Source organism: Triticum aestivum, chromosome 2B, assembly GCF_018294505.1.
Source record: "Triticum aestivum cultivar Chinese Spring chromosome 2B, IWGSC CS RefSeq v2.1, whole genome shotgun sequence".
In the NCBI taxonomy this organism is placed as follows: domain Eukaryota; kingdom Viridiplantae; phylum Streptophyta; class Magnoliopsida; order Poales; family Poaceae; genus Triticum; species Triticum aestivum.
Window position 1 is genome coordinate 322,966,858 of NC_057798.1, and position 72,089 is coordinate 323,038,946.

The window sequence follows — 72,089 nt, forward strand, 5'->3', positions numbered from 1 at the left end:
CCGCCCCTGACCGGTGAACAGTCGAGCTGGCCTGCCACGTCCCATACTATGGCTGCTGGAGCTCACATGGGCGGAGATGTTGCGGTTGCTGGAGCTGAACCTGTAATTCACGGATGAGGGGAAGGTGCTACAGGGTCTTCAGACGTTGATAGTTGCCCGTGTACAGGAGCAGATGAACCACTGGTGTTACTCACGCCACGTGAGATCAAGGATATTCTACATTTTGGTTGCTAGTGCTACTACTGTTGCTAGAAGCACTAGTACTAGTTGGGCTGGGAACTGCTACTCCGTTGTTTACGTTCATCCAACGAAAATAGCAGGTGCTAGCCTTTCTATAAATCTTATCAGCATATATTACCTTGTTTGAGAACAATTACTCTGGTCTGTGGTATTTTTTTGCAGGACCATTATTCATTACAAAGGTGTGGCAAAGAGGCATGCGCCAACATTATTTTTGCAATAGAGCTCGTCTGTGCCATGCTGCTCGACAAATACATGTGCAAATCGCTGCTCCCGCTACATCAGCACACGCGGCTGACTTGTCGTCCGCACTCGTGGCCGCCTCACCCGCGTCGGTCCCGTTTTTTACGTCGCGGACGACTCTCTCGTCCGTGCCGGCTTACAAAGTCGTGGCCGGTTCATCTATCTGCTCCCGCGACCGGTTCAACCGTGATTGATTTTAGCTTTACTGCGGTGATCATCAACGCTGTGGTGGATAAATATCAGCAGATTCAAGAACTCTGGATCAGTGGAGGGAAGATAACCCGGTCCCGGAGGCTACTGCTATATTGATGAAAATCTAAAAGCCGTCAGAAAGTTTCCGGCTCAAAATGAAGAATGCCGGTTTAAAATCCGGTGCAAGAGAAATTTGTCTCTCACAAAGCATTGAAGCTTAATATCCAGTTTAAAATTCCAGTTCAAGAGGAATTTATCTCTCGCAAAGCTTGAGTTCTCAGGAAAAATTAAAGGCACCAAAGAGAGTCGGTTGCAAAGCACAACTCAAACATAGGTACCCTGCTTTAATGACCATTGGGGGCTGATCGTATTCGAATCTAGCTTAACCCCTTTTGGTACGACTTTGATCGTATTCGAATCAAAGTCGTTAAAAAAGTCTCAAGGTCATTTGGGGGCTTCCTGTTCAAACATAGGTCATATTCGAACCAAAAAGAACATAGCTGTCAGTACCCTCTTGACCGACGCAATGCCAAAATCCATTAGGGGGCTTCTTGGTCGTATTCGAATCATAGCTTAACCCCTTTTGGGTCCGACTTTGATCGTATTCAAATCAGAGTCGTTAAAAAAGTCTCAAGGTCATTTGGGGGCTTCCTGTTCAAACTTAGGTCGTATTCGAACCAAAGAGAACATAGTTGTCGGTACCCTCTTGATCGGCGCAATGCCAAAACCACTAGGAGGCTTACTAATCGTATTCGAATCCTAGCTTAACCCCTTTTGGTCCGGCTTACTGATCGTATTCGAATCAGAAGCCTCGTGTTTTTTCTCTCCTTGTTGATTTAAGATTTTCGAAACAGTCTTTCGGGTTTCTCTTGATACTTTTTTACATCTGAAGCATATATGTGGTTTCGATTAACCCGGCTTGGCTTTGGATGATAAGTCACCAGCATATGACAATCATAAACATTTGGAAGTTCCGGCTTCTAAAGATTGGGTTATCACCCTTACTGCACAGGTCACATAAACCGGCAGTACAATTCAATATCACAGCCGGCAGTATGAGCCAATTCTATGGGTATGTTTTCCTGATTATATAAATATGTGAGGTTGGATGACCCGCCCTGGCTTTTGACGTTAAGTCGCCATTATGTTTAGGCTTGAATGGCCTTAATCCTAGTCTTTCCCATAATTGCATAAAGACTATATCATGTTTGGGTTGTTACCCGCCCTGGCTTTTGACGTTAAGTCGCCAGGGCATATGTTGTTTAAACTCTATAGGATTTGCAGAATTATGACTTATATAAATGCTTAAGTTCAAGCTCATCATTAAAATTGATGCTTCAAAATGATCATCAATTCTTGATTTTCTCAAAGTCTATGAGCCGCCGGGTTATGAAATTCCGGCTTACAAGGAATGAGCGTTAAGTCGCCATCGGCCAAGAGCCGCCAAATATTAAAACCATGGATTTTCTTGTGAACCGATAAGGTATTCAAATTTCTAATAGCCAAACTTGGCTAGATTTTCATGATGATATTGAATGATTGAGCTTTTCATATCAGATTATATTATTCAAATCTTTAATAGCCAACATGGCTGGATTGTTTATAGTTATCAATAACCAATATTATGATGGAGGTCTTCAAAGTCGCTTTCGCGCAATGGCTATTATTTTATCAATGGGCATGATTTATTTTACAATGGAGGGAATAGTTTCGAGTCGCTGGAGGCTTATGACCCGACACTTGGGGACTACATTATTAAAATTGAGATTACATCAATTATGCAAGTCCCATGTCACTGCCAGCATGCACCATGGCACTTGGGCGCTAATGCAAAGTCATTTTTTGGCTCACTTTATTGAAGATCCGACTCATCACATTGTAATGAGTCGGCCCTTGGAGGCTACCCATTTCTCCTGTTAAAAATTCAAGGTACACAATTTAAATCCATTATATTGAAAAGGTCTACTACTCGGTTGATAGAGTACAAAGCTCTTAACCGTGTGGACACGGGTTCAAGCCCCATGGTGGAGATTGCATCATTTGATGTTATTATCAATTAATTATATACAAAAGTCCCTGCTCATTAGTGCATAATGACCCGGCCCTTGGGGGCTACCCTGGTTGAAGTTTTTATGAGCATAAGGCAATTACAAGTCCCAGGTTGCTGCAAGCATGACAACCCGGCACTTGGGGGCTACAGGTGATATACATATAAGGGAGAAAGATCTTCAAATTCTTAGTTTTGAGCAGACTAGATTGACCCGGCGTCGGCAACAATTATGACTCGGCATCATCTATTTATAACCCGCAATTTTGGTAATCATAAATTGGCAAGTTTCTACATCTTCAAGCCGGCTAAAAATCAGATAAGTATTTCAAGACCAATATTTTTGTCAAGTCAGAGCATTGAAGGCCGACTCAAATGGATTCTTTATTCACAATATTCCTTCTACAAGCAAATTGATTATAAAGTTGGTCTATTGACCCAGACTTTCCAGAAGAAGGAAATGACAAGGACTTAAGGATGATTAGGGTCAGTTTAAGATGGATAAATCCAAATTAAACTAGGGGCTAATGTCAGGGATATACCCCGCGGATGACCCGGCCGGATATATGACCCGACTGGGACTTGGCGTTTTATTGGTAACCCGCCGGAGGATTGGCGACTCATGAGTCTGGCGGCTCACTAGTCTGACGACTCACGAGCCTGACGACTCACGAATGGCCCTGACGGCGGATCAGATAGAAGACTAGGCCCAAGGCCCAGAAGGCCGTCTCATGTTATGGTGGGCCGGCTTAAGAGGAAAGCGTAGGGAATATTCCTTGCAAAGGAAGCAAGACTAGGACTCCACTTGTAATAGACTAGTCCTAATCCTAATAGGACTCCACATGTAACCCTCACCTTCAACTTATATAAGGAGGGGCAGGGCACCCCAAGAGGGACAAGCAAGAAAATAATCTCTAAGGCTAGACACAACTAAAGGGGAGCCGGCTTATACGGCATCTCCCTCATGAGCATAATGAGACTAGCCACAAACACCATGTAGGGCTATTACCGGATGATGTTTCCCAAGGCCCGAATCTGTCTAAATCCTTGTCTTGTGTGTCGCATCTCTCGTCCCAATCAACCCCTCTCAAGCTACCACATAGATGCGTTGAAGCTCTTACTCACCGGTGATGATGGAGTGTAGCGGCTGCGCTAGGTCTGAGAGCTTGAGCGGGTTGAGATCGAGCGGAGTAATGAAGTATGAGTTAGGGAGGGGTATCTATAGCCACGATGAAAACCGCCTGTCTAAAGAATTTGGACAAACATGCCCCTGACCCTTGCCATCCTAGCGACATGTGTCACCCATGTACAGAGAGGTGGAGATCATGGTAGATCACGGGTGAGTGGTTTAATCCTATCGTGGGATGCAGAATGGTTTGAGCGGCAAAAGCCGAAAATTTAGATATGAAAATTTTAATGTTTCATTCGCAAATTCTTCAGCTAACAAGGACATAGTGAAGATTTTGAACATGTTTCAAATAGAATGCACATGACGAATTTGTGAACAGACTGGGTTGAGTTTAGCATAGAGGGGGAACGGGTCCGATCACATTCACTTAGATGAAAAATCAACTTGAAGAATTATAAATAAGTGAATGTTGTTGAGGACATGAAACTCAAACATATATATAGGCGATAAAGAACACCAGTCGAAAAGGTTGAAGACTTTGCAAAGTTGAAGAATTAGAAAATTTGAAGAATTTGTAAAAATGAGGAAAAACTCAAATTGAAGATTTTCAACTTTTGTTGGTGGCGTGACCCACCATATAAGAACGATGATTTTAGATGCCACGTACAATTGTCGTAGGGATCTGAGAATCAAATTCTTTATTAATTTCATCACACTTAGAGAGTTAGTCTTCATTGATTGAAGAAAAACATTACCTCGTGTGTTGCACATCTAAGTCATCAATTTTGCATAAGTGTTAGGATGTGTGTCCTTTCAAAGAACATTCGAAGATTCTAAGATAGTTAGCTCACACTGCAACTTGCTAAATCTCTTCTCATCCAAGGGCTTCGTGAAGATATATGTCGGCTGATCTTCAGTCTTCACGTGGTTGATGGAGATGTCGCCCTTCAACACATGATCTCGAAGAAAATGATGATGAATCTGGATGTCCTTAGTCTTTGAGTGTTGAACTGGGTTATGAGAAATCTTGATGGCACTCTTGTTGTCTCAGTAGAGTGGCACATTCTTCATATTGATGCCACAATCCTTGAGGGTTTGCTTCATCCATAGCAATTGAGCACAGCAAGAACCAACAACAATGTACTCAGCTTCAGCAGTAGAGACTGATATGTAGTTCTGCTTCTTCGAGGACCAACATACCAAGGATCGTCCGAGGAAATGACATGTGCATGATGTTGACTTGCGATCCACCCGATCACCAACATAGTCAGAGTCAAAATATCCAATGATATCAAAAGCCGAGCCCTTGGGATACCACAATCCAAGTGTTGGAGTGTGATCTAGATATTGAAAAATATGTTTCACAGCATTATGGTGTGATTCCTTCGGTGTAGCTTGAAAATGGGTACACATGCAAACACTAAGCATAATATCTGGCCTAGATGCACATAAATATAATAAAGAGCCAATCGTGGAGCGGTATACCTTTTGATTGAAGTCTTTACCATTTTCATCGGTGCATAGATGGCCATTTTTGGGCATAGGGATTTTGACGCCTTTGCAATCTTGCATGCCGAATTTCCTCAGCACATCTTTGAGGTATTTCTCTTGAGATATGAAGATGTTGTTGCGTTGTTGATGAATTTGAAGACCAAAGAAGAATTTCAATTCTCCCATCATGGACATTTGATATTCCTCACTCATCATACAGGCAAATTCGTCACTATAACGTTGGTTAGTATATCCAAAGATAATATCATCAACATATATTTGGCACATGAATAATTCATCATCATATGTTTTGGTGAAAAGAGTTGGGTCAAGTGAACCGGGTTTGAAGCCTTTCTTCATGAGGAATTCCTTCAAAGTATCATACCATGCCCGAGGGGCCTGCTTGAGGCCATAGAGGGCCTTATTGAGTCTGAAGACTATGTGAGGATGCTTAGGATCTTCAAAACCTGGTGGTTGAGCAACATATACTTCTTCCTCAACCTTATCATTGATGAATGCACTTTTCACATCCATTTGATAAGATGATATTATGATGGTTAGCATAAGCAAGTAATATGCGAATAGCCTCAAGTCTAGCAATAGGTGAAAAAGTTTCATTGAAATCAATTCCTTCAACCTGTTTGTAGCCTTGAGCTACAAGATGAGCCTTATTCCTCACCACAAGGCCATTTTCATCTTGCTTGTTGTGGTAGATCCATTTGGTGCCGATGATATTGTGCTTGTGTGGGTCTTGTCGCTTGACAAGATCCCACACATTGTTCAGCTCGAATTAATGTAATTCCTCTTGCACAGCTTGAATCCACTCAGGTTACAGAAATGCCTCATCAACTTTGGTGGGCTCTGTGATAGAGGCAAAAGAAAAGTGCCCACAAAAGTTAGACAAATGTGAAGCTTTTGAGCGTGTGAGAGGACATGTGCATTGATGTTGTCGATGATTCTCTGAATTTGCACTTCATTTCCAACGCGAGGATGAGCAGGTTGTCGACTTTGATTGGGCTCAGCATTTTCTTCAGAGTCATTTTCCTCAGATGCACCAGCATGATTTTCTTCACGATCTGGAATGACTTCTTCAGCAAATTCTTCAGTGGGTATGACATCCTCAGTATCCTTGAACTTGATGGATTCCTCAAGTGACATTTCATCTAGCACAGGAGGTAGGTGCTCTCTTTGTGAGCCGTTAGTTTCATCGAACCGCACATCTACAGTTTCAACAACCTTGTGGTGATAGGTGTTGAAGACTATGTAGGTGTGCGAGTCCTTCCCGTAACCAAGCATAAAACCTTCATGTGCTTTTCGTGCAAATTTAGAATTGTGATGAGGATCTCTAATCCAGCATTTAGCACTGAAGACTTTGAAATAACTCAGGTTGGGTTTCTTGTTAGTGAGGAGTTCATATGAGGTCTTCTTGAAGAATTTGTGAAGATATACCTTGTTGATGATGTGGCACGCAGTATTAATAGCTTCAGGCCAGAAGCGAGGAGGTGTCTTGTAATCATCAAGCATAGTGTGAGCCATCTCAACAAGAGTCTTGTTCTTGCACTCCACAAAGCCATTCTACTGAGGAGTGTATGGGGCAGATAACTCGTGAGTAATACCAAGTTCATCAAGATAGTCATCAAGACCAGTATTCTTGAACTCGGTCCCATTGTCACTCCAGATATTCTTGATCTTCACACCGAAGTTCATCGAGGCCCATGAGGAAAATCATTTGAAGACTTCCTGCACTTCAGTTTTGTAAGTGATGATATGCACCAAGGTGTAACGAGTATAATCGTCAACAATGACAAAGACATATAGAGATGCTACATTTGTTAGAGTTGCATAATGAGTAGGGCCAAAGAGGTCCATGTGAAGCAATTCAAAAGGATGAGTGGTAGTCATGATAGTATTCGAGGGGTGCTTGGCTCTGGTCATCTTTCCAGCCTCACAAGCCCCACAAAGATGATCTTTGAGGAATTTGACACTCTCGATGCCAATGACGTGCTTCTTCTACGCGAGTGTATGTAAGTTCCTCATGCCAGCATGACCTAGTCATTGATGCCATAACCATCCTTCTAAAGCTTTTGCAAGTAGACATGTGGCAGGCTGTGGTCCTGCAGAGAAATTAGCAATATACAAGTCTCTTCTCCTAAAGCCTTCGAAGACTTTCGAATTATCAGATTCCATTAGGACAATGCAATGATATTTACCAAAAATGACAACCATATCAAGATCACAAAGCATTGAGACAGACATGAGGTTGAATCCTAAGGACTCGACTAGCATGAATTTGTCCATGCGTCTATCCTTTGAGATCGCAACCCTACCTTGACCCAATACCTTGCTTTTGACTTTGTCAGCATAGGTGATATGCTTCAGATGCGATGGAGATAAAGCAGTGTCCATCAATAGGTTCATGTCACCGGTCATGTGATTTGTACATCCACTGTTGAGGACCCACTCAGTAGCTTTGGGTTGATCATCCCGCAGATGAATTAGTGCATCTTACAAACTCATATACTTCATCAGTGAAGAATATGACATCAAATTTATTAGATTGAATTTCATCAAGTAGTACAACAGATATAGCAGTATGAGGATGTGAGAAATGATTAATTCATTTCTTCATGATTAGCTTGCATCCTTTCAAGCATATTCAGGTCTCCAGCAAATTTATCAGACGTTCATGTTCGTCTGGAGACCTGTCCTTGCACAAGAAATTAGTTTTTTTTTCTTCACCACCCACATCTGGAGGGGTGGCAAAGAGTTCGTCATTTTGCGAGCTCCATAAGAAAAGGTGGCATTGAAGCCAGTGCACTTCGTTTCACAGAAAAGGGGTTAGAGTAAGCATATGAATAAGTAGAGAAATTCTTCGAGGACTTATACTAAAGTCGCTAAAGATTATCAGCCATAGTTTGAGTTCGATCCAATTCCTCACCCAACAGCACATCGCTTTTGTCTAGCAGACTTTGAACCTTTTCCAAAGCATTTTGTTGTTTGACGGCAATGTTAGCAAGTTTGGAATAACTAAGTTTAAGATTTCCATCAGATTCATCCTCACTAGATTCAGAGGAGGGATATTTGAGTACCTTGGCACATTTTGCCATGAAGCAATAGGTAGGAGAGTAGTCATCGCTGCCGTCGTCAGCAGTGTTGGGGAAGACATTTTCCTCAGTGTTGAAGATGGACTTGCTGACATAGGCAGTAGCGAGGGCTAGGCTCGCCACACCAGAATCTGACTCCTCAGATTCCTCCTCGTCCTCATTTTCCTCATATTCAGCTTCAGAGTCCATTTCCTTGCCAATAAATGCCTGAGCCTTTTTGGAACTGCTCTTCTTGTGAGATGAAGACTTTGAAGATTTTGATGATGAGGACCTTGAAGATTTCTTCTTCTTCTTTGAGTCATATGAACTATCATCCTTGTACTTATTCTTCTTTGATTCCTTCACCCACTGAGGACAATCAGTAATGTAGTGGACAGGTTTCTTGCATTTGTGGCAAGTCCTCTTCTTGTATTCGCGGGATGAGGAATCTGGTCTCATGTCATCACCTCTTGAAGGTTTTCCAAAGCGACCATGCATTGAGAACTTCTAGAATTTCCTCACGAGCATTGCTAGCTCCTGGCTTAGTTCTTCAGGATCACCAAGTGTAGCGATCAGACCTCAAACAGTCTAGTCTCTGTGCATCAGTGTCATCCCTGGATCGGTAATGCTGACACGCACAGTACTTGGGGATTTATAACAGAGTCTCAATCACACACTTATTACATTAAATGTCTCAAAAGAGAACTTATTACAATACTATGGCTTAAGGCCATCTAAATAAGATAACAGTGGAAGACTTGGAAGCTAAAGTGAGTCCATCAACTCCAACGGCATAGCTGAGTGAACGACAACGACCTAGGGCACCTTACTCGTCGTCTGAAAAGTCTGCAACATAATATGTTGCAGCACGAAATGGGTCAGCACATGGAATATGCTGGCAATGTAACACCAAAGAGTAATGAACAGAATAAATGCTATCACTACATGCACATATGGCTGGTGGAAATCTCTATGGTTAAAGTTTTGCATAAAGCCAATTTTCCCTACATCAAAGGAATAAATTTTATTTAACTATCATGGTGGTTGTTAAACATTGAGAAGGTTCCTCCAACTCAATCCCAATTAAGAAATATCAATTAACCCAACAAATTAATTTAGAGTGATGAGATCAACATGATAATCCAAGAACTAGATACTCAAGATGTCCATAACCGGGGACACGGCTAACCATGATTAGTTTGTACACTCTGCAGAGGTTTGCGCACTTTTCCCCACAAGACTCGATCTCCTCCGTTAGATTTCTCGCACTACATGATGTTTGAGAAACAGATGACCGAGACACAGTCTTTCAGAAACATTAACTCTTTACTCTGGATGGACAGTTACACCTACTTTCCCCTACATCTGCTAGCCCACCACTGAAAGAGGTCATGCAACATACTCAACTATGCTAGAGCCCATAATAGCTTGTGGCTGCACATGGAAGTTTCTAGCATGAATAATCTTATGATCCCATTGAGCCTGGGTGGCAAACCGTAGGATGATCACACGGGTACTCCGGGATATCCTAGGACAACACTGGATTCTCCAGGTGCCCGCAACCAATCCACCCAGATGTGTGTTTAAGTAGCCACCTTAAGTTAACCATTAATTAACAATTCTCACATCTGTCATGGATACACTCACCTAATCCACGTCTACGAGCATAGCATAGCAATCCTGATCATAACGTAGAAGTAACTCCCAAAGGTTTGATAATAAAAGGACAATAGGTTCTACCTCATCATCTACTTCCCAAACCCATATGTTAATCAGATCCTAACCAAGCAATGTTTGAGGATTGTAACTAATACATAAAAGCTGGGTAATAAAGGGGTATGATCAAAGTGTTACTTACCTTGCTGATGATCTACAAAACCTAGAGACTCGTAGTAGCACGCTTCGCACTCCGGGAATTCTATCGCAAACAAACAATAGCATATATAAGCTATCAAACAAGAAGCACGGGTAAAACTCAAATAAAAAGATCTAACCAGAAAGTTCAACTGAAGAACTCCCGTTTGCAAAAAGAATCAACTCAAACAAGCAACGAAACTAAAAATATGAGCGAAACAAGATTTGTTAACTAATCTGGACTAAAGTCAAATTTTACAGTACCAAAATCATGTTCAAGTTGGTTAAACAGAAAGAGGGCTTTGAGACGAAGATTTAGGCGCTGGTTTCACCTAATTTGGTTTACCAAGCAAAAAGTTATACTAGATCGAAGATCAGGGCAGAAATCACGATCGAAAAAAATCGCGGATAAAACCCTGGAAAATAAAACGAGACGAATAGGCTAACAAATGAACGTTCGTTAATAGAACCTAAATGGTGAACTGCGTTCGTTAAACGAACGAACGGACGAACATCCGCTAAACAACAAAACCGAAAAAAAACTGAACCGATCTATTTAAAAAAATAAATAGATCGAGGGTTTCTAAAAAAACCGAACGGTTTTTGACTAAACCGAAAAAAACGAAACGGCGGCGGTGGCGGTGGCTACCTCCAGCAGGGCTCCGGCGTGGCGGGGCGACGTCGACGGGGCTCCGGCGGCTCTGGCTTCGGCGGCGAGGGGCGACGCCGACGCGGGCGGCGAGGCCCGTAGGCGGCGGCCGCTTTGGGGCGGGGTGGCGGTGGTTGGCGGAGAGGGGCAGCGGGGGGGTGTCCGACTTGGGGAAGGGGCAACCCCGAGCGGCGGCGGCGGCGGCAGCAGCCCGGACTCCGGCGGGAGTCAGCTCGGGCATGCCCGGCGAAGGCGGCGGCGCTGGTGGGCCGGCTTGGCGGCTGGCACAGTTCGGTCCGTGGGACTTTTTTTTAATAATTCCGCTGAAACGGAAAAAAATCCTAATAAAATATAAAATAATTCTAAAAATGCCAAAAACAATTTTCACCGTCTAAATAGAATATTTAGAACAAAATGAACATTTTTCTGGCCTAAAAATGCAATTTTGAAAACATGCATATTTTTCTAATTCTAATAAAATAGCAATAAAATCCAAATAAAAACTTTAATTGATTTTAACATTTTTCCCCAATATTTCTTTTATTTTGGAGAAGTCATTTTATCCCCTCTTTTATTTCATTGGAAATATTTTTGAAGAGGAAAAATAATTAAAACCAAAATGATCCTCTTTTCAAATTTGAGAAAATTCAAATATGAAAATAAACGAAATCCCCAACTCTCTCCGTGGGTCCTTGAGTTGCTTAGAATTTCTAGGATCAACCAAAATGCAATAAAATATGATATGCATATGATGACCTATGTATAACATTCCAAATTGAAAATTTGGGATGTTACAAACCTACCCCCTTAAGATGAATCTCGCCCTCAAGATTTGGGTTGGCCAGAAAATAGGTGCTGGTGGTCCTTTCGTAGGTCTTCCTCTTGTTCCCAGGTGGCTTCATCCTTGGTATGGTGGCTCCACTGAACTTTGCAAAGCTTGATAACCTTGTTGCATGTGACTCGGTTGGCAAACTCGAGAATCTTCACTGGTTTCTCCTCGTAGGTCAAATCACTATCCAGCTGAATCGCTTCCAGTGGCATAGTATCTCTCAGAGGAATATCGACCATATTCATGTGCCACTTCTTCAACTGGGAAACGTGAAACACATCATGAACTCCTGACAATCCTTCTGGCAATTCGAACTTGTAAGCAACTTCTCCCATATGTTCCAAAACTTTGTATCGTCCCACAAAACGTGGTGCTAACTTTCCCTTAACTCCAAAACGCTTAACTCCTCGAAGCGGGGACACTCGAAGGTACACTCTGTCTCTGACTTTGTAAATTGTCTCCTTGCGCTTAGAATCTGCATAACTCTTCTGCCTATACTGGGCTACTTGAGTCTATCCCGAATCAACTTAACCTTCTCTTCAGACTCCTTAATCAAATCTGGTCCAAACAACTAACGGTCTCCAACCTCATCCCACAATAACGGTGTCCTGCACCTCCTTCCGTACAAGGCTTCAAAAGGGGCCATCTTCAAACTGGCTTGATAGCTGTTGTTATAAGAGAACTCTACATTCGGCAGATTGTCGTCCCAACTAGATCCATAATCTAGCACACAAGCTCTCAACATGTCCTCTAGAATCTGATATACTCTCTCGGTCAGTCCATCTGTTTGTGGATGAAAGGCTGTATTGAACTGTATCCTAGTACCCAAAGTCTCATGCAACTGATTCCAGAACTTTGAGGTAAACTGAGTTCCTCTATCTGACACAGTGGTCCTCGGAACTCCATGCAGACATACGATCCTGGTCATGTATATCTTTTCCAACTTCGCACTTGTATAAGTGGTCTACACTGGGATGAAATGAGCTACTTTCGTCAACCGATCGACTACAACCCATATAGAGTCATAGCCTGAATGAGTCCTGGGCAATCCCGTGATAAAATCATGTCAAGCTTGTCCCACTTCCATTCGGGTATCGGCAATGGCTGTAGCAATCCTGCTGGCTTCTGGTGCTCTACGTTAACTGTCTGACATACATAACATACTGCTACATACTCCGCAATATCCTTCTTCATTACTGTCCACCAGAAACTTTCCTTCAAATCCACATACATCTTAGTGTTTCCTGGGTGAATCGATTATGGCGAATCATGGGCCTCCTGCAGAATCAAATTCCTGATCTCGGGGTCATTAGGCACATATATGCGATCCTCAAACCATAAAGTATCATGCTCATCCTACTAAATCCTTTAGCTTTTCCTTTGCTCATCCTTTCCTTTATCTCGGCAATCTCCTTGTCTGTCTTCTAGGCTTCTCTGATTTTATCCATCAAAGTCGAATGAATTTCCAATGCTGCTACATAACCTCTCAGAACTATTTCCAAACATAGCTCGCGAAGATCTTCCGCTAACTCCTTGGGTAATCCTCCGGTCATGAGCGTATTGACATAACTCTTGCGACTCAACACATCGGCTACTATGGTTGCCTTTTCGGGATGATAGTGCAACTTCATATCATAATCCTTAATGAGCTCCAACCATCTCCTTTGCCTGAGATTCAACTCCTTCTGTGTGAAGATATATTTCAAACTCTTGTGATCCGTGTATACCTCATAGTGGTTTCCGATGAGAAAATGTCTCCATGTCTTCAACGCATGCACTACGGTTGCTAACTCCAAATCACGGGTAGCATAATTTAACTCATGAGGTTTAAGCTGTCGTGAGGCATATGAAACAACTCTTCCCTCCTGCATAAGCACTGATCCAATTCCTCGACGTGTAGCGTCACAATACACTTGATAATCCTTTCGTTGATCTGGAAGAATCAACATTGGGGCTGTAACCAAATGTTTCTTCAACTCCTGAAAACTAGCTTCACACTCCTCAGTACATTTGAACTTGGTGTCCTTCTTCAACAACTCTGTCATGGGCTTTGCAATCCTGGAGAAATTCTCAATGAACCTCCAGTAATAACCTGTGAGTCCGAGAAAACTCCTGATCTCTCCAAGTGTGGTGGGTGCCACCCATTTAGTCACAGAAACAACCTTGGTGGGGTCTACTGCTATCCCTTCTCCGGATATAACATGTTCGAGAAATCCAACTTCCTTGAACCAAAACTCACACTTGCTGAACTTGGCATATAACTGATGTTCCCTGAGCTTCTCGAGAACCAAACACAAATGCTCCTTATGCTCCTCTTCATTCTTTGAGTAGACTAATATATCATCAATGAACACCACGACGAACTTATCCAAAAACTCCATAAACACCTTGTTCATCATGTTCATGAAATAGGCAGGCGCGTTAGTCAGACCAAATGACATAACGGTATACTCATATAGCCTGTACCTTCTGGTAAAAGTTGTCTTAGGTATATCCTCCTCTTGAATCTTCAGCTGGTGGTACCCTGATCGCAGATCGATCTTGGAAAATACTTTAGCTCCTTTCAACTAGTCAAACAAATCATTGATCATCGGCAGTGGGTACTTATTCTTGATCGTCACTTCATTCAACGCACGATAATCAACAACCATACATAATGATCCATCATTCTTCTCCACTAAAAGTATTGGGGCTCCCCAAGGTGAGAAACTTGGTCGAATGTAAACTTTATCTAGTAACTCCTGAATCTACTTCTTAATTTCCTCCAAATCTTTTGCGGGCATCCGATACGGTCTCTTAGATATTGGCCCAGTGCCTGGAAAAAGCTCAATCAAAAACTCAATGTATCTATCCGGTGGCATGCCTGGCAACTCCTCTGGAAATACGTTGGGATAATCCTTCACCACTAGTACTTCCTCCTGTACAACTCCTGATAAGGAATTCACTTGAGTCCTCTTCGGCACATGCCAGAATACATACTTGATCCTTCTTCCTTCTGGGGTGGTGAGCATAATCGACTTACTAGCGCAATCGATGTTTCCTCCATACATCGATAACCAATCCATACCCAAAATCACATCCAACCCTTGCGACTCTAGAATTATCAGATCCGAGGGGAAAACATGCCTACCTATGGTCAATGGCACCTAAAAACATCCTTGGCTTGCCATATGCTCCGCTCCTGGGGAGCTTACTAACATAGGTGTCCTAAGAACTTTGGTGGGCAACTTATACTTATCCACAAATCACCTTGATATGTATGAATGCGATGCACCAGTATCAAAAAGAACGACGGCAGTAAATGACTTAACAAAAACTTACCTATAACTGCATCTGGCTGCTCTTCAACCTCCTCCACCCTAACGTGGTTCACTTGTCCCCTGTTGAAAGGGTTGAGTTTCTTCCCAGAGGTTCCATTGCCATTTCCATTCTTTGCTTCAGAACACTCGGTGGCGTAATGTCCATTCTTCCCGCACTTGAAACAAGTAATGTGACTTAGATCCTTCTTGGCGGGCATTGCTGGGTTAGAACGGTTCTGGCCGTTGCTTCCTCCATCCCCATTCCCATTCTTGGGGCCACTATGGTTATGCGAACTTCCTCCATTAGAATTATGGCCTCCATGGTTATGGTGAATGTGTGCTCCCGAGTTCGGGGTAAAACGAGCTCTCTGCTGAGCTCCTGAATTGTACTTCCCTTGTCCATACTTCCTCTTGTGGCTATCTACCTGTTGCTGCTTCCCTTCAATCATAAGAGCTCTATCTACCAACTCCTGGTAGTCGTTGAATGTTGCCACCATCAACTGCATGCTCAGCTCATAATTCAGTCCTTCCAGAAACTTCTCCTACTTAGCAGCATCTGTAGCTACATCATTAGGGGCATAGCGTGCCAACTTACTAAACTCATCCACATACTGGCCCACTGTGCGTCCTCATTGGCGCCAATTGTGAAACTCGTGCTTCTTCATGTTCATAGCTCCTGCTGAAACATGGGCAGTGCGGAAAGCCTGCTGAAACTTGTCCCATGTAATAGTGTCATGGGGTAAGTGGCTGTGATATTCTCCCACCATGAAGCTGCGGGTCCATCAAGCTGATGTGCGGCAAAACGCACTCTCTCTGCAACTGTGCATCCTGTAGTGGTCAGCTCCCTTCCAATCTTGCGGAGCCAATCATCTGCAACAATCGGCTCGGTGCTACTAGAGAACACCGGTGGATTCAGCCTTAGGAAACGGGCTAAGTGATCAACATGTGGTGGTGGTGGTGGGTTGTTGTTGTTATTGCCCTGGTTTTGATTCTGAACTAGTAGCTGCATCAAGGTATTCTGCTGCTGGATCAACTGAGTGAGCTCCGGTGGGAAAGAAAATCCATTGTCACGTCTCGGAGGCATCTGATGGGTTTAGAAAAGGTGAGAAAACAGAATAGAATGAGGTCTAAAGAGAAAACACTACCCATATGCTCATGATACAAACACAATCATATCACTTCAATCAATTCAAACAAGGGCTTACAATCGGTCTAACTATCGTTACAAGTGCTCGGACTATTTTATATACACGGGGGAATACTACTACTGATATGGTGGTCGACTAGAAGTTTTGATCGGTGGAAGACTCCATGATATCCGCTCCAGCTTCATCAATGTAGTCATCATCGCTATAGTGAGGGTCAGAATCGGTGTCGTTGATGATGATGTAGTCCTCTAAACGAATGTCCTTGGAATGGTCGTCATCTCCTCCTGGCACGGGGTCTCCCATGAATACTCCTATCTTCCTTGTCAGGTCATCATTCTTCTCCACTAGTATTGTCATTTCCTCCTCATATCCATCGCGTGTAGACTTGAGTTCCTCCTCTAGCTCCATAATCCTACTCATCACCTTCTCCAGATCTATCATGCTTGCGCACATCTGGTTCTCCTGGCGACGAATGTGCTGGTTTAACTCCTGGATGAAAGCTGCAATGGACCTGTCCTTCCTGGTGCTTATCATCTCCCATTGCTCATCTCGGCGCCCACATATTTGGTAAATAGTGTCCTTAAGATCCTTGTGATAAACTTCTCCAATGCGTCTCATGGCAATATGGGTTGCCACGCTCTTTCCTAGACTCCAGGTTGGTGCATCAAAGGAAAACTCTATGGGCTCAGTGATTGGCATGAATGTCCTTCCTGGAACTTGAACTCGAATCATCCAATGATCCTCTTCTGGTAAGGTGGCGATGTAGGTCCCGGTGAAGCTTGGTATTCCGATGTTTAGGTACCTAGTAACTTCCTTCAAGTGTCATCCAAAAGGTGTATCTTCATCCGGTTGTGTAAACTTGTTCCTTGAGTCCGCCACCCTATAGAGTGGAAAAGGAGAGGAGTCAGAAATGAGTAGAGAAGAGTGACCTATGGTTTAACTTAGTGGTCGTGTCCTCTGATATCATCTCATAGCGACCAGACCTGAAACAGTCTAGTCTCTGTGCATCAGGGTCATCCCTGGATCGGTAATGCTGACACGCACAGTACTCGAGGATTTATAATAGAGTCTCAATCACACACTTATTACATGGAATGTCTCAAAAGAGAACTTATTACAATAATATCGCTTAAGGCCATCTAAATAAGATAACAGCAGAAGACTTGGAACATAAAGTGAGTCCATCAACTCCAACGGCATAGCTGAATGAACGACAATGACCTAGGGCACCTTACTCATCGTCTGAAAAGTCTGTAACATAATATGTTGCAGCCCGAAATGGGTCAGCACATGGAATATGCTAGCAATGTAACACCAAAGAGTAATGAACAGAATAAATGTTATCACTACATGCATATATGGCTGGTGAAAAACTCTATGGTTAAAGTTTTGCATAAAGCCAATTTTTCCCTACAGGAATAAATTTTATTTAACTATCATGGTGGTTGTTAAACATTGAGAAGGTTCCTCCAACTCAATCCCAATTAAGAAATATCAGTTAACCCAACAAACTAATTTAGAGTGATGAGATCAACATGATAATCCAAGAACCAGATACTCAAGATGTCCATAACCGGGGACATGTCTAACCATGATTAGTTTGTACACTCTGCAGAGGTTTGCGCACTTTTCCCCACAAGACTCAATCTCCTCCGTTAGATTTCTCGCACTACATGGTGTTTGAGAAATGGATGACCGAGACACAGTCTTTCAGAAACATTAACTCTTTACCCTGGATGGACAGTTACACGTACTTTCCCCTACATCTGCTAGCCCATCACTGAAAGAGGTCATGCAACATACTCAACTATGCTAGAGCCCATAGTAGCTTGTGGCTGCACATGGAAGTTTCTAGCATGAACAATCTTATGATCCCTTTGAGCCTGGGTGGCGAACCGTAGGATGATCACACGGGTACTCCGGGATATCCTAGGACAACACTGGATTCTCCAGGAGCCAGCAACCAATCCACCCAGATGTGTGTTTAAGTAGCCACCTTAAGTTAACCATTAATTAACAATTCTCACATCTGTCATGGATACACTCACCCAATCCACGTCTACGAGCATAGCATAGCAATCCTGAGCATAACATAGAAGTAACTCCCAAAGGTTTGATAATAAAAGGACAATAGGTTCTACTTCGTCATCTACTTCCCAAACCCATATGTTAATCAGATCCTAACCATGCAATGTTTGAGGATTGTAACTAATGCATAAAAACTGGGTAATAAAGGGGTATGATCAAAGTGTTACTTGCCTTGTTGATGATCTGCAAAACCTAGAGACTCGTAGTAGCACGCTTCGCACTCTGGGAATTCTATTGCAGACAAACAATAGCATACATAAGCACTCAAACAAGAAGCACGGGTAAAACTCAAATAAGAAGATCTAACCAGAAAATTCAACTGAAGAACTCCGGTTTGCAAAAAGAATCAACTCAAACGGAGCAACGAAACTCAAACTACGAGCGAAAAAAGATTCCTTTACTAATATGGACTAAAGTCAAATTTTACAGTACCAAAATCATGTTCAAGTTGGTTAAACAGAAAGAGCAAAAAGTAATTTGGATTAACGAGCAAAAAGTTATACTAGATCGAAGATCCGGGCAGAAATCACGATCGAAAATAATCGCGGATAAAACCCTGGAAAATAAAACGAGACAAACAGGCTAACGAAATAACGTTCGTCAACAGAACCTAAACGGTGAACTGCATTCGTTAAAACGAATGAACGGGCGAACGTCCGCTAAACAACTAAACCGAAAAAAAACCGAACCGATCTATTGAAAAAATAGATCTAGGGTTTCTAAAAAATGAACGGTTTTTGACTAAACCGAAAAAAAAAGAAACGACGGCGGCGGCGGTGGCTACCTCCGGCGGGGCGGGGCGGTGGCGGCGGGGCTCCGGCGGCTCCGGCTGCGGCGGTGAGGGGCGACGGCGGTGACGCAGGGCGACGGCGGCGCGGGCGGCAAGGCGAGTAGGCGGCGGCGGCTTCGGTGCGGGGCGGCGGCGGTTGGCGGAGAGGGGCGGCGGGGCGGGCGGCTTTATAGGGGGGTCGGGTGGGGTGTCCGACTTAGGGAAGGGGCAACCCCGAGCAGCGGTGTCGGCAGCAACCCGGACTCCGGCGAGAGTCCGGCTCGGGCACGCCCGGTGAAGGCGGCGGCGCTGGTGGGCCGGCTGAGCCGCTGGCCCAGTTCGGTCCACGGGACTTTTTGTTTTTGAATAATTTTGCCAAAACAGAAAAAAAATCCTAATAAAATATAAAAAAAACTAAAAATACCAAAAACATTTTTCTCAGTTTAAATAGAATATTTAGAACAAAGTGAACATTTTTCTCGCCTAAAAATGCAATTTTGAAAACATGCATATTTTTCTAATTCAAATAAATAGCAATATAATCCAAACAAAAACTTTAATTGATTTTAACATTTTTCCTCCAATATTTCTTTTATTTTGGAGAAGTCATTTTATCCCCTCTCTTTTATTTCATTGGAAATATTTTTGAAGAGGAAAAATAATTAAAACCAAAATGATCCTCTTTTCAAATTTGAGAAAATTCAAATATGAAAATAAACAAAATCCCCAACTCTCTCTGTGGGACCTTGAGTTGCTTAGAATTTCTAGGATCAACCAAAATGTAATAAAACATGATATGCATATGATGACCTATGTATAACATTCCAAACTGAAAATTTGGGATGTTACACCAAGGCTGCTATCAGAATCTTCTCCTTCAGATTCGGAAACTGCCTTGGCCTTCAGTGCACGTGATGTTCCATAGCTTGGCCCGTAGAGGTCTCTCTTCTCAGCAAGTTGGAACTCATAAGTATTTAGCCTCTCAAGGATATCAGTAGGATCTAGTGACTTGTAATCTCCACATTCTTGGATCATCAGTGCAAGTGTATTGAATAAGGAATCAAGTGATCTCAGCAATTTCTTCACCACCTCATGGCCGGTGATGTCTGTGGCACCAAGTGCTTGAAGCTCATTTGAGATGTCAGTGAGGCCATCGAAGGTTTGATAAACATTTTCATTTTGAGTCTTTTGAAGCGGTTGAAGAGATTGCGAAGAACGTCAACTCGAGAGTCACATTGAGTTGAGACTCCTTCGTTGACCTTGGACAGCCTATCCCAGAAGAGCTTTGTTTTCTCCAAAGCACTCACTCTGCCGTACTGTCCTTTGCTCAGGTTGCCACATATGATATTCTTCTCTTGAGAGTTGAGTTTCATGAATCTCTTCACATCAGCAACGTTCACAGAATGAGTGATGGAGGTAATGCCATTTTCCACAACATACCAGAGATTGTTGTCAATTGCCTCAAGATGCATTCACATCTTATTCTTCTAGTAGGGGTTGTCCGTCCCATCGAAGAAGGACACCCAGGTGAGACATTGATCATGCCTACAGTCGACATAACTAAAACTCCAGGTGGTTAAACAAAAATCACACAGAACAAGGGAGTACCTTGCTCTGATACCAACTAAAAGTGCGTTATATCGACTAGAGGGGGTGAATAGGTGATTTTTACAAATTAGTCACTGAGGAAATTTGAAGTGAGGAATTTCCAAAGCAACGAACTACTAGCAATGAAATAAGTACTCAGGTACAAGCATAGCAAAGCAATAGCATAGCCATCATGATGAAATAAAACATACACAGAGCATAGGTAGCATGAAAAACAAGATAAGCAGGCTGAAGACAAAGTGACTGAAGAAATATAATTGAAGAAATTGAGAAAGTCTTGAATCAAAGTCTTCAAACAGTAATGATCAAGTTCATCAACACATGAATGAGTAAATGAAAGAGTTGACGAAATCGAACCAGTAGCTTGGTGAAGATGCTGATTTGGTAGACAAGTTCCAACTGTTATGACAGTTGTATGTTTGGTTGGAGCGGCTTGGTATTTAAACCTGAGGACACACAGTCCTCACCGTATTTTCCTTGAGCTAAAGTCACACATACCTCGCCCAATCACTCGTGGTAAGTCTTCAGGTGACTTCCAAACCTTCACAGACTTGGTCACTCGGTGATCCACAATTCCTCTTGGACGCTCTAGACCATGACGCCTAACCGTCTGGAGGATGCACAGTCCTCAAAGGTAACAAGCCTCAGTTCCACATAGGAACAATCTCTTCAGGGATGCTCAATCACTTGGGTTGTAGGTGTTTGTGTTTTTGGTTTTCCTCAGTTGATGATTTTCGCTCAAAGTCCTCGGAGGATGGGATGCTCTCAATGACAAGTGTCGGTTTCTCTCGGAGCAGCCAACCAGCTAGTGGTTGTAGGGGGATAATTATAGCCTAGGGAGCATCCCGACATGATAAAACATAAATGCCCTTCAATGATATGACCGTTAGGTGGGTAGGATATTTTGGACAGCTAGCGCATAGCACAACAACAGTCGGAAATTTGGGCTCTCAAATTCCTCAGGGCTATCATGTTCCTCACATGTAGGCAATCCACACTGGCGAATTCCTAACTCCTCAGTTAAAACAAATTCCTCAGAGAACATAAGATCTTTGTCTATGTAACTGAAGAAATTGGCTGAACTGTATGAGATTTCCAATGGCTTCACTCGAAAGGATTGGGTAGGTGTAAGCTTCGAGATGAGCATCACTTGGAAAGTGTTTCCTTAGTTTTACCTTGACCCCTTTTAACAGTATGGTGTTTCCTATGACTCAATAAAGAGAAAATGAAACTACGAAAATAAAAGTATTCACGCTTCATAGTCCTTGCATTAATATCAAAGTCTTCAGGGTCACACCAATTTCCTTAGTTTCAAAGTCTTCAAGAAAACCAAAGTCTTCAAATGAAGACATTCATTTTTAGGGCTCGACTTTCATTGTAAATATCAAACTTCTCATGGACTTATAGAACATGTGTACACTCACAAACACATTAGTCCCTGAACCTATAAGTCTTCAATACACCAAAATCACTAAGGGGAATCAGATGCACTCACTGGAACCCGAAGCATGCACGTGTGGTGAACCGTTATGTGATGAACTCGGAGCACGATTTATTTTTTGATTGTCTTCCTTATGAGTGGCGGTCGGGGATGAGCGATGGTCTTTTGCTTCCAATCTATCCCCCTAGGAGCATGCGTAATAGTACTTTGTTTTGATGGCTAATAAAATTTTGCAATAAGTATGTGAGTTCTTTATGACTAATGTTGAGTCCATGGATTATACGCACTCTCACCCTTCCACCATTGCTCTCCTCTCTAGTACCACGCAACTTTCGTTGGTGCATTAAACCCACCATATACCATTCCTCAAAACATCCACCATACCTACCTTTTATGACATTTCCATAGCCATTCCGAGATATATTGCCATGCAACTTCCGCCGTTCCATTTATTATGACAGGTAACATCATTGGCATATTGTTCTCATATGCATGAGGCATTCATATAGAGTCATACTTTGTTCTAGTATCGAGTTGTAATTTCTGAGTTATAAGTAAATAAAAGTGTGACAATTATCATTATTAGAGCATTGTCCCATGTGAGGAAAGGATGATGGAAGCTATGATTCCCTCACAAGTTTGGATGAGTCTCCGGACTTCAAAAAAAATGAAAGAGGCCAAAGAGCCCAGAATAAAAAAATGATGAGAGAAAAAGAGAGAATGTACAATGTTACTATCCTTTTCCACATTTGTGCTTCGAAATAGCAGCATGTTCTTCATGATAAAGAGTCTCCTATTTTTATCACTTTCATATACTAGTGGGATTTTTTCATTATAGAACTTGGCTTGTACATTCCAAGGATGGGCTTCCTCAAATTTCCCTAGGTCTTCGTGAGCAAGCAAGTTGGATGCACACCCACTTAGTTTTCTTTTGAGCTTTCATACACTTATACATCTAGTGCATCTATTGCATGGCAATCCCTACTCATTTGCATCGATATCAATTGATGGGCATCTCCATAACCCATTAACTTGCCTAGTTGATGTGAGACTTTCTTCTTTTTTTGTCTTCTCCTCACAACCTCCACCATATTCTATTCCACCTATAGTGTTATATCCATGGCTCATGCTCATGTATTGCGTGAAAGTTGAAAAGGTTTGAGAAAACCAAAAGTATGAAACAATTGCTTGGCTTGTCATCAGGGTTGTGCATGATAAAATGCTCTGTGTGATGAAAATGGAGCATAGCCAGACTATATGATATTCTAGCGATAACTTTCTTTGGCCATGATATTTTGAGAAGACATGGTTGCTTTATTAGTATGGTTGACGTATTATTGTTTTTATGTCAATATTAAACTTTTGTTTTGAATCTTATGGATCTGAATATTCATGGCAGAATAAGAAGAATTACATGCGTAAATATGTTAGGTAGCATTCACATAAAAAATTTCGTTTTTATCATTTACCTACTCGAGGACGAGCAGGAGTGAAGCTTGGGGACGCTTGATACGTCTCCAATGTATCTATAATTTTTTATTGTTCCATGCTATTATATTATTTGTTTTGGATCTCTTATATGCATTAATATGCTATTATATATTATTTTTGGGACTAACCTATTAACCTAGTGCCCAGTGCCAGTTTCTGTTTTTTCCTTGTTTTTGACTTTTATAGAAAAAGAATATAAAATGGAGTCCAAACGGAATAAAACTTTATGGTGATTTTTCTTGGACCAGAAGAAACCTACGAGACATGGAGAGGATGCCAAAACACCTATGAGGCGGCTACAATCCATATGGGCGCGCCCCCAGGGCTTGTGGGCCCCTCGTAGCTCTTCCAACCCTAACGTCAGCACTATAAATCCTCAAATATTGCCCCTATGCCAGAGGGCACACCAAAAATACTTTTCCGCTGCCGCAAGCTTTTGTTCCCATGAGATCCCATTTTGGGGCGGCACTACGCCGGAGGGGGATTCAATCACGGAGGGCCTCTACACCAACCTTGCCGCCCTTTCGATGAAGCGTGAGTAGTTTACCACGGACCTAAGGTTCCATAGCTAGTAGCTAGATGGCTTCTTCTCTCTCTTTGATCTTCAATACAATGTTCTCCTCGATGTTCTTGGAGATCTATTCGATGTAATTTTCTTTTGCGGTGAGGTTGTTAAGATCCGATGAATTTTGGATTGATGATCAGATTATCTATGAATATTATTTGACTCTTCTCTGAACTCTTTTATGCATGATTGAGATAGCTTAGTATTTCTCTCCGATCTATCAATTTGGTTTGGCCTACTAGATTAGTTTTTCTTGCAATGGGAGAGGTGCTTTGTGATGGGTTCAATCTTGCGGTGTCCTCATCCAGTGATAGTAGGGGTAGCGAGGCCTGTATTGTATTGTTGCCATTAAGGATAAAATGATGGGGTTTATATCATATTGCTTGAGTTTATCCCTCTACATCATGTCATCTTGCTTAAGGCGTTACTCTGTTCTTATGAACTTAATACTCTAGATGCAGGCAGGAGTCGATTGATGTGTGGAGTAATAGTAGTCGATGCAGGCAGGAGTCGGTCTATTTGTCACGGATGTGATGCCTATATTCATGATCATTGCCTTAGATATCGTCATTACTTTGCGCTTTTCTATCAATTGCTCAACAGTAATTTTTTACCCACCGTATGCTTTCTTCGAGAGAGAAGCCTCTAGTGAAACCTATGGCCCCCGGGTCTATTCTCCATCATATCTTTTCAGATCTATAAAATCAAAAACCCAAAAATACCTTGCTGCAATTTATTTGTGTTTACTTTATTTTGCTTTTTACTTATCTTTTAAATCTATCTCTATTAGATATCACTCTTGCAAGTGACAGTGAAGGGATTGGCAACCCCTTTTTCGCATTGTGTGCAAGTGTTTGTTAGTTTGTGCAGGTGTGTATATTGGGGACTTGATGTGCCTCCTACTGGATTGATACCTTGGTTCTTAACTAAGGGAAATACTTATCTCTACTTTGCTGCATCACCCTTTCCTCTTCAAGGGAAAAAAATGACACAAGCTCAAGAAGTAGCAGGCACCTACGCGTAGCCCGGGCTCACGCACATCAACCTCGGTAAGCGGAGCAAGTTGGGGTGGCTGTGAACGTCACTGACGATCTCGGTTGTGGCGGTTGGAGCTCGAGCGAGCTCGAGATTGGAGCTACAATGGGCGTGGCAATGCGGCTGTAGCACCTATGGTCTCTACGCGGTGCGGTGACCATGACGGACGCACTCCCGGGACCCAAAGGTCACCGGAACCACGTCGGTGTTGAGGTCAGGCGATAGTGGTTCTTGGTCATCGGCGAAGCATCGGCTACGGCATGAAAACAAGGAGAGGAATAGGGGGTTAGGATTGTGGCCTCACAGTGAGCACACTGGGCGGGTTGGCGAGCTCGGGGGAGCACCGGAGTGAGCAGATCCGCGAGGGGGGGTTCCAGCTTCTGGGGTATGAAGAAGATGACATGGAGGCGTTTTGGGCGTTCGGCATTCCACGACTTGCTGGGAGGAAGAGGGAGACGAGGCGGAGCCGTTGGACATGACGGTAGGGCGGGGCAGTGGCGGTGGCCGTGGTTGTGGTGAGCGGCGGCGACGCCCACGCTCGGGTCCGCTGCAGGGAGGGAGCAGAGGAGGGAGAGGAGCACGGGAAGAGTGAGAGAGAGACCAGGGGTGCATCGTAACACCAGGGGCGTCATGGCCGTCGAGGAGGCAGACGAACATGGTGGAGGTGGGGCGTGTGTGTGCGCATGCGGTGGGCACACACCCTCCTGCTCACTGGCAGGAGGTTGAGGACGGTGGCGAGGTGAGTGAGCACTCTCTCTCTGTCTTTTCTATATTTCTTCTGTTTTCTATTTTCTATATTTGTTTTAAATGTGGTTTGTTAACCAAATAACATTATAAAATTCTGGAACTTTTTGTGGGAAATAACTGAATTATTTCTGGGGTCCTCAACCAATTCCAAAATTATTGGAGCATACATAAATATCTATAGGGTTTAATGGCTCCAATTCAAATATAATATGGTTTAATTAAAAAATCCAGAATGTCCTAGAAATATGTGCGTCATTTTTGGCAGAGGTTTTCACCTTAGCCAAGAATCATGACCTTTTCTGAAGGGTATTTTGGGTTCATTGAAAAGATTTATATTTGATACTAGTTGAATTTCATCTGGTGCTAGGGTTTGAGCATCCCCATTTCAAATTCATTTAAACTTAGACATGATGCATGGATGCAAATGCCACTATTTACAAACAAATTCTAGGGATGTGGCATCATTTTGCCTTTTTATACATTACTTGAGTTTTCTAGGATGGGCGTAATTCACATTTGAGCTACATGCACATGCTCTAATGCACCAAAATGGGTTGAAAATCATATAGGTGTCCTTGGGTGAATGTTTAGGTCCCATGCAAGAAATGGGAATGAATTTTAAACATCTCGGCATTGTGGCTCGACCGGAAACATTGAGAAACTTGGTTTTTAAATTCCTACCAATCGAAAACTCACCTGAAAATCAGGAAACTCAGCATGTTGCCCTCACATGTCACCAACATGTTGTGGTATTTTTTTTGTATGATTCGTGAAGGCGCACACATTAACAACCAACATAGTCATTTTGGAACAAGAGTTGTCATGTTACAATCGGAAACAAAAGTTTTACTGAAACCATGGGCATTCTACTAACCATTTACTTGTCGCCACGTGTCCCCTTTTTTTATTGGCTAGGAGGCGCCGTGCGTGGTAGCTATTGGAGTACGGGAGGCATGCGAGTAGACCACTATATGTGCTTATCGGGAGGCGAGCCCTTTGACCTCCATCCGCCGCCCACCTCTCTCCTAACTTGTCCATTAATGGCGCCCAAGTCCCTGTTTTATGGTGTGGCTATGTCTCACTTGACTGAGATTTAAGGGAGAAAAATGAAAATCTGAAAAGAAAATTGTGCACGAATCTTGATGTAAGATCTGACAGACATGTATAGCATCATCTGAGACTTATAGCAAGACTAATATAAATATAATGACGATGGCAGTGGATAACAATTGTCTTACATATTTAGGAAGATAATTATTAATGCCACATGCAGCAACGCCCGAAATACACAAGGGAAAAAGAAGAAGGAAGACGCACACAACAATCTGGGTCGCTGCTATCTACTTTCTTGATGCGTTGTTGTAGATCGTGGAGACTAGTTCTTGTGGCGAGCAGCGATAATCTCTTTCATGTCCTCAATACGCTACTTGGCAGCATCCACGAATTCCTCCCCCAGCCTTTGGCGCTCGATGCGGAGCATGGCATTCTCGTCCATAAGTTTCTTGACGATGATGCCCATCCTCTTCAACAAGGTAGTGGTCTCCTCATGTTGCTTCGCCCTTCCAGCAATCTTCGCCCTCAGTAGGTCAGGCTCAGTGCAGAGCTTCGCCTTGTCCTCCCTTAGTCCCCGGATGACACCGGTAGCATTTTCAAACGAGGCATTCATCTCGTCTTACAGCTTCATCCAGCCAGAGATCCGATCCATCAGGTTATCAAGAATAGCACGCATGCGCCTGTGAGAGTCCTCGCCTTCCCGCGAGACATTTTCCTAGGCCGCCGCGGCACGGGAGGACCTCTCTGCTGCAACCGCGGCATGGAGGGATATCTCTGCTACTTCTGCGGTGCAGCCGGACCAGACTACTACTTCGACAGTGCGGCGGGACCTCTATGCTGCTTCGGTGGCGCGACGGGATCTCTGTGCTGCTACGGCGACGCGGCGCGACATGTCGGCTACTTTTGTGGCGAGGTGGGACATCTCTCGTGCTTCCGCCTCCATGCTCGCATCTCCCTGGCAGTAATTTATCGACCCGGAACTGATGGGGGCCATGGCAGATGCAAGGGAACAATGATGAAAGACTTGTTTGTTTTTGTTGATGAGCAATTGAGGAGCAATTGCTATCATCTTGGAGTAGGTAGTATTTATAACCGAGTAATATGATACTAAGTGGGAAATCGTTTGGGTTTCGATTGGAGTGAACATGTTTGCAATTAAATATAGCGTGGTAGTAATCTGGAATGCGACGGGAAGCTAGCTCAAAATTTATTGACAGTTATAGTTTTGAAGTGCGGCACGATTCCCGAATGGCGTAACATGGGCACGTGTTCTTGGATGTGTACGTGGCATTTGCACCATAGGGTGCACCACAATAGGCGATGCCAGCACATGACTTGTTCCATCAACCGTGCACGCTCGTTATTACCATCGCGCACACTTCTTTTAATTAGAATGTATGCCCATCTTGCGCACACACACCTTGATCTGTCTAACTGTTTCTTTTTGTTGTGGCTAATCGCAAACAGTTCATCCGCGTGAAGTGTATGCCGTCAATCGCGCACACCTTGATCTGGCTGACCGTTTCTGTTTTGTTGCCTAATTGAAAATATTTCATCTAAGTGAACTATATGCCGTATATCGCACACACATGTTGATATGGCTGACCGTTTCTGTTGTGTTGCCTAATCACAAAAAATTCATCCGAGTGAACTGTATGTTGTATATCACACACACCTTCATCTGTCTGACTGTTTCTGCTGTTATGCTCATCGCAAATAGGTCCTTTGAGTGAACTGTCTGCCATGCATCGCACACGCAACTATAATCCGAATCGTGTATGATGTCTCTACCAACGCAAATGTATTATATCTTTTTGATGGGTTTTTTACACCACCGTTTGCGATTAATGCATCACACACAGTTTCGTTGAAGGGTCTCTGATTGGAGTCTCGCGTTAGTAGCATCCTGCAGTTGTGAGTAGTTTACTTTGGTGTGTGCAATTGTCATGTGTGTACTAGCCACCTATGTAATTGGATGTTTAATTTGGTTATGCAATCATGTCCTTATCAGTATAATTGTTGTTGTTCTGTATGCAATGACATCGCACACGGGCCATACTAGGGAAACCGTCGCTGATGGATTCATCAATCGCTGAAAATTTTATACCAGCAAGCGTTTCCTCACAACACACACAGCTTATTAGCATCAATTGTCTGTGTTATTGTCGGTCTTCGCACACATTTCTAATTACGGACCTGTTTGGCACGCATCACACACATCTTGTTAAGTTGAAACATTTTTGTTCTCTTGGCTCAACGTAAAAAGTTCATCCGAGCGAACTGTATGCCCTCTATCACACAGCTTGATCTTGCTGACCATTTCTGTTGTGTTGCCTAATCACAAATAGTTCATTCGAGTGAACTGTATGTCGTATATCGCACAGATCTTCATCTTGGCTACCCATTTCTGTTGTTATGGTCATCGCAAATGGTTCATTCAAAAAAACTATATGCCATGCATGACACACACAACTATAATCTAAATCATGTTTGATGTCGCCACTATCGCAAACAGTTTGTATCATTTTTTACGGTTTTCTTACAACACCATTTACGATTAATGCATCGCACATAGTTTCGTCGGAGGATCTCTGATTTTAGTGTCGTGCTAGCAGCATCCTGCAGGAGTGTGGCCGGAACCCCACCCATGCGGATCATGCATGTGCAGTGTAGGATGCACCGTGATCGAACAGCAATCCATGTCCCTCTCATCACACACACGCAATTGTAGCTGGATTGGATTTATATGCGCAAAATGTCTAGAAAATGCACATAATCGCCTAAATAGGGTAAATGAGCCCGGAAAACTGCCAAATTTGAACACGGTGATTTGCATGGTGTATGTCCATCATAGAAAAAAAGTCAAGGACAAAGGATGAAGGAAATTTGGATTCCCCTTCAATCTTGGTGATTTCCATCTCGAAACCACGAAACCTCCTCAATGATGGTTGGATTTATGAAGAGAGTGTGTGATGACATAGGCCAACCCGTCTCAAATTTTTTCCAGGGCATGGTGAGGCCATACCATGGCACCATGCCAGGTGTCATTTTTTTGAAGCATGTCATTCATTTTTCTATAGTTGAAAAACCAATAAAGGACACATTTGTGGTTGAATCTTACCACACATATCCTTGAAATCTATTCCCATTCCTTCTAAAAGGCATGAGAATTTACTAAATACCACAAGCATGGATTTCTGGGCCGTTTTGTGCATTTTTCATGCACCAATTGTTTGAATTTGAATCATGTGCATTAATGCCTAGAAAATGCACATAATCACATAAATATGGTAAATGAGCTCGGAAATGTGCCAAATTTGAACATAGTGATCTAGAGGGTGTATGCTCATTGTAGAAAAAGTCAAGGACAAAGGACGAAGGAAATTTACATTCCCCTTAAATCTTGGCGACTTCCCTCTCGAAACCACGGAACTTCCTCGGTGATACTTTGATTTATGAAGAGCATGCATGACAACATAAGCCAACCATTCTAAAAAAATTACTAGAGCATGGTGAGGCCATACAATGGCACCATGTCAGGCGTCATGTTTTTCAAGCATGTCTTTCATTTTTTTATAGTTCAAAAACTAATAAATGACACATGTGTGGTTGACTCTTGCCACACATATCCTTTAAATCGCAGCCCATTCCTTGTAAAAGGCATGAGAATTTACTAAATACCACAAGCTTGGTTTTCCACACTGTTTTTGTGCGCTTTTTCATGCACTGATTATTTGAATTTGAATTGTGTTCATTAATGCCTAGAAATGTACATAGTCACATAAATATGGTAAGTGAGCCCTGAAAAGTGCCAAATTTGAACACGGTGATCTGGAGGGTGTATGCTCACCGTAAAAAAACTCAAGGACAAAGGACGAAGAACAAAGGAATTTTGGATTCCCCTTCAATCTTTATGAGTTCCCTCTTCAAACCACGATCCTCGGAGATGCTTCGATTTATGAAGAGTGTGTATGACGACATAAGCCAAACATTCTCAAATTTTTACCAGGGCATGGTGAGGCCATACCATGGCACCATGCCAGGCATCGTGCTTTCCAAGCATGTCTTTCATTTTTCTATAGTTGAAAAAACAATAAACGACACGTTTTTGGTTGACTCTTGCCACACATATCCTTGAAATCTCTGCCCATTCTTTGTAAAAGGCATGAGAATTTACTAAATATCACGAGCATGGTTTTCCAGACTATATTTGTGCATTTTTCATTCACCAAATTTTTGAATTTGAATTATGCATGTTAATGCCTAGAAAGTGCACATAATCGCCTAAATATGGTAAATCAGCCCGGAAAAGTGCCAAATTAAACACGGTAATCTGCATGGTGTATGTTCATCGTAGAAAAAACTCAAGGACAAAGAAAATTTAGATTCCCCTTCAATCTTTTTGATTTGCCTCTCGAATCCCCAAAACTTTGCTTGGTGATGGTTGTATTTATGAAGAGCGTGCATGATGACATAAGCCAAACATTCTGAAATTTTTACCAGGGCATGGTGAGGTCATACCATGGCACCATGCTAGGCGTCATGTTATTCAAGCATGTCTTTCATTTTTCTATAGTTGAAAAACCAATAAACGACACTTTTGTGTTTGACTCTTGCCACACATATCCTTGAAATATGTACCCATTCCTTGTAACATGCATGAAAATTTACTAAATACCACGAGCATGGTTTTCCAGGCCATTTTTGTGCATTTTTTCATGCACCAATTGTTTTAATTTTAACTATGTGCATTAATGCCTAGAAAAATTCACATAATCACCTAAATATGGAAAATGAACCTGGAAAAGTGCCAAATTTGAACACGGTAATCTGGAGGGTTTATGCTCATCATAGAAAAACGCAAGGATAAAGGACGAAGGAAATTTGCATTCCCCTTCAATCTTGGTGAGTTCCTTGTCGAAACCACAAAACTTCCTCGATGATGCTTCGATTTATGAAGAGCGTGTGTGACGACATAAGCCAAACATTCTCAAATTTTTACCAGGGCATGGTGAGGCTGTACCATGGCACCATGCCAGGCGTCATGTTTTTCAAGCATGTCTTTCAGTTTTCTATAGTTGAAAAACCAATAAACAATGCCTTTGTGGTTGACTCTTGCCACACATATCCTTGAAATCTCTACCGATTCCTTGTGAAAGGCATGAGAATTTACTATTACCACAAGCATGGTTTTTCAGACCGTTTTTGTGCACTTTTTCATGCAACAATTGTTTGAATTTGAATTTTGTGCCTTAATGCCAAGAAAATGCACATAATCACATAAATCTGGTAAATGAGCAGGGAAAAGTGCCAATTTTTAACACGATGATATTAAGGGTGTATGCTCATTGTAGAAAAACTCAAGGACAAAGGACAAAGGTAATTTGGATTCCCCTTCAATCAAGGTGAGTTCCCTCCTCGGTGATGCCTTGACTAATGAAGAGTGTGCAGGATGGCATAAGCCAAACATTCTCAAATTTTTACCAGGGCATGGTGAGGCCATACCATGGCACCATGTCAGGCATCATGTTTTTCAAGCATGTCTTTCATTTTTCTATAGTAGAAAACCCAATAAACGACACGTTTGTGGTTGACTCTTGCCACACATATCCTTGAAATCTCTGCCCATTCCTTGTAAAAGGCATGAGAATTTACTAAATACCACGAGCATGGTTTTCTAGACTGATTTTGTGCACTTTTTCCTGCACTGATTGTTTGAATTTGAATTATGTGATTAATGCCTAGAAAGTGCACATAATCACCTAAATATGGTAAATGAGCCCGGAAAAGTTTCAAATTTGAACATGGTGATCTGCATGGTTTATGTTCATCATAGAAAAAAACTCAAGGACAAAGGATTAAGGAAATTTGGATTCCCCTTCATTCTTTGTGATTTCCCTCTCGAAACCACGAAACTTTCCTCGGTTATGGTAGTATTTATGAAGAGCAAGCACGATGACATAAGCCAACGTTCTCAAAATTTTACCAGGGCATGGTGAGGCCATACCATGGCACCATGCCAGGCGTCATGTTTTTCAAGCATGTCTTTCATTTTTTTCTATAGTTGAAAAACCAATAAACGACAGGTTTGTGGTTGACTCTTGCCACACATATCCTTGAAATATCTGCCCATTCCTTATAAAACGCATGAGAATTTACTAAATACCTTGAGCATGGTTTTCTAGACCATTTTTGTGCATTTTGTCATGCACCGATTGTTTGAATTTAAATTATGTGCATTAATGTAGGGTGTATGTTGATCGTAGAAAAAAAACTCAAGGACAAAGGACGAAGAAAAATTAGATTGCCCTTCAATCTTGGTGATTTCCCTCTCAAAACTATGAAAATTCCTCGGTGATGGTTCGATTTATGAAGAGCGTGCATGACAACATAAGCCAAACCTTCTCAAATTTTTAGCAGGGCATGGTGATGCCATACCATGGCACCATGGCAGGCGCCATATATTTCTAGCATGTTTGTTATTTTCTATAGTTGAGAAACCAATAAACGACACGTTTGTGGTCGACTCTTGCCACACATATCCTTGAAATCTCTGCCCATTCCTTGTAAAAGGCATGATAATTTACTAAATACCAGGAGCATGGTTTTCCAGCCGTTTTTGTGCCCTTTTTCATGCACCGATTGTTTGAATTTCAATTGTATGCATTAATGCCTATAACATGCAGATAATGGAGTAAATATAGTAATTTAGCCTGAAAACGTGCCAAATTTGAACACGATGCATTGGAGGGGGGGTATGTTGATCATAGAAAAACTAAGTGACAAACGAAAAAGGAAATTTGGATTCCCTCCAATCTTGATGATTTATTATCGCACATGGTTCATCTCCGTCGCCTCTTCGAACCATGTGCGTTCACCCACACAACAAAAAGGAAAAATAAAACCCTCACCCCCTCCTAGTTCGTCCCCACTCACTCACCACGCACACCTCCACAACTCCGCACCTCATCAACTTCTATCGCGGCGGCCACCCCTAAGCTCGACAGTTGTCAATGGCGGGCGGCGGGCGCACTCTAAACGGCACGGGATTTCGCCCCTACCGCTTGTCACCGCCTATCTGCACCGACTTGCACTGACTTTCTGGACTCTGTTCGATTGGGTTTTTTTTTCCAGCATTAGGCCGGGGATTATTCTCATGGATAAGGTAATTTAACAAAATATTCACTCATCTCTTATCTTAGTCCATCTGTCCCTGTTAAACAACTGGCGGAAATTTTTGTGGATTCATTTTTCTTCTTGCTGATTCGAGGGTTTTCATTCAAGTGCCCAAAGTGCAAGCACAAATCAGGCCAGTGTGGTCGCGGATAGTCCGAAATGAAGTTCGATCTCACCATACCAGATGACTTCAAGGAGTGCTCGATATGTTCAATCTCACTCCACCATGGTTGGCATGGCCTAAATTTTTAAAACTATACCGTATATTGCTACATCTGGATAAATGGTATGATGCCACATGTAGCCTAGACATTGAAGATGATTTTTTTTCTAAATTAGGCAAACTAATGTTGTATTGTTCATTTAGTTACTCTCATATTTGCATGAAATCTTTGTTACATTATCTATTTAATTATTTATTTTTGTACTTTGCTTTCAGCTATATATTGTTCTATTCTCTCAATTACTCCCATATTTGCATGTTGCTTTGTTCTTTCAATATATGTAACAATCTTAATTTTCATTTCATGCAGTACATCCCTTGCTTTGCAAGAACATGTGAGAAGGAAATCTTGGCCCTTACTTTGTTGATGACTCCATGGATGTCATATTGACAGTGAAGCATGGATTTACAATGACAGTTATGGTGAAACTTAATAAAGATGGTCACTCCTATTTAGATTCGGACCTTTGGAGAAAAAAATTTAAGTTCTATGAACTGAAAGCTGGCAATAAAATTCTAGTGCCTGCACCACAGCCTGGTCTATTTAACATGGATGCTTACTTCCCCAATCATGAACCGATCACAGTCCGGTCGAGGTTAGTGTTTTTCAACTTCCTCCATGTTGGCATATTACTTAGCAAAATCGGGGGTATTTGTTGTGACTAACTGGTCACTATTTAAGCAACCAATTGTGATTTCATTTTCTGACTCTCTTCCTAGGTAGTAACAAATTCTAGTGACCAATTTATGCCCACTATTCTTCTACCGTATTCTGAACAAATAATCCCTTTCCACCTTTTAAGAAGGATATGTTGGATGCATAGTTAACGATGTGTATGTTACTCGGTGTACCAAAATTCACTGGAAAGATTTTAAACATGTCATAATTTTTTTTGATAATCTGACAGAGATAGCATAGTGTATGAATGCTAGATCTGGAATGGCATTAATTCTACCACTGGTGCACACATTGAACAAGACCAATTGTGTGCACAAAATGCTGGTACAAAGTCTTATTTTTGTGTTGATGTTCATAAACTATATATAGCTTCAATGATATGTTAACATTGATTTTAATTCTACATCGCAATAGAAATTTCCTACTGCAGCTATTCCTGAATCGATCTCCCGGCATGGTCGAATTACACTTGTACCTGCTAATAACACCAAAGTGATTGCAAGGTACTGCATTTCGCGTAGAAATGGAACCATTTAAATTAAGAAGTTCTTGCTTGTCGTGGCAATGCATCCACATTGGAAAATTGGAGACACCGTTCTACTCATGCTTTTGAGGATGAGATGCCGAGTCACCGTGATCAAGCTGCTTCTAGCGGATAGTTGTGGTTGTTAGCCCTCTGCCTCTTAAAATGTGATTGTTACTATGTTGAGTATGTAGATATGGACTAGTTGGTCGTGAAAATAGTTAAGTTCAGAATTGTAAGTACCATGTTACCTAGATCCGCCTTTTGTCGGATAGTGTCACCACTCTATATATGTTACTCATATGATGTTAGCCAAGTTCTTCTTAAATTTTTATGGAAAGTATTAGTATCCTACACAGTTCATTCAGGTTAAAGCGTGTGCCTGATAGAGTAGAGGATGTCCATGTTTTTGACTTGGCGATCAGCACCGATGTCCAGAAGGCATTAGGATAGTAATTGTCCACATTGCTAATTCAGATAATATACATATAGGCCATTCCATACAATTGACATATTTGAGATGCATGAACAAATCAATCGAGCATACATATTGGTCCAATGCCTAGTTCGACAAGTAATTTACAAACCATTAGCTCGCTAATTTACAAGAATAATGAACCGCGCACGCACAAAAGAGCTATTGTGCGCCTGACGCCGACCCAGCATGCATGGCTGCCATCGTCCATCAGCGTGTTGATCCTAGGCTCAGGAGGAGCAGAGGCCGCCAAGTCAAAGACCTACACACCTTGATCGATCGAGGCTGGGGCAGCCTCCACATCGGGGATTGCCGGTACTGCCACATGCACAGCACTCACCAGGGCTACCATGACTGCCGGGTCTGCCCCGACGGCGTACGGCAAGACGACGTTGGCTCTCGCCAGGGCTGCCGTCATGGCCCCTAGGCATGCCTCGGCGATGTCCAATGTTGCGCCCTCCTCCATCAGGGACATAAGTATGAGCCTCGTGTGGCGGTCGCCACTGCCGCAGTTGTCCTTGCGTCGTCACGGTTCGTGCTCCACCTCCCGCACCATCCGCCGCACTCTAGACCGAGCCAGTAGTATCGCTCGCTCGCGAACCCTGTCCGCTTTTAGGACGACCCTGGCTAACCCGTCGGCTTCCTCGTACCACATTTCTTACTTCCTTTGGCTGTCGTAGGGAGAGACGGCGGCATGGTCGTCGACCGCCAAGCCAACCATCGCGCTGCTAGCCTCGATTCTGCCGTCGCCCAACTTCATCCTGTCGTCGGCCATTGGGGGTATGCTGATATGTGTGGGTAACTAGCTAGCAAGGGGATCGGTATTTAGTCGACGCCGCCGGCCATTGTTGTGGTTATTTATAGCTAGCAGTTGGCTATGGGATTGAGGGTTTTACAGTTTACCCCTGTGGCTGCGCGCGAAGTCCTCGCTGGAGTGCGGGAAGACTAGGTGGAGCACACAATTCCCAGCACACAATCGTATGTTGTGTCATGTGCTATCACACACATGTCAACACAAGGACACATATGTGTAACTTACAAATTATCACACATGAGTATTTGCACCACACATCGTGTGCGATGCTCCTAGCCATCACAAACAACTCGTTTGCATTTTCAAAGTTTTTTCTACACACATAATCGCACACAGAACAACTGTAGAAACTGTCTGGAAGGGTTAGGCACACCATAAATATCATCTCTTTGCTCTCTATCGTCTCTTTCCTCTCATAGCCCCCAAATATGGCCTTCTTCTCCCCTCTCTCCTCGCCTCCACAAAATCCTCCACATCACACACGTCCTCAGAAAGCCAAACCACCCTCTCCATCGTGGAAAGCACGGGAGAGATGCAGCTCATACGCGCGCTGGAGCCCACTGCAGCGACAGAGGTACGCGCTAATGAGGGTGCGGCCACCTTGGCGGCAAGCATGGAAGAGTTGGCGGCTGCAGCATAACTGTTGGGGGCACGTGCGCTTATGTACGTGGAATGAGAGGTTGAGGTCGCGGCCTGGGCGGCACGCGATGATGAGCCCACCATTGACTTGGAGTTGGTGACATGCGTGGATTTCGCCGCGGTAAGGGTGGCAGACTCCTTAGGGTCTGCTAGTGCTCTAGCAATACACGCAGTAGATGCCTTTGTTGTTTACGGCCGCTTGGAACATATCCGTCAAAGGCACGTCGTACACGCGCGTTTGGCCATGGACAGGATTTTCCCTGAGCCCGGAGGTATTGTGATGGAGCAGAAGCAGACAAATGGCCGGGCCTGTGAAATGTTCAAGGACATGGTCATCACCGACCTGAATCTCGGCCCTACCTTCCGAGAGAGGATTTTGCATCAATGCACAAAATATTTCAACATCGTCGCACCAATAGGCCAGCCCCGCAACAACGCTGACGAGTAGCTACTTATATTTTGCTGTATTCTAAACCTTGTTGATATGTAATGTCGGTATTATGTTGTTTGGTTGATTATGTATGAGTACGAACAATAATTTGTGTAATCATTTTCTGAATCAGGTGGTTATTAGCACGAATTGTATGTGTTATTGTTGGTCTGTGTTATTACACAACTCTGACTATTGACCTGCCATCGGGTATCACACACATCTTATTACATCGAATCATTTGTATTACATTTTATCATTGCAAACAGTTCACCCGAGTGACCTGTTTGCCTGGTATCACACACATATTGTCACTTGTAAAAGTTTGTGTTATTTTTTATCATCACAAATAGTTCATCTGAGTTGCCTGTTTGCCGCATATCACAGACATCTTGTTAACTTGAACCATTTTTGTTATCTTGGCCCATCGCAAACAGTTCATCCGAGTGAACTGTATGGCGTGTGTTGCACACACCTTAATCTGTCCGACCGTTTTTGTTGTGTTGCCTAATCATAAATAGTTCACCCGGGTGAACTGTATGTTGTATATCGCACACACCCTCATCTGGCTGACCATTTCTTTTGTTATTCTCATCGCAAACATTTCATTCGAGTGAACTGCATGCCACGCATCGCACATCACTACAAAAAAATACACTTCCGTGATGATACGTGTTTGTCACAGAAGGTCACATTTTTTGTCATGCATGTACATCCATGACGATTTTATGACAGAATCAAGATAGTCATACCTGTGCTGTCGTAGAAGTCTTCCATGACATTACCAAAATTATCATCATGGAAGTGTCCACTTCCATGACAATAAATCGCGCGTCACGGAAGTGCTTTCGTCAAGGGTGACCGACACGTGGCATCCACCGTAACGGAACGCCATTAAGCTATCGGGTCCGGTTTTGGATCCGATAACCCGTTAACAGCCCGGACCAATGGGGATTTTCCATGTGTAAAATCATCATTGGCCGTAGGAAACACGTGTTGCCTCACCGTTGGGATAGATGTCATCCACTCATTGGACAGGAGGCGCCTATGATAGGTCGACACGTGGCACGGCCCAACAGTGGCCCATTCCGGTGAAAAAAGCTGGCCTAGTAAAAATTAGCAGGCTGGCCCATATAAGGCCTACCTGTGTCAGGTCCATTTAAGCCCATGGCTCATACGTGATGTGCCAATTCGGCCCGTCAACGGCCCGTTAAAGATTTGACACCATTGCAGCCCATCGTCAGTTCGAGCTCGTTAACAGCCCGCTATATATTTGGGCTCAATATCGGCCCGATGAGATTTCGGCCTGTTAACGGTCCATTTAATGGATGGGCCAATTTTCAGGATGTACATCTTTCGGCCTTTTAGCGACCCATTTAAATGTTGGGCTAATTTCCGGCCAGTGTGTCTTTCAGCCTGTTGACGGCTGTCGGATTTTGGGTTCCGGCAGACCCGTGAGGTTCGAACTCTGGGGTGCGCACGAAGATCTCTCCCCTGCCAACTCACGTCTCGAAGCATCGCAAGGGATCTAAGCTAACACGAAGAACACACAAGGGACACAAGGTTTACACTGGTCCGGGCCACCATTATGGTGTAATACCCTACTCCAGTGTGTGGTGTGGTGGATTGCCTCAGGGGCTGATGAACAATACAAAGGAAGAACAGCCTCGCGAGAGGTGTTCTTGAGCTGGTGCGATGAACTGCTTGGGTGAGCTCAGTCGCCTCTCTCTCTCTAGTCTACCCCCAAAAATCTCCCTCTACTCTGCGATGGCTAGCTCTATTTATAGAGGTAGGCCCTGGGCCTCTTCCCAAATAATGAGCGAGAAGGGCGCTAATAATTGGCCATTTTGAAGGGGGAACATCTAGTACACTTATCCTGACTAAAGTTGGTCTTCGACTGCCAAAGACTCTGATGATGACGCCGTCCTGGGCTCCACGGTGACCTCCATCCTGCCGCTCCGCCGGTCTTGGTCTTGTTGCACCGAAACGGTAACCTTTGCCTGATGCCTTGGCCTGTGCTTGCCCCCTTTGCACCAAGGGGGAAACAAGGACACTGCACAGGTCGGCGCCCGCCTGGTGCCCGCCTGGTATCGATCGTCATGGCTTGCGTCACGGGCACCTCGCGAGGTACCCTGCCTTGATCTCTCCGCCTCCTCGCGAGCCCGCCTAACGAGGCTGCTCCTGAGGAAGCTTCCTGTCGTCCGCTCCGCGAGGCTTGGCCCCTCGCGAGGGTCTTGAGCTTGAGCTGATGAAGCCGGGCTGCACTGGGCCTCCGCTTGAGCCACGCTGCAGGTCGCAGGCAGGCAAGTCTGGGGACCCCCGTTCCCAGGACGCCGACAGTAGCCCCCGGGCCCAAGGCGCGCCCGGGCTTGGCTTAGCAGAGGAGCGAAGGGGCAAGTGTGAAGCGCCGCGGGCCCCAATAGCCTGTGGCCTTGGGCGCCGTGTGGCGATTGATTGGACGTGGGCGTCCACGCTTCCCCACGACGCCTCGTCAACCGCATGACTTGACAAGTCCCTGCATGCAGAAACGGGTCATGATTACCTGCGATCATGGTGGCCGATGGTTGGCCTCCTCCGGCTATAAGTACGGAACGGCGCGAGCCCTTCCAGTCCATTCCTTCCTACTACTCCCTTTCTCCTTCTTCACCTCTCCCCCTTGACTCGTCGCGCCCCATGGCGCCCACGAAGAGGTTTTCGACCGCGAAGAAGGGGAAGGCCCGCCGGGAGGGGCCTGACTCTCCTCCAGCTAAGCGCGGCCGGGGCCGTCCCCGCAAGCATCCCGTGACTCCCGCGAAGACTACCCGAGGCCTCGACGGAGGCCGCTTGATCAGTGGGGGGAGATGCGCCATGACCGCGCGACCTCCCCGCCCTCGATTCCATTCTGCGGAGGTGCTGCCGGAGTTCGTTGTTTGGTCGGAGGATCCGGCCGGTACTTGGCTTCAGCTCCCTTGCTTCTTCGCTGGCGAGCTGCCAGCTGGTGCCATGAGTGGGCTCTCGCTCCAGGCGGATGGCTGCTGCAGCAGGGCCTCTTGGGTGGCGGTGGAGGTTTCCGTTGCCGGGAACGTGGCGTTGACTCGCGGCTGGCAGACGTTTGCCCGCGCGTGTGGTCTTGGCCAGTGATGCACTCTCCATTTCAAGTTCGACGGCGACGCCACCCTCTTCATGAGGGTGTTTAGAGGAGATGGCCGCCGCGCTGGGTGCTGCCCCGAAGGTGACGACGACGGCCGTCCGCTCATCCTTGGTGACGGCAGCGGCGAAGACAAGGTCGGGCGTGCGCCCGGCGGCGCCCGCAGCTCTTCGAGCTTCGGCGACTCTCCTTCCGACGACAGCTCCTCCAGCGGCGGCCGCGACCAGCCATCGCGCCGTCGTGCTCGCTTCTAGGGGGGAGGTGGATCGTCCCACCGCCACGCCCAGGTGAAGCGTGAGGAGGAGGCCGCCTGATCCCCGGAAGATGACATAGATCTTCCTCCTTGTGTTGTAGACGGTCGGACCGCGCCTATTTTGCTTTATCTGCATAGAGAGAGAAGTATGAAGCCCCGCGAGGGCGTGCTAGACTATTGCTTTTAATTATCATGTTGTTCCTTCTATCTTCGTGCCGTGCTATGGTGATGCATGCTTATGCGTAGAAACAACTTAGCTCGGTAGGGGGGGGGGGGGGGCACTCGTTGTGGCGCCAGCCTCGTGAGGTATAAACATCTCACTAACCATACTTGACATTTCTTGGTCGTGCTATGGTGCTGCATGCTTATTCTAATTTGAATTTTTTGGTCTATTTTTTAGTAACTGAATGAATCCGAGTTTTGTAATAAACATCGAACCATTCCGTTTTCTAAATTTTAACTTCTAGTTTTTTATAAAAACGGGAAAAAATCATTTTTTGAGCTAGTTAGTTATTTTACTTTGATCTTCTTGGATTCATTCATTGTTGTAACAAAAAACTATTTTTTTTGTACGTTGTTTCTATTTGAACTTCCAGGTTTCTTAGAAACTGGAATAATCAGATTATTTAAGAACGTTGAACAACCTTAATTTGAACTTGAATTTTTTAGAAACGCGGAAAACAAATTATTTTAGCATTCGATCCTTTGTTTCATCACTAGCAGAATGTTCCTCTCGTACGTACTCCCTCTGTAAACTAATATAAGAGCGTTTAGATCACTATTTTAGTATTCTAAACGCTCTTATATTAGTTTACGAAGGGAGTATTAACAAAAGCACCTTTGTGTGCTACAAATGAGTAAATGACATCCATGCACAAGGCACTCGAATCACAATATTAATAAATAATTTGGCTACAAATCAAGCAAAAAAATAAATAGTGAACACATGAAGTCATGCGCCCATTACCCACAATGAAATAATACTAAATAGTACAAAGTAATTTCACAAATCTGTACCATAGCATGGATCTCCCGTGGATATGTTCAGTTGTACCACTCAATGAAGAACCCATAACAAAAACTATAGGAGAGATCAACAGAGGTCAGGCCATAAAAATTCAAGCTTTTTCCCATGATTGCACTACACATGTTCAGATTTTTCACCAGTATTTTTAAGTGTGCTGCCCTCTGAACCTTTGACATTTCCTTCTTATATAAATGATCTTGAACCCCCTGGAAACTTGTGAGATATGATTGCATCTCTCGAAAGCCATCGACCGCTTCAGAACAATTCCTGGAATCCTCTCACACCGTGCATAAAACTTGGCCTATGGTCCCAATAATAAAATTTCCGGTATCCTTCTTCAATCGCCATCAACATTGCTGTCCCTGCCGGTCAGCTATCAACTTACGGTTCCGAACATACTAGCTTTAGCAAAATGCGTACGAGCTGCTAAAGAAACTAAAGATCGTTGGCGAACAACATCGGGCATTACCTTTGTTGTCTTTTGAACTTCATGGTTTCTTGATTCTGATCTTGCGATTTATTTTAATTTTTTGCAGGGTGCAGGGAGACTGCCGGTGCTGGGAGGACGGGCTTCGTTCCCTCAAGTAGTCGCGTACACTGCCGCACAGGACGGTAGCAGGGGAGGAAAGAGAGACAGACCTGGCAACAAGCACTATAAGATGATGAATACAGGGGACCATCTACTTATAAGTTCAAGAAAAATATATAAGCACATCAGACCATGTACATCACAGCGTGAAGCAAAGGAAAATCAAAGTGAACACTTAGCTACAATAGTTTCCTTAGATATATGAACGCAAACGCATCCTGGGCAAAGAAATGCGGGGAATATCTCAATCGAAAGAGAAGCACTAGTAGATGTTGTGTTTTAATGCACTGCTACATCTCATTTTTTCTCCTTTTCTTTTCCTATTTTCTAGCCAATTATAAAGTGCTTATAGCAAAATTATAACTTTTCCCCACTCCACGATAAAAGTGCTTGGGATGGAAGTATTTTGCGCAGTAAATAATTGGGCAAATAATAGAACATGAACAAAGAAAAATTAAACCAAAGGGAAACACGATTACACAACAGTTCTATCTTCAGCTAGCCATTTCATCAAACATGTCTTGTGCACCTTTTGGTTTGGCACAAGATACAGAGAGAAGGAAGCGGGACTTGCTAGCAGTAGCTGCTGCTCCTTGTGTGTCACTATGAAGCTGGCGTACAGACGACGACTTACCTCTTCATCAACTTGTGGGAGAGGTGGCTACGGTGTGGCATGCAGGCGACACGCGGGGTGTGGGGGCGCTGGGCGGAGCAGTCCGTGGCAGCGCGTGCGAGTAGTCCATATACTACACATGCTCTATATCTCCCTCTGTTTTTGCTTATCCATCAAAATCAAGGCGTCGACTTCATTAGGAGAAAAACAAAACTAGCATTGGCTGAAAGCGTAGCAGTAGCATTAGCAAGAAAGGCTACCTCTTGCATCTTCAGGCCGGTGGAGGTTCACCCAGCAGCAGCTGGCTAGGACGAGATTGCGTGCACCCTGCGAGCCAGACCCCAGGAAGGTCGAGGTGGACTTTGCGAGAAGGTCAACAAGCAGGTGAAGGTTCATGGGTTGGGGGCGCCGCGTCGGCAGGTGGATGCGATGTGGAGCAGCAAGAACGAAAGATTGGATCAAGGAAGGGGCAAACAGAGTTTGCGATTGCAATAAAAATTGAAACTAGCAAATTGAGGGGCTCGTCCTGGTTGTGGTCGTAGGCTCGATGGCCTTCTGCAGTGCTCCATCGAGGAAGCTGCCGGTCTCCTTCAGCTGTGAGTCAGGGAGAGCGACCCCCAGTGACTGGATCGTGGCGACGCATCCTGTCGAAGGCGCTCGGCCGGCCGGCATCGAGGGATAGCGCGGGGAAGGGAGCGCTGGGGTGGTGACTGATTTGCGTCGGGTGGCGGCCGGCGCGCATGGGGGCGGGGGGTGCTCGGGGGAGGCCGACCGGCCGGGATCCCGTGGTGGCGGAGCAGGGTAGGGCGGCGGTGGCGCGCGGGGTGGGCGAGGTAGTAGGCGGCGGCGGCAGCGCGCGGGGTAGGCGAGGTAGGAGGCGGCGCGGGGTGGGGCGTCGACGGCGGCCCCAGTGCGCGAGGTAGGAGGCGATGCGGGGTGGGCGAGGTGGGGGGTTGAGGGGAACGTGGGGAGGGAGGGAGGTTGCGGGAGAGAGGACAGGATTTTCATTTTTTTTTTCTCAGGAGTTCGGGAGGACCTCCGTCGCCCCGATTTGATACTACATACTACGCGTACATACTCTCCGATTTGATAGATACTACAAGTAGTGGTAACTACCACTGGTGGTAGATAAAATTTGTCATATATATATATATACACTCCAGAAATTGTTGGCCGTTTCTAGTCGATCACTAAACTTAATATTGTAAACTTCAATTTGATCAAGTTCAAAGTAGATTCAACCGAAAATAGCATGCATTCAAATATAAGCATAGATAGTTTTGCATAATCGAACATAAAACATAAATTTAAACTAAGATAAACTACTTTCGGTCGAAGTAGAGGTCGAGCCAATCCTTCCTCGTCAGGTACGGTGTGCCACGAGACGGGTCTGGGTCAGTGCTGTCATCGGGGTCGTTCGGGAAGGCACTCCTCCACTCGTCGATGTCGATCTCCTTGTCCTCGCCGCCCACCTCGATGCCCTCCGTGCCGCCGTCCTCGCCGCCTTCGACCTCGTTATTGGAGGAGCGGTAACCTCACCGCCTTCCACCTCATCATCGGAGGAGAGCGCGATAATCTCGTCGCCTTCGACCTCGTCATCAGAGGAGAGCTCGATAACCTCGCCGCTCTCCGTGCCGGCAAAGATCGCCCGCTCCGCCTCCACGAGCTCCGGGTGTTGCCAGTGGAGCTCTTGCATATAGGCCTCGTCGGTAGCCTCGACTTGGAGGCGCTCCCATGCCTCGCGGTCCTCCCGCGCCATAGCCGAGCTCACCACCCCTGGCTCCGGCGAAACGAGGTGGACCGGATGTGTGCCGAAGGGGAAATTGAGCCTAGCCGCCGCGCCGTGGTAGAGGACCTGCCAGCGGTCGTACTCCATGGCTACGAGCTCGGCCGTGTGGAAGATATCGAGTCACCAACGGGTGTGGGTCACCCGATCTGTAATATCGGTGACCCACATCCCCCACCGCCGCTGCCGGACCCCGAGGTAGGACCTCGTCGGCGGCCGGGTCCGAGGTAGGACGAGGAAGTCCTCGAACCGGCATAGGGGCGCGGCGGTGGGCAGATCGGGGGACTGGCGATGACGGATCAATAAAGAGCCCGTGGAGGACGACAGGGACACATCGGCAGCCACCTCGGCAGCCACCTCGTCGGCGTCGGGCGAAGAGGCCGTGATAAACCTCTCTTGGGCCATTGGCTCCTCGAGCTCCCCGGCACGCAGGCAAAGGTTGAGGATGGAGGCGGTGGTGACCTACCAATGGTTACGGGGGTGGTGTGTGTCGGTGAGCGCAGGTTTTGTGGAGTGTGTGGTGTGTGTGGATCAAGGGCAAGCAAATATTTTTGAGATTGGGAGGGATGCAGAGGCGGGAGTATTTGGGGAGTGAGTTAGTGTGCTGACACGCCGGTTGTCGACTGTACTATACACCTTCTCGCGTAAGTCATAGGCGTACTATACACCGACGATGCTCCAGGATATTTTGTACTGCATCTCACACGGTTGGTGATAATAAACTGTGTGGGATTTACTTGATTTTTCATTTTGATTTGAATTACATAATGGGGTAACATCGACAATGGACAGTGTTTGAATTGCTAGACCTTTTATCTGCAGTGAACATGCAACTGTATGCGTGTCGTAAAAAAATTGAAATTATTCAGGGTTCGTTTGGAAATTTTATACATTAAATTGGTTTTCTAGCAATTTCAGGTGCACAATTCAAAATTAAAGCACATCCTTCATTTCATAAAAACGGGTTGCAAAATCAAATGTCTGTCCTTGGTTGCAAGCTTAGGTCACATGCAAGAAATGAGAATGAATGTCAAACACCTTGACATTGTCGCTCAGCCGCTAATATTGAGATACATGGTTTTAAAATTCTAGTAAATCGAAAACTCGGCTGAAATGCATGAAACATGACATGATATCATGGAATGGCATCGACATGTCATGGTAAAAATATTTTCCCATTTGGGGCAGGTTTGGGTATAAGCTTCTCGCAACCGGAGCTTCTCTCACAACAAGCCAGATGGTTTCGGTAGGGAATGTGCCACCTTGGGGGACAAACGATATATGTTGCCTCTTCTTACTTCCTAATTTTTTTTCTCGTGTCAACATAGAACAACACGAGTGTTGTGTCATTTTTGGGAGCTTTTGGGGTTCGCTTGGACATTTTTATACATTAACTGAGTTTTTTATGCAGTCATGTGCATAATTCAAATTTGAACTACATGCACATGCTTCCGTGCATATAAAGTGGTTCAGAATTGGAATCTGTGTCTTTGGTTACATGCTTAAGTTTCATGCAAGAAATGAGAATGAATGTCAAAAACCTTGCCACCGTCGCTCGGCCGCTAACATTGAGATACATGGTTTTTAAATTCTAGTAAATCAAAAACGCGTTTGAAATTTATGAACCTTGACACGCTAGCATGGAACGATATCAACATGTAGTGGTAAAAATATTATCCCATTTGAGGCAGGTTGGGGTATATAAGTTTCTCACAAACCAGAGCTTCTCACAACAAGCCTCATGGTTACGGTAGGGAACATTTCACCTTTGTGGACGAAACGATATTCGTTGACTCTTCTTGATTTCAATTATTTTTCTAGTGAATAGAACAACATGAGTATTCTGTTAGTTTTAGGATTTTTTGGGGTTCGTTCGGACATTTTTATACAATAATTGAGTTTTCATTGCATTTATGCGCATAATTCAAATTTGAACTACACGCACATGCTCTAATGCATAATAATTGGTTGAAAATTCAAATCTGTGTCCTTGGTTGCATGCTTAGGTACCATGCAAGAAATGGGAATGAATGTCAAACACCCTGCCACATCACTCGGCCGCAAACATTGAGATACCTGTTTTTTAAATTCTAGTAAATCCAAAACTCTTCTGAAATTCAGGAAACTTGGCATGCTATCATGGGGCGGCATCAACATGTCGTGGTAAATTTTTTGTCCCATTTGGGGCAGGTTTGGGTCTAAGCTTCTCACAAACCAGAGCTTCTCACAAACAAGAGCCTCATGGTTTCGGTAGGGAACGTGTCACCTTTGAGGACGAAATGATATACGTTGCCTATTATTGCTTTCAGTTTTTTTTCTAGTGTCAACATAGAACAACAAGAGTGTTGTGTTAAAATTTGGAATTTTTCGGGGTTCGTTCGGACATTTTTATACATTAATTGAGTTTTCAATGGATTCATGTGCATAATTCAAATTTGAACTTCATGCACATGCTCTAATGCACATAAATAGGTTGAAAATTCAAATCCATGTCCTTTGGTTGCATGCTTAGGTCCCGTGCAAGAAATGAGAATGAATATCAAACACCCTGCCACCGTCACTCGGCCGCAAACATTGAGATACCTGCTTTTTAAATTAACCTCATTACCGGCTGTTCGTCAAAGTGATGGACGACGACCTCGCGGGCCCATAGAAAGCGTCACATGCGAGTATCGAGTGTCATGTAGGACAACCGTCGACTGCATGTGGCCAAAACATGTATGTTTGAAAGAGTTGTGTAATGTTTTAAATTATGAATTCACGACATTGATGTGGCACTAGCCTGCCTAACAAAACGGCCAACCCACATGGTGGTTCACAACTCGTAGTGTACTGCGAGCCACCCGCCATCCCAGACGCACACACCCACATACACATCGCGAATCCATCAGAACTACGATGCATGTTAAATTAATTATCCCGCGGTGAACATGTATATGTTACCATAGGAGGGAAGTTTTAATTTCGAAAAAAATCAGACATCATTAAGACGTTTAAGTACATTAATTGATTGATTTTCTACATGTATAATGTGCAAAAATCTAATTCGAGCTACATGCACACGTGGCAGTGCACTTAAATGAATTGCAAAAACACATGTGTCTCACTGGGTGCAAATTTATTCCCCGTGCAACAAATTTCTAGCAATGAGAACCTTGATTTTTAAATTCTAGTACATCCAAAACTTATTTAAAGTTCATGAAACTTATCATGTCGTCATATGGACACCAATACAAACTTGCATTGTACTATTTTTTGGTCAAATTTGAGACCAGTTTTGATGTAATCTTTATCTAATTACAAACGGAAGATTATTAATAATTGAGAACCAATATCCCAAACAGATTATTTATTCGAACTGTGAGCGTTAGACCAACAATGGATACGTGCCATGCTTCGATTAAGCAATAAAGCAACAACATTAAGCACCAAATAGAAAAACAATATACGTTGGATTATATACAATAAGTCATCAACATTCAACGACAACGAGGATACATGTTGGATTATAGATTATTTCCAACAAAACATTCTAGTAAATACTAAAGTTTTTCTCACACAACAAATAAGTGATGAAATGAATTCAGCTCAACCAATCCTCGGCGTTGGAAACGCTTGCTTTGAACCATAACCGATTCTCTGGGAAGGGTCAGCTATTGCCAGTCTCGAGACCAACGCAGGACTGATCATCCAGGCTGAAGCGGCCTATATCAGGACGCATATTGTGATAACCACGGTAGGGAACCATAGCAATGTCCGAGATATAGCAGTTGCTTATCACAAATGGTAGTAACGTTGTGCCAACAGTAGCTGGACCGCCTTTCACCATCATTGGATAGTTTTGTCCAAGGAAGAGCGAATTTTCTCCAAGACTATCAATACTGAACCAGGGAGAAGGTTTTGGCGCTAGCACACGAGTATCCATCCCGAATACCCTGCAACGGATGTTGGAATAGATCCAGAAAGTGCGACCATGATAGACAACACCTGGTTCATTAGTAACATCAGCAGTGCCCTGTATACATACAAGAAGAGGTGATCCATCGGAATAAGTTGCCAGGCGCCACTGAGTATATAGGTCCTCCTCGTCATCATGCTCGTGATCATCACCATCGTCATCTCTTTTTGGTTATAAAAATTTTCAAGTATAGGTGGTGGAATGTTCACAGGACCTTGGAAACACAAGAATGCTAATTAGTAAAGGGAAATTCGCGAACCCGCATGCATGTGGATTAAACAATCTCTACCTAATAATAATAAAGAGAATTAAGAGAATTGGGTTTGTGCCGTACGTCGTCGGCATTTTTACAGAAACCCCCCTACTGTTTCAGGTATTCAACCCGCAATCCACCACGTAAAGAACGGTTCGCCAGGTGATCCACCTCTAATTTCCCCTCTACGCCGCCACCCGCCCGAGACGACCGCGCCCGACCGCCCGATTCTGCGCCTCCCGCCGGAGACCGCCACCGACGAGGGCCACGCCGGCGATCTCCCCTCACCGCATGCCTCCTCTTCGGCGTTCATGTCGGTGGCGACCTCCTGTGTTGTGCAGCGGGAGAGAGCTTTGAGTAAAGGTGAGAGGACGAAGAAGAAATAAGAGAGATGGGGCGACGTGCTACAGGTGCTGCTCACCGGCGGGAGGACGGTGAGGGCGGAGCAAGGCGGTGGCGGAGTGGGCCTTGGGCGATGTGGTCGGATCGAGCAGTGCTCGATGCAGAGGCGGGCGCTGGCTCGCTGCTCCTCCCGAGACGGAGCAGGGGCGCGATGCAGTTGACTTGGTAGAGAGTGCCTGCGCCTTGACGACTCCAACGAGGTAGAAAGGCCTGGGACGGACACGGGGGAAACGGATCCGTACGTTTGCCGGCTGGATCGGAACGTGGGCAAGCCCAGGTGGCGTGTGGCAACGGATGAAGGTGCCCGCGGCCATGAAGCTCCGATGATGGCGCTGCAGAGAGCAAAAAAATAGAGGGAGCGGAGCTCAGGTAGGAGATGGAGAGCACGGGGAGGAGGAGAGGTCCAGGCACAGCTGTGCGTGCTCACCGGCGGCCTAGCCGACGACGCGGCGGAGCGGCAGTGGATTGGCCGGGTCAGAAGCTTGGCCTCCGTGGCGCTCGTTCCTGGTGGCGATGTTGCTGGCTCTGGTCGCGCACTCTAGGTGTGGCGGGGCGACGCCAAGCCATTTGTGGGCTTTCTGGATAGAGAAGGGAGAGCAGCGCGTCGCCGGAAGCTGCCATCGCCCCGCAACCATGATGCCCGTCGCCTCGCAGCAGGGCATGTCGAGCTCCGGCGGCTGGGGCAAGAAAGGGCAAGGTGAGAGGGGAGCCTATTAGGCGCAGTGCTGTGGAGGAGTGGCGATGAGTGAGATAAATTGCGGCAGACAACGAAAGGACATGGCAACACGATGGGAGGGAGATTGGGGAAGACGACTGAGCGAGAGGATAAGGTCATGTGGAGATAGCGGTGCAGGGGGCCGCCGGACACACGTAATGAGTGCAGGGCGGCTGATGCGTTTTTTGTGTGCGTGGGAATGATGCGTTCGTTGACTATAGTCAGCTAAACCAAAGCCATGTGGGGAGTCCATATGACTCGTGGAGCACCAGCGAGGTGCTGGTTTCTTCTAGCAATCAGCCAACGTACTTTGAGAGTAACGTGTCAGCCTGCACACATGTTCAATGGTAAATGTCTTTCTGTTTTTACTTAGAATTGATTGGGTCTGGATCATTCACGGACGGGTAAATATCTCCGAGTCTATCACTCGGACGAGTTAGCGTGCACACATGTATCTGTTCTCCTAACCTATATGCACATGTAGCCGGATTTGGTACTAGATATTTTGTTAGTACAATATTGGATTTAGCTTTGTTTGTGTTAAAAAGTAAAAAAAATATTGACGGCAACCAGGACATGAAAATTGGAAGACAAATATATATACACATGTTAGGACACACACATCTAAAACATCATTGTTGCCCCAAAAACTCTATTGTTAATTGACCCATTATGGTTGTCGTCATCAAACTTATTCCCTATAGGAAGGGATGAAGAGTAGAGAGAGTGGAATGTATAAATATGAATTAATTTTTATAGGGATTGGGACATATAGGAATGTATAATGGAATATCATATTACTCACATTGACAGGTAAACTCTCAAATACCAGACGAACTCTCACATTTATTTTATACCCGTTGCAACGCACGGTTTTTTTGCTAGTTATAATTATGGTGGAAGACAAACGTACCAAAACCATAAGGATTCCATGTAAAAACAGTGCAACGAGTGGTGGCAGCAAACACAAGACCCTCGTATTGAATTGCATCACAGTACTCATCCGTGTACAGAAATTGATTTTTGAGCAATATCCATCGAGGCGTGGAAATAAGGACGACAACAAGCTTGTCGAAGATAGCAACAACTTCATAGTTATTGTAATCCCAAGAGCGGTTGGGAACTCGACAAATTGCTACCTTTCGTAGACGACAGTCACCATGATCGTATTTGAACATACATAGATCATCTGTGTGCTCAACCATAGGGCAGTCTGTGATTTTTTGGAAGTGAAACCCGATGACGAGTGTACACATTCACAAGTTCCCACTCACAGTTATACCCAATATAAACAACCCAATCTCCATTTGCGCCTACCCAAGCCTTACCCTCAAGCGATGGCATCTTAATATCACACATATCATTATCAAGCAGCATCAACTTGCACAAGGCGAGGCTTTCGTCGTCCCCACACCAGCGACTAGCGTGATGGCAAAGAAGATAGGGGAGATCAAACTGCTCCTGAACCCTTGGGTTCTTTGCAATGATGTTATTTGTTGAGTCGAGAATGGACTTGAACGAACCTGCCTGGCTAGCCGAGGTGATGACGTCGCACCGATCAGTGAGTTCCTCCACCACGTCATCTTTCAGATTGGGGCAAGAATAACGGGGTCATTTCCGGCCTGCTCCCTCCATGGAGAAGACGATCGAACAACGGCAGAAGGAAGGGTGAAGGCAAATGGAGGGAGGAAGAGCATGCGACAACAGTTCCAAATCGAGAGGGAAAGGTGAATAGGCGATGGACGGTTAACACGGTACACGAAGAGCCTAGTGGGGAGCGAACGGTTGCCACAGAGAGGTCACACACTGACGACAAGGTCGTCCTCTCAGACCTAGCGCCCGCACGGGATGGCCTCCGTCGCCCACACGAGCAAATCCACTTCGCACCCCACACGGTTGGTCCGCCACGCTGCTAAGAGCAAGTACTACAATAGTGGGCTTATAGCCTGCTTACACGGCAATTTTCCCTATGTGGAGGAGAGAGACATGAAGGATTCCTGCAACAAGCAAAAGCGTGCCTGACACTCGTCCTGGATGGAGAAACTCAACAAAACTCACGTCGTGTATGCGGCCAAGGAGGCGTGCACGTTCTACAACATGTACAGGCAGATTGTTGACATGAGGAAGTGCCTCCTTCCCCAAAACGGCTAGGGATCCAGCCGGAAGCAGAGCAATGGCAAGCGTCATCGCAACAAGAATTAGATGATTAGATCCTCGTTTCTCCTAGTTTAGTATGCATGTAATTGCTTACTTTGGTGTGTGAAAATGTTATGTGTGTAGTCACTTGTGTAATTGTATGCTTAATTTGGTTATGCAATGCTGTCTTTTTAAGTATATATGTTGATGCTCAGTAGACAGAGCAAATCAAATCACACACGGACTAAACAAGGGAACCCATCGGTTATGATTTCATCAATCACTGACAATTGTATACCGGCAATCGTTTGCTCACAACACACACGACTTGTTAACAGGAATCGTATGTGTTGTTATCGGTCTTCCCACACATTTCTGATTATAGACCTGTTTGCCGTGTATCACACACATCTTCTTAAGTTGAACCATTTCTGTTCTCTTGGCTCAACGCAAACAGTTCATCCGAGTGAACTCTATGCCCTATAGCGCACACACCTTCATCTGGCTGCCCGTTTCTGTTGTTCCGCCTCATCACAAACAGTTCATCCGAGTGAACCGTATGCTCTACATCGCACACGCCTGCATCTGGAAGCCCGTTTCTTTTGTTCCTCATCATTGCAAAGAGTTAATTGAACTGAACTGTATGCCCTGCATCACACACGCAACAAAAATCTGAACTGTGTTTGATGCATCCGTCATCGCAAACGTTTTGCACCCTTTTTGATGGTTTTTTACAACACCGTTCGCGATTATTGCATCGCACACAGTTTCGTCGAAGGGTCTCTGATCGTAGTGCCGCGTTAGCAGCATCCTGCAGTGTGTGTCTACATGGTGGACACCCCCAATACCCCTCCAAGACATCGGTGAAGACGCAAAAGGTGCAATAATGGGGAACCTAGCGGGAATAATGCAACCACCGATAAACAACGAGGATGGAGCCGGTGATGACAACAACCCCTAGGGAGACCATCAAGCTTCCCCGAGGCGAAATGACACACCTAAAGGACATCTAGAGGATCTAGACCCCGACGACCTGTTTGAAGGGACCGATGACAACTACATTCCGGAATGAGGACGAAAGCCTCGGTACCGAGGACTTTGTCGTCCCCAAAGACCTTTTCGAACAAGAGCACTTCCGGCGGTGCCTCATCGCAACAGCTCGGAGCATGAAACATAAGCAGCGCCAGCTGCAAGCCAACACTGACACACTGAATGAAAAGTGGGTCGAAGTGTTGTCCGCCAAACAAGACATGGAAGACCGGTGCCGTAGCGCGCCGAAATCATACCCTCGCAGGTGTCTCGTGTTGGAGTTTGATGAGGAGCTCACCGATGACCATGACTGACCCCCTAAAGGGCGGGACAGGCAAATGAGGGAAAATCTTAATGAACGGCCACATCCATGCCGTTATGGTAAGGACCCCGTAGATTACCTAGATCCTCACGATGTTCGACGTCGCATCGAGGCAAACAGGGCACCTCATCGGCCCATCTACGGATCAAGAGGACGCGGCCCGCCGAGCTTGACGACTATGATGCCTGGATGGACATGAATGGTTGTAGCCGAGATTAGGCCTATTCACGGCTCTCTCCCGACCTCCAACGAGATGCTCCTCGATTCCTAGGTCTGGCCCACCCGATCTGCTTCATAGACAGGGTGATGGAACATCAATTCCTCAAAGGATTCAATCCCATCAATATAGAAGCATATGATGGCACCACCAATCCAGCAGAATGGATCGAGGACTTCCTTCTCCATATACACATGGCTAATGGATATGATCTCCATGCCATTAAAGATTTGCTGCTCAAACTAAAGGAGTCAGCTAGGCATTGACTTAACAGCCTGCCTCCTCACTCTATTGGCAGCTGGGAGGCCCTAGAGGACACTTTTTGAGCAAACTTTCAGGGAGCGTTGCTACCTCTTGAGCACTACGTTGGTTTTCCCTTGAAGAGGAAAGGGTGATGCAGCAAAGTAGCGTAAGTATTTCCCTCAGTTTTTGAGAACCAAGGTATCAATCTAGTAGGAGGCTCCTCAAAAGTCCCACGCACCTACACAAACAAACAAGAACCCCGCAACCAACGCAATAAAGGGGTTGTCAATCCCTTCACGGTAACTTGCGAAAGTGAGATCTGATAGAGATAATAAGATAAGATAAATATTTTTGGTATTTTTATGTTATAGATTGGAAAGTAAAAGATGCAAATAAAAGTAGATGGAAAACTTGTACGATAAAAGATAGACCCTGGGTCCATAGGTTTCACTAGTGGCTTCTCTCCATATAGCATAAGTATTACGGTGGGTGAACAAATTACTGTCGAGCAATTGATAGAAAAGTGCATATTTATGAGAATATCTAGGCATGATCATGTATATAGGCATCCCGTCCGCAACAAGTAGATCGAAATGATTCTGCATCTACTACTATTACTCCACACATCGACCGACTCCTGCCTGCATCTAGAGTATTAAGTTCATGAAGAACAGAGTAACGCATTAAGAAAGATGACATGATGTAGAGGGATAAACTCAAGCAATATGATATAAACCCCATCCTTTTCTCCTCGATGGCAAAAAATACAATGCGTGCCTTGCTGCCCCTGCCGTCACTGGGAAAGGGCACCGCAAGATTGAACCCAAAGCTAAGCACTTCTCCCATTGCAAGAAAGATCAATCTAGTAGGCCAAACCAAATTGATAATTCGAAGAGACTTGCAAAGATAACCAATCACACATAAAAGAATTCAGAGGAGATTCAAATACTTCTCATAGATAAACTTGATCATAAACCCACAATTCATCGGATCTCGACAAACACACCGCAAAAAGAGTTACATCGAATAGATCTCCAAGAAAATCGAGGAGAACTTGGTATTGAGATTCAAAGAGAGAGAAGAAGCCATCTAGCTAATAACTATGGACCTGAAGGTCTATGGTAAACTACTCACAACTCATCGGAGAGGCCTTGGAGATGATGTAGAGGCCCATCGTGGTCGATTCCCCCTCCAGCGGAGCACCGACGAAGGCTCCAAGATGGGATCTCGCGGATACGGAAGGTTGCGGCAGTGGAAATAGTTTTTCATGGTGCTCCTGGATGTTTTCAGGGTACAAGAGTATATATAGGCGAAGGAAGTATGTCGGTGGAGCCACGAGGCCCATGAGGGTGGGGGGCACGCTCACCCCCTTTGGGCGCGCCGGGCACCCTCGTGGCCGCCTCGTTTGTAGCTTGACGTCCACTCCAAGTCTCCTGGATTGCATTTGTTCCGAAAATATCGCTCCCGAAGGTTTCATTCCATTTGGACTCTGTTTGATATTCCTTTTCTTTGAAACACTGAAATAGGCAAAAAAACAGCAATTCGGGCTGGGCCTCCGGTTACTAGGTTAGTCCCCAAAATGATATAAAAGTGTAAAGTAAAGCCCATAAACATTCAAAACGGGTAATATAATAGCATGGAACAATAAAAAATTATAGATACGTTGGAGACGTATCAAGCATCCCCAAGCTTAATTCCTGCTCATCCTCGAGTAGGTGAATGATAAAAACAGAATTTTTGATGCGGAATGCTACCTAGCATAATTCTCAATGTAATTTTCTTTATTGTGGCATGAATGTTCAGATCCAAATGATTCAAAAATAAAAGTTCATATTGACATAAGAAATAGTAATACTTCAAGCATACTAACAAAACAATCATGTCTTCTCAAAATATCATGGCATTAGAAGGTTCATCCCTACAAAATCATATAGTTAGGTTATGTTTCATTTTCATTACACAAAAAACTCCCATGAAGAACAACCCTGGTTTCAGCCAAGCAATTGGTTCATACTTTTTAACGCGCTTCAGCTTTTTTCAACTCTCACGCAATACATGAGCGTGAGCCATGGATATAGCACTATGGGTGGAATAGAATATGATGATGAAGGTTGTGTGGAGAAGACAAAAAAAGGAGAAAGTCTCACGTTGACGAGGCTAATCAACGGACTATGGAGATGCCCATCAATTGATGTCAACATGAGGAGTAGGGATTGCCATGCAACGGATGCACTAGAGCTATAAATGTATGAAAGCTGAACAAAAGAAACTAGTGGGTGTGCATCCAACTTGCTTGCTCACGAAGACCTAGGGCATTTTGAGGAAGCCCATCGTTGGAATATACAAGCCAAGTTCTATAATGTAAAATTCCCACTATTATACGAAAGTGACAACAAATGAGACTCTCTATATGAAGAACATGGTGCTACTTTGAAGCACAAGCATGGAAAAAGATAGTACATTGTCCCCCTTTTTTATTTCTTTTCTTTTTTCTCTTTTTTTGGGCCTTTTTTTGCCTTTCTTTTTTTCTTTTTTTTCTTTGGCCTTTCTTTTTTTTCTTTTTGGCCTTTCTTTTTTTTTTCTTTTTTATAAGGGACAATGCTCTAATAATGATGATCATCACACTTCTATTTATTTACAACTCATGAATTACAACTCAAAACTAGAACAAGATATGACTCCATATGAATGCATCCGGTGGTGTACAGGGATGGGCAATGAATCAAGAGTGACATGTATGAAAAATTATGAAGGTGGCTTTGCCACAAATACGATGTCAACTACATGATCATGCAAGGCAATATGACAATGATGATGCGTGTCATGATAAATGGAACGGTGGAAAGTTGCATGGCAATATTATCTCAGAATGGCTATGGAAATGCCATAATAGGTAGGTATGGTGACTGTTTTGAGGAAGATATAAGGAGGTTTATGTGTGATAGAGTGTATCGTATCACGGGGTTTGGATGCACCGGCGAAGTTTGCACCAACTCTCAAGGTGAGAAAGGGCAATGCACGGTACCGAAGAGGCTAGCAATGATGGAAAGGTAAAAGTAAGTATAATCCATGGACTCACATTAGTCATAAAGAACTCATATACTTATTGCAAAAGTTTTATTAGCCCTCGAAGGAAAGTACTACTGCGCATGCTCCTAGGGGAAGGGTTGGTAGGAGTTAACCATTGCATGATCCTGACCTCCACTCATAAGGAAGGCAATCAAAAGAGCATCCCATGCAACAAATTTGTTACACAACTTTTACCATACATGCATGCTACGGGACTTGCCAACTTCAACACAAGTATTCTTTAAATTCACAATTTCCCAACTATCATGACTCTAATATCACCACCTCTATATCTCAAAACAATTATCAAGCATCAAATTGATCATAGCATCCAATTCACTTCCTATGATAGTTTTTATTATACCCAACTTGGATGCCCATCATTCTAGGACCAATTTTATAACCATAGCAAATACCATTCTGTTCTAAAAGACTCTCCAAATAATATAAGTGAATCATGATAGATCAACAATTTCTACAAAATAAAGCCACCACCGTGCTCTAAAAGATATAAGTGAAGCACTAGAGCAAAACTATCTAGCTCAAAAGATATAAGTGAAGCATATAGAGTATTCTAATAAATTCCAAATCATGTGTGTCTCTCCCAAAAGGTGTGTTCAGCAAGTATGATTGTGGTAAACTAAAAATCAAAGACTAATATCATACAATACGCTCCAAGCAAAACACATATCATGTGGCGAATAAAAATATAGCTCCAAGTAAAGTTACCGATAGACGAAGACGAAAGAGGGGATGCCTTCCGGGGCATCCCCAAGGTTAGGCTTTTGGTTATACTTGAATATCTTGGGGTGCCATGGGCATCCCCAAGATTAGGCTCTTGCCACTTCTTATTCCATAGTCCATCAAATCTTTGCCCAAAACTTGAAAACTTCACAACACAAAACTCAACAGGAAATCTCATAAGCTCCGTTAGTGCAAGAAAGAAAAACCACCACATAAGGTACTGTAATGAACTCATTCCTTATTTATATTGGTGTTAAACCTACTGTATTCCAACTTCTCTATGGTTCATACCCCCTGATACTAGCCATAGATGCATCAAAATAAGCAAACAACACACGAAAAATAGAATCTGTCAAAAACAGAAAAGTCTGTAGCAATCTGTAACTTTCGAATACTTATGGAACTCTAAAACTCCTACCAAAATAGGAAGTCCTGGGAAATTTGTCTATTGATCTAGTTCAAAAAGAATCAACACAAAAGCACGTTTCTAGGATTTACTAAAATTATTTTCGTGCGTGCAAAAGTTTCTATTTTTCAGCAGAATCAAATTAACTATCCCCGTAGGTTATCCTATAGTTCTACTTGGAACAAACACTAATTAAATCATAAAACCACATCTAAACAGAAGCTAGATGAAATATTTATTACTAAACAGAAGCAAAAAGCAAGAAACAAAAATAAAATTGGGTTGCCTCCCAACTAGTGCTATTGTTTAACGCCCCTAGCTAGGCATAAAAGCGATAATAGATCTACGTATTGCCATCTTTGGTATTGAATTCATAAGTGGCTCGCATGATAGATTCATAAGGTAATTTAACTTTCTTTCTAGGAATGTGTTCCATGCCTTTCCTTAATGGGAATTGGAATCTAATATTCCCTTCCTTCATATCAATAATTGCACCAATCATTCTAAGGAAAGGTCTACCACGAATAATAGGGCATGAAAGATTGCAATCTATATCAAGAACGATAAAATCTATGGGCACATAATTCCTATTTGCAACAATAAGAACATCATTGATCCTTCCCATAGGTTTCTTAATGGTGGAATCCGCAAGGTGCAAGTTTAAAGAGCAATCATCAAAATCATGGAAACCTAGCACATCACATAAAGTTTTTCGGAATTGTGGAAACACTAGCAACCAAATCACACAAAGCATAGCACTCATGATCTTTAATTTTAATCTTTATAGTTGGTCCCACTCATCATAAAGTTTTCTAGGTATAGAAACTTCCAGTTCAAGTTTTTCCTCATAAGATTGCATCAAGGCGTCAACAATATGTTTGGTAAAAGCTTTATTTTGGCTATAAGCATGAGGAGAATTCAACACAGATTGCAACAAGGAAATACAATCTATTAAAGAACAATTATCATAATTAAATTCCTTGAAATCCATAATAGTGGGTTCAATGCTATGTAAAGTTTTGACCTCTCCAATCCCACTTTTACCAAATTTAGCATCAAGATCTAAAAACTCCGAATCATTGGGACGCCTTTTAACTAAAGTTGACTCATCTCCAGTCCCATCATTTTCAAGATTCATATTGCAAAACAAAGATTTAATAGGAGATGCATCAATAACTTTTAGATCTTCATCGTTATTTTCATGGAACCCAGAAGAACACGCTCTTCCAAAGCAATCTTTCTTAGCACGCATCCTAGCGGTTCTTTCTTTGCACTCATCAATGGAAATTCTCATAGCTTTAAGAGACTCATTGATATCATGCTTAGGTGGAATAGATCTAAGTTTCAAAGAATCAACATCAAGGGAAAGTCTATCAACGTTTCTAGCCAATTCATCAACTTTAAGCAATTTTTCTTCAAGCAAAGCATTGGAATTCTTTTGAGAGATCATAAATTCTTTAACACTATTCTCAAAATCAGAGGGCATCTTATTAAAATTTCCATAAGAGTTGTTGTAGGAATTTCCATAACTATTAGAGGAATTATTAGGAAACGGTCTAGGATTAAAGTTTCCTCTATACGCGTTGTTACCAAAATTATTCCTACCAACAAATATCACATCCATACATTCATTATTATTCTCAATCAAAGTAGACAAAGGCATATCATTAGGATCAATAGGACCACTCTTAGTAGCAAACAATTTCATAAGTTCATCCATCTTTCCACTCAAAACATTAATTTCTTCTATAGCATGCACTTTCTTACTAGTAGATCTTTCGGTGTGCCACTGAGAATAATTAACCATGATATTATCTAGGAGTTTAGTAGCTTCTCCTAAGGTGATTTCCATAAAAGTGCCTCCCGCGGCAGAATCTAAAAGATTTCTAGAAGCAAAATTCAATCTGGCATAAATTTTTTGTATGATCATCCATAAGTTCAAACCATGAGTAGGGCAATTGCGAATCATTAATTTCATTCTTTCCCAAGATTGGGAAACAAGCTCATGATCAAGTCGTTTACAATTCATAATACCGTTTCTAAGAGAGATGATCTTAGCGGGAGGAAAATACTTAGAGATAAAAGCATCTTTGCACTTATTCCAAGAATCAATACTATTTTTAGGCAAAGACGAAAACCAAGTTTTAGCATGATCCCTAAGTGAAAACGGAAATAACTTCAATTTAACAATATCATTATCCATATCTTTCTTCTTTTGCATATCACACAAGTCAACAAAATTGTTTAGAGGAGTAGCGACATCTTCACTAGGAAGGGCGGAGAATTGATCTTTCATAACAAGATTCAACAAAGCAGCATTGATTTCACAAGATTCAACATCATTAAGAGGAGCAACCAGAGTGCTAAGAAAATCATTATTATTTGTATTGGAAAAGTCACACAATTTGGTATTATCTTGCGCCATCGTGACAAGCAATCCAACACACAAGCACACAAGAAGGCAAGCAAGAGAGAGAGAAGAACAGGAAAGAGAGGGCGAATAAAACGACAAGGGTGAAGTGGGGGAGAGGAAAGCGAGAGGCAAATGGCAAATAATATAATGCGAGGGAGATGAGTTTGTGATGGGTACTTGGTATGTCTTGACTTGAGCGAAGACCTCCCCGGCAACGGCGCCAGAAATCCTTCTTGCTACCTCTTGAGCACTGCGTTGGTTTTCCCTTGAAGAGGAAAGGGTGATGCAGCAAAGTAGCGTAAGTATTTCCCTCAGTTTTTGAGAACCAAGATATCAATCCAGTAGTAGGCTCCTCAAAAGTCCCACGCATCTACACAAACAAACAAGAACCTCGCAACCAACGCGATAAAGGGTTGTCAATCCCTTCACGGTAACTTGCGAAAGTGAGATCTGATAGAGATAATAAGATAAAGTAAATATTTTTGGTATTTTTATGTTATAGATTGGAAAGTAAAAGATGCAAATAAAAGTAGATGGAAAACTTGTATGATAAAAGATAGACCCGGGGGCCATAGGTTTCACTAGTGGCTTCTCTCAAGATAGCATAAGTATTACGATGAGTGAACAAACTACTGTCGAGCAATTGATAGAAAAGTGCATAGTTATGAGAATATCTAGGCATGATCATGTATATAGGCATCACGTCCGCAACAAGTAGATCGAAACGATTCTGCATCTACTACTATTACTCTCCACATCGACCCAAAGCTAAGCACTTCTCCCATTGCAAGAAAGATCAATCTAGTAGGCCAAACCAAACTGATAATTCGAAGAGACTTGCAAAGATAACCAATCACACATAAAAGAATTCAGAGGAGATTCAAATACTTCTCATAGATAAACTTGATCATAAACCCACAATTCATCGGATCTCGACAAACACACCGCAAAAAGAGTTACATCAAATAGATCTCCAAGAAGATCGAGGAGAACTTGGTATTGAGATTCAAAGAGAGAGAAGAAGCCATCTAGCTAAAAAGTATGGACCCAAAGGTCTGTGGTAAACTACTCACAACTCATCGGAGAGGCCTTGGAGATGATGTAGAGGCCCTCCGTGGTCGATTCCCCCTCCGGCAGAGCGCCAGCGAAGGCTCCAAGATGGGACCTCGTGGATACAGAAGGTTGCGGCGGTGGAAATAGTTTTTCGTGGTGCTCCTGGATGTTTTCAGGGCACTGGAGTATATATAAGCGAAGGAAGTACGTCGGTGGAGCCACGAGGGGCCCACGAGGGTGGGGGGCGTGCCCACCCCCTTAGTGCGCGCCGGGCACCCTCGTGGCCGCCTCGTTTGCATCTTGACGTCCACTCCAAGTCTCCTAGATTGCGTTTGTTCCGAAAAGATCGCTCCCGAAGGTTCCATTCCGCCAGGACTCCGTTTGATATTCCTTTTCTTCGAAACACTGAAATAGGCAAAAAAGCAGCAATTCGGGCTGGGCCTCCGGTTAGTAGGTTAGTCCCAAAAATGATATAAAAGTGTAAAGTAAAGCCCATAAACATTCAAAACGGGTAATATAATAGCATGGAACAATCAAAAATTATAGATACGTTGGAGACGTATCAAACGTACGTCCGACCTCCGGACGCTGATGACCTAAGCCATGTCACCCAACAGCTAGGCGAATCGTCCTAGAAATTCTGGAACAGGTTCCTCACCAAGAAGAACCAGATCATAGAGTGCTCCAAAGCCGAGGCCATCGCCACATTCAAGAACAATTTCCGGGATCAATGGTTGGCCCGTCAACTCGGCCAGGATAAGCCGTGGACTATGGCTGCCCTCACCTCGTTGATGACTCGCTTCTGTGTAGGAGAGGATAGTTGGCTCGCTCGCAGTTATCACAACGGCGAGGCAGGCACCTCAGAAATACATGACGCCAATGGAAAACCCAAGCGCAATAAAAATAAGCGCATGTATAAAAATGGCGAAAGCGATACCGAAGACGTCGTGGTCAACGCGGGGTTCACCGGACCTAAACCCGAACATAAAAAGAAGCCCTTTAAAAGGAACAAAGATGGACCTAGATAGCTCGACAGGATCTTGGACCGGCCATGTGAAATCAACGGCACCCGGGACAAACCAGAAACCCACACTCACAGGAATTGTTGGGTCTTTAAACAAGCTAGCAAGGTCGCGGCAGAGGGTCCAAGTAAAACCCAAAACCACGACGAAGACGAGGGTGAACCTTGGCGGCCCGATAATGGAGGCCAAAAGAAGTTTTCCGATGAGATAACCAAGTTCAATATGATCTATGTTACTCACATCCCTAAAAAGGAGAGGAAGCGAGTACTTCGGGGGTGTCTACGTGTTGGAGCCAGTTGCCCGGAAGTTCAACCCATAGTCAGCTTGCCGATCATGTTTGATAAGCATGACCATCCATAGCATTAGGCATGGCGGATCAGCGGCGCTCGTCCTAGACCCAATTGTCGATGGTTACCACCTAACACGCGTCCTCATGGATGGAGGAAGCAACCTCAACCTCATTTACAAGGACAAGGTTAGGAAGATGGGCATCGAATCATCCTGGATCAAGCCGACCACCACCACATTTAAAGGTGTCATCCGAGGCATCAAAGGCCGCTACACCAGAACGGTCACCCTGGAGGTAGTCTTCGGCTCGACCAAAAACTTCAGAAGTGAGGAGTTAATCTTCGACATCGTCCCCTTCCGGAGCGGATGCCACGCGCTTTTAGGGCGCACAACCTTCGCATGCTTCAACATAGTCCCGCATTATACCTATCGCAAGCTCAAAATGCCAGGACCCAACGGTGTTATAAAAGTCAATGGTAACACCGAGCGCTCACTCTGGACTGAGGAGCAGACCGTGGCTTTCGCAGCCAAGGTACACGTGTCTGAGGAGGCAGCCTGCAGCGATAAACGCATCGCTAGCTCTTCGAAGCGCACCCAGGCCGCACAAATCAACCTCGGCCACATACCCCCGCACCCTAAATAGTGATACGGGCTCCTTGCGTGCCCTCTCTGGATGGGGCGCTAAGTCCCCACGATGCACAATTTCGCACTCAAGATTTCCTGGGGCGCGGAGGAGCCAAAAATTTATTAAAACATCAGAACGGTTCGACCAAGCAACGGCGTGACTTCGAGCCCCACATAGGCAAGTCTCGATCGAAGAAGCATCCAAACATGACTACGTCAATGTGGCTTCAACCATAGAATTGACTTCGGCAACGCCTCCTTCAAGGAGCTCGGTCAATCAAACGGTTGAAGCATATAAAGGGCTGGAAAGGCATCAGCCTCCACGAGTCCCCACCGTTGATGGTGAACAGCTCGAAAGCACAGACATGCGGTAGGCAGCGGTTCGTGTTCCTAAAAAGCTGATAACAAATATCCGCCCTATTTCTTCCTTCCTTCTTTACTTTTTACATTGTATTCTTTCAGTTCCTCTCGTTGCAGCTGGGCATGTAAAGGCTTGAAATTATGAAATAAAGAAACCATGCCCTTTAAAGGTCCTTATCATAGTTCCTTATAAGCATGCCCCCTGCGCTACGAAAATGTTATCTTAAAAGAAACAATTGTATTACAAGTCCTAAGTATTCGGCTTCTTGGATTTTGGCATTATATGCATCAGTTTTGAACCTAGATTTTGGTCAAAGTTTGATTTCTCGGCTCCTATGTGTACCCCTTACGTTCCCGATGAATTCGGCTAAGGGTGTAACAGGAGAACCACTGCGATAGTCCCGCCATGTTAATTGGCAGAGGGCCTAAGTGGAGAAAGTTGAAAACTGACTATCTAGGTCTGCGCAAACTGGTCGGCCATCCATAGACCGCGTTAAGAGATGTGACAATAGCGATCACCCCTGTTAAACGAAGGGCTTTAATTTCAAGCCGAAGTGTGTCATGGCCTAGACCTCGGCCTACCAGGCCGACCACATCTCATACCGGGGACTGGTTATCAGCCCCCACAGACAAACTCCTAGGACTATGTGAAAGCTCTCAAGCCACTATAGTTGGATTGCCTCGTTCCTATGAGCAGAAAATCGCCTCTGGGTACCGAGACGCTGGCTAAGGGTCAAACCTGCATCTCGAAACACCCTTTGTATAATGTACACTAGGGCTGTAGCCAACGACTGACCACTTCAGTTTAAAATAGTAACCCAGGAGGTAAAAGCAATTGAAAAATACACATGGAATTTAAAGCCATAGTCATCCAGGCAAACAATAATGTTTTATACATTCCATAACTTCGGCGTTCCGAAGTACTAACTAATAATATAAGGTGTATTTTGGACACATGACCTCGGTAACCCAGGCTCCCTCCTCCACCTCGAGATAGACCTGCTCCATGATGCGAGGCTTGTCCGTAGGGGGACCCTGGCCACATTCATCATGGTGAACTTGCGGAAGTGCGTCTTCATGCAGGCATATGCCCTATATGCTCCTTCAAAGCATGTGGACCTCCTCCAGCTATCGGCACGCGAGACAGCCCCTCGTAGGTGCATCACGAGGTTGAAGAGGCTGGTTGGAAGGGCTTTGATAGGCCACAGCATGAAGGAAACTCGCAAGGAAAGTTCCAACCGATCGTCTACTTAAGTTCGAGAGAGTTTTCAAAGCACAAAAACGTATCCCTATGTCTGTTTTCAAAGCACAAAGAGTTCTTGACGAGATTCACTGGCGTTACTACGAGGAAACTGTTATGATACTGACCCAATGAGGAAAATGATCCCTTCGAAAGATGCAGAGGTCTTGAAGCACCACTCTTGCCATGCGGAGTAGCTCCGCCATCTACTTCATTCGATTTTTCAGCAGTTGCGATGCAGGAGACCTCGGGAACTGCCCCCAGAAGGCCTTCTCCACCTCATGACCCGCCAACTGGTCGAAGTGTGCAACGACATCCGCCATGCTCTGCGGGAGATCCGCGAAGACTCCTGCGAAATGCCACATCTCGTTGTTGCCAAACACACATTGTAGTAAGTATTGCTTACCCGAGGTGATTTGCTCCAACTGCTGGAGCACCTCGCGGTCCATCCGGGCTGCGGTCTTGAGTTTGGAATGGGGAAGATGAAGCTTTTAAAGCTCCTCCTTCGTTCGCTGCCCCTCCGTCTGAAGCTTGTTGTGTGCTTCAGACACGCCCTTCAGGGTCTCCTCGACCACAAGAACCCGCGGCCGGGACTTCTCTGCCTCTACGGTTGTAGCCTCATGCTGCTTCACCTCTTGCGGAGCTTTTTTGAGCTCGGCCTTGTGCTTCTCAAGCTCAGCTAACGCTGATGTCATTAAAACAATTCGTCCTTAGTTTTAAATCTAGCAAGACTTATCACAACTCTTTCGCGTAAAGTATCATGCAAGTTTAACTTGCTTACCTTGAGACTGCTCAAATTTCGCGTAAAGTATCATGCTAGAAACTTCCGTGTGCAGCCACAAGCCATTATGGGCTCTGTCATAGTTGAGTAAGTTGCGTGAGCTCTTGAAGAGGTAGACTAGCAGATGTAGAGGGTTGTAGGTGGTACTGTCTACCCGGAGTAGAGAGTTAATGCTTTAGAAAGGCCATGTCTCGATCATCCGATCATGGATACGGTCGAGTCTTGTGGGGAAAAGTGCACAAACCTCTGCAGAGTGTATAAACTAATCATGGTTAGCTGTGTCCCCGGTTATGGACAGCTTGCGTATCTAGTACTTGAATCTATTGATGTGATCTCATCACGTCACTCTAATTAATTGGGATGATGGGTTAATGATGATACTTTTAATTGGGATTTGAGTTGGAGGAACCTTCTCAAATAATGGGCAACATGGGAGTAGTTAAATAAATTTATTCCTTTGTTCTAGGGAAAAACTAGCTTTATGCAAAACCATGAAACTTACAGCCTCCACCAGCCAAATATTACATGTAGTTATAGTCTTTGCATTATCATTGCTTTGAAGTGTAACTATGCCAGCATATTCCATGTGCTGACCCATTTTGGGTTGCAACGTCTTATGTTGCAGACTACTCAGACGACGATTAAGGTGCGATAGGTCGTTGTTTTGCACTCAACTATGCCGTTGGAGTTGATGGACTCATTTACGTTCAAAGCCTTCCGCTGTTATCCAGTTTAGATGGCCTTCAGCCATGGTTTATTTATGTAATAATACTTTTTATGAGGACTCAATGTAATAAGTGTGTGATTGAAACTCTGTTATAATTCCTCGAGTACTGTGCGTGTCAGCATTACCGATCCAGGGATAACACTAATGCACAGAGGCTTGACCGTTTGAGGTCTAGTCGCTACAATATGAGCAGTATAGCCGTGCCAAGTTAGAGTATACACCTCGGTGGGGGAATAGGATTGGTCATCTGTCTTTGGATCCATCGCCAAGGAGCTATCAGGACCCGACAACAGATCTGCTTCGACATGTAGCACTGTCTGCTCTGAAGACCTTGTTTTTACTCCAGATTTTCATCACCCACTCAAATGGTTGATTCATAGGAAGAGTAGTTTAATGTACAAACATTGTCGATGGAAATGTAATGAAGAAAAGGATGGGCAAGATATCATTCAAATATATAATGCCTGGTTAAACAGGATGGCATTGCATATTTCACATATATTATGGCTAGCTAAAATAGATGAGACTGCATAATTCCCATATATGATATAGATACTAAATAGGTGGCATTACAGAAGATGTCTAAACTAAGCAGATGACATATATATGATGTCGAAAGTAGGCACTACAAGTCAACATATGCATGATATGACCAAGATCATCATGCCAAGTTAGAGCAAACCCTTGGGGGTAAACATGAGTGGTTAGCTGTGTCTGTATCCGCCTTAGAACAGATATCTTCCTCTGGATTACACTTTGGAGAGGGGGGGGGGGTTGCCATTGAACCCACCATGGAGCGATGTCTACATGACATTGTATTTCCGCGCAAAACTCTTCTCTTTTTCTTTACATGTTCAACATGACTGTGTACAATATCTGACATGCATACGAAAAAATATAGTGAGATTATGTAAGGAGAGCATGTAGAAATCTAGAGTGATGGTAACAACTAGTGGATGGATCCAAAAATAATGATAACAGGCTGATGATAACTTTAATTTAATAAAAAGACAGATGATGATTGCTTTACTATTTCTTTCCCACCCAAGATGAACAACATAGGCATACCCTAGGTGAATCAGATAATAGACAGAGATATTATTCATTGCAGCCTCGATATGTGCCCCACAAGTAATTTTAAAACTCAAGTTTGAACATTAATTTGGAGCCAACTTGGAGTCTAAGAGGTGAATAGGACGATAAAGTAGCAGGTAATATTAAGCAATGCATAACATAAGCAAAAACAAAAGAGTGCGACCTCGCTTGTGGACGTGTACTCCTCAGGTTCATCTGCTGAGTCAATGATGGTGATGCAGTTGCGATGGGTGCCGGCGGTAGGGAGGGAGATCTGAGGCGGCGAAAGACGGTCAGGAGTCGTGATGTTTGGTTGGGTGGATGCTTCTATTGATGGAGCAGCTCAGGTGAGGTGGACGATGTCGCGGCAGGAGCAGGATAAACCACACAAAGTTTTCTTCGACACCTACCTGTAACTGAAGTAATTCAAAAAACGCAGGGATAGGAAAAACACCAAAATATGATAGGAATGCACGTGGGAAACAGAGCATTTGCAAACACAGGATTTCTGTCAACTTGGTTGTTTGGTTCACGGGAATTGGAAGAGCAGAGGAATGCAAAGAAACATGGCAAAATTAAAGTGAAACCATATGAAAATGTGTAGGGTTAGAATGTTAATCTACCACTAATGCACTTGGTCTTGTTATCATGCATAGGATTTTGAAAAGTAGGTCCAGGTGGATGTTTTGCACCATTCCTTTCAACAAAATGCATAAATAATTGAATAGTAGAGTGCCATAGGAAAATTTCCTATTGCTATGTTTTTCCTTCACTTTTTCCTTTAAACCAAAATAGCCCTAATGGATCAACATGAATGTAGAGTAATAAGTGATCCGACAAGTGTACAACCTCTTTGCCGTAGCCATGTGGACCTCAACATCATTGGGTTGGTCACTGAAGAAGTTGAGGCAGAGGTGGTTGTCGGAGGTGTGGAGGAAGATCTGAAGAAACTCTAGATGGCGTCCAGGGCACTGCTCTGTTGTGATGGATGGTTCTGTCGTTGGAGCAGCTCCGGCAAGCCGTAAGATGTCGAGGCTGAAGCAGTACAAGACAAACATCATTAATATCAAGTGGGGTTCTAATAGAATCTCCAATAGATGATGTAAAATACATTATGAAAAAGAGATAGATGTAAAATTTACATCACCAAAAAACACCTGACTACAATAGATGAGGTAAAAACTATTGACTCTGAACTTAACTGTCGAAACTGAAATTTATTGTGGAATCTGAATGTTACTATCGAAACTGAATGCACTGGTAGAAGAGAGGCACTTCACATGTAGTTTAGGCCGCTCGAGCACTACTAGTATAGAAATAGTGATCTAAATCAGCAGGCGATCAACGGGGAACACAATAGCTGATAGAAGTCGGAGCAGCAATGCTTGGAGGAGCAGCATGAACTAGAGCTAGAGTAGCAACTCATTACTCATGTAGCTGCAGTAGCCCGTGTACCAGCATTAGCAGCGTGAGCGAGAGCAAGATCAGAGTAGCAACACGAGCGAGGGGGAGAGCAGAGCAGCAGTGTAACCAAGCGAGAAACAGAGCAACAGTAGCGTGAGAGAGCGAGAGCCGGAGCAGCAGCAGGAGATCCGGCTGGTACGGATGCCATGACCAAAGGGGCCTTGTACTGGGGGGAGCCACTGTGTAGATGTCGCCTGTGGCACCGGCATCGAGGTAGCCACACCATTGGGGTGCGGGATGGAGCACTGTCCGCACCGTGAGGTCGAGTTAAGGAGACACTACTAGGGAAAACCCTAGCAGTAGCGCTGGTTTTGTGCTCACTAGTAGCGCGGGTAGGTGCGCTACTAATAAGGCGCTACAGCTATTGCTTAGCAGTAATGCGTGCCCGCACGCGCTACTGCTAGGACAAATAGCTGCAGCGTTTGTTCACTCCCACGCTACTGCTAATGTAACTACTGGCAGCGTGTTTTCTCTCCATCGCTACTAGTATTCTTTTTTTTATTTTTTTATTTTTAGTGTATTTATGCGCCATCGTACAAATATTGGTACAATACTAGTTATGAGTTTACATCATTATGTCCATAACAGTGTGTCAAATGATGGTGGATTAGGTTCAAGTGGAGGCAATATGTGGTGCATATCAAAAGTATACTACTAATCCAAACTTGATCTAGTTTGGACTAGTAGTACTTTCGATGTGCACCACATGTTGCCTCCACTTGAATCTAATCCGCCAGCACAAGCTATTTAATCATCATCATAGTCATTACCACCAACAATATTTATTAATCACCACTAACACTAGCTAATAATAATCATCATAGTCATTACCACCAACACTAGCTATTTTATCATCATAGTAATAGTGTAGCACATCATCATCCTCAAACTCATTTCTAGCTAGCTAATCACTCCTGCTGCTCTCTCTTAGGTAAAATAACATAAAACATGTATAGCTCTCCTCCTTGATCAAGTTGGAGCATGCAGATGAACATGTCTCCTAATCGTGGGTAGCGCATCTGTTTGCTGCCCCCTAGTACTTCTCTGCACTCCCCCATCACATATTTGGTCCAGTCTTGCACTATTAAGCATCCGTCACTAATCTTGAATGCACTAAAGTAATCTATAGGATATATTGGCCGTAAGCTGATAATACTCATGGTACCTTTAGTCTCAATCCCATAAGGCACAACACTCATCGGGAGTCCCTGTTGAAGAACATCGTATGGTAACATACTTAGCAATGAAGTTTAGCTTCAAAAATAATGTATGGAAAAGATGCACTGAGGACAAATAGTAAAAATCTTACCATCCTTCCTAAATAGATGTGACTGTAGTTCATTACGAACACTATTGGTCGCACATTTTCAGTACTAACATTTCTAAATGCAGGAAGAAAATTTGTCTTGACAGTATCAAGATCCTCAAGCCATGAAACATAATGACTGAGCTCCTCGCAGTTGAGTTCAGCCCCAGGACAGTATACGGTCCTGTCTACCAAGCGCTGTACATGTTTGCTTGCACCGAAATAAGCTGACAATACAAATTAGTTGTCAACTATTTTTGAATAAACAATATCAAAGACATAAATATGGTTGAGAAACTTACATAATGGTATAACTGGAGGCATCTGCACATCGACCCAGATGTTGGTATTACCTTCAATATCATCTTCCAGACGAATATCAAAGGTGATAATCATATCAGGCTCAAATGCATAAGTCTTGCATAGTGCTCGCCATGTTTTGCATCCAAAATAGGTGTAGTCGTCTGAATTGTATAATTTTGCATGGAAAATATAACCATGCTCGGTCTTCAAGTAAACTTTCTTTACCTCTGTAGTATGACTGAAACCTATCTTATCCAATACAAAAACTCTTGCATGGCAGGGGATACGCTAGTAGAATAGTAAAAAAATATAAGTTGAAGCAAATGAAGCAGATGTCATGCTTAATTACGAAAAAAGACTTGTCGTTGTGACTTACTGTATCCACTTCGAAGTTCTCGTCCAGCTTGATGCTGAAGCGCCTATCATCATCTAGGAAGATTCCGTCGCACAGGCCGCGCTCATCTTCGCAGTATTTGCAAATACCGAAATCCTTTTCGTCGTCAGACATTTCCTATGTTCATAGTTAAAACATTAATTGAAAATCGATCGAAGACAACTACCAGGATACTCAACACACAAATCCGG

The 72,089-nt window shown here is 44.0% G+C and overlaps 2 long non-coding RNA genes across 3 annotated transcripts; both read right to left on the bottom strand.

The window, feature by feature from the left end:
* Window positions 1-42,202: 42,202 nt before the first annotated feature.
* Window positions 42,203-44,527, bottom strand: LOC123044840 (uncharacterized). 2 transcript variants are annotated; one of them, XR_006420551.1, is made up of 4 exons: window positions 43,830-44,527; window positions 43,591-43,725; window positions 42,837-43,006; window positions 42,203-42,729 (listed from the first exon to the last, which is right to left on the bottom strand). It is a non-coding gene; the product is annotated as an uncharacterized lncRNA (long non-coding RNA). The 2 variants fall into 2 exon arrangements; XR_006420550.1 differs by having other exon boundaries at window positions 43,591-43,734.
* A 4,261-nt stretch (window positions 44,528-48,788) lies between these two features.
* On the bottom strand, window positions 48,789-50,824 carry LOC123044841 (uncharacterized). The gene is made up of 3 exons (XR_006420552.1): window positions 50,396-50,824; window positions 49,988-50,300; window positions 48,789-49,894 (listed from the first exon to the last, which is right to left on the bottom strand). It is a non-coding gene; the product is annotated as an uncharacterized lncRNA (long non-coding RNA).
* Between the last annotated feature and the right edge of the window lie 21,265 nt (window positions 50,825-72,089).